The sequence below is a fragment of the Podarcis muralis genome, chromosome Z (assembly GCF_964188315.1).
Source record: "Podarcis muralis chromosome Z, rPodMur119.hap1.1, whole genome shotgun sequence".
NCBI lineage: Eukaryota > Metazoa > Chordata > Lepidosauria > Squamata > Lacertidae > Podarcis > Podarcis muralis.
This window is the reverse complement of record NC_135673.1, coordinates 12,531,108-12,602,006: the sequence shown is the minus strand read 5'-3', so window position 1 is coordinate 12,602,006 and position 70,899 is coordinate 12,531,108. Positions and strand designations below refer to the sequence as shown.

Genomic DNA, 70,899 nt, shown 5'->3' with positions numbered 1-70,899 from the left:
TCCCCCTTAGTCACAGGTGTAGCAACTCCAGTTGTAGGCGTGCCCCTGCTTCTGACAATAATTAATGCAAAGGAAAAACTCTTTTCAAACCATTATATCAAGTACTAGCTTGCCAGGGTCCATATTTGCTGGCAACAAATAAACTCTTTCTTCTTTATGTAATCTTATATAATCTTTCTTCTTTATGTCACTGCATAGAGGTAGATAAGACAAAGAAGATCCTCCACACACACACACACGTGCAGTAGTCACACATGATTTTTTACATGAAGCATTCACAGGCACGTCCAAAGTCTGTTTTTATCCGGCCCCTGTGGCAGTTTATTCATTAGGGTCAAATCCTAAAAAAAGCTCAACAATTGTTAAAAAAGCTCAACAACTTTGGGGTAAAATCGAAAAAAAGTCGGCCTTCACGCATGTTCACTTCATCAAATCTGGCCCTCTTTGAAAAAAGTTTGGGCATCCCTGGCATAGAATGTCCAACTGAGAGTCCCCATGGGAAAAACAGATATAACCATCCACTGAAGGGATATTGTTTAGGTTGAGCTTTTGAATCTTAAATACACTTAGGTTTGCACACTATGGGTGGTATCCAATTAAGGTCGCTTTGCTCTTTTTTTTATTTGCACAAAATTTGTGGGGAGGGTAGACAACAGTCACACCATCTTTTCTAGAACTTCTATTCTTATTGTTTCCAGAGATACTTCATCAAGCAATTATTATCCATCACTTTCCAGTGCATTTTCTTGTCACTTATTATAAAGATTCTGATGGGATTGGGGAAGCAGGTTTGTTGCACAAAAGCACCAAATCAATTTCAGTTGCACAACTTGGATTTAAAGCTAGTGTGGTGCAGTGGTTATAGTGTTGAATTAGGACCTGGTAGACCAGGGTTCAAAGCCCCCTCAGCCATGAAGCTCACTGGGTGATTGGGCCATTCACTGTCTCTTAGCTTAACCCACCTTACAGCATTGTTGCGAGAATGGAACAAGGAGCAGGGAAACCATGTATGCCACTTTGAGCTCCTTGAAGGAAAAGTGGGATATAAATCAAATAAATAAATACATAAATTTGCCAGTATCTGATTGCATCCCACCTGAAAACAGCAACCGTCTGGAAGCCTAAGCCATGCTCAGAGTAAACCTACAGAAGTCAGCAGACATTTATTTCAATTGGTCTTTTCTGACTTAAGTCAGATACCACCCAGTGGGACTAATATCTCAATAAATGTACATAGTATGAGTCACCCCACAGTTTCATAGTATTGCACCATATCCTGCCATTCAACTTCCTAGCATTCATCCAGGCAGAAGATGAGGGAGCTGTCCTAGGGTTACTTGAGCACAGACTTCCTCAACTTGCTCAGCTGCCTTCAGGAAGAACATGTGAAGCCTGTATACCTATAAAATATAACAAGACCTATACCAAAAAGATTCTATGACTCTAAGATTCTATAATTCTATGATTCTAAGAGGTTAAATTTGGCTTAATGCCACTAATGTGCACATCTTCCTCCTAGCTGCTGTTGTTAACCCTCTGCAGGATAAAACAGAGGTGAGTCTACCTTTGAAAAAAAGCAGTGTCATATATATATATATATATATATATATATATATATATATATATATGTCCCATAATTAAATAGGTTTAACAGTCATTCCATCTTCCCAAGCCATAGGTGTAGCCAGAATTTATGGGGGGGGGGGGCTCAGTTAATTAAGTATTTTTATTGTTTTACTTGATCTGTGGGGGCAGCTGCCCCCTGCCCCCTCCTGGATGCGCCCAAGCCCAAGGAATCCTGAGAGCTATAGTTCTGCAGTGACGGGGATCTTTAATGGAGATGTATCAGTATTCTCACAAACTAGAATTCCCATAATTTGATGGAAGAAAGCATGACAGTTAAAACTTTTCTAAGCTTGTTGTGTCACTATACAGTCCTCATACAAATTACTTCTGCTCAACAGGATACGAGAGTTACGATCTATTATGGGGTCCCACACACTACCGTCATTCAAGGGGAAATGAGAGCTGCAAACAACAGCTGGATGTTACAGCAACAATTTAACATCAAACTACTGGCTGTTGTGAAATGTGCCATGTGGAAAGTAAACAGCCTTCAGTAATTCCTTCTGTGAACTGATTTGTTGCTTAACAATAAAAACGCATGAGACAAAGCATGGTATCCAGACCAAAGTCCCCCTTAGTCCAGCGTCCTGCATTCCCACAGTGGCTACCCAGATATCTATGGGGAGCCCTGAAGGCAAATATGGGCACAACAAATTCCTGTTGTTTTCCAGCAAGGTATTCAGATGCGTATCTGAATCCTTGCTTTAAACTTTCAAAGGAGCCTTGCCAATTTGATGCCTTCCAGACACTCTGAACTACAACTCCCATTAGCCTCAGACAGTATGGCAGGCTGGCAGCCAGTTGTCCAACAAAACCTTGGGGAAGCCACCTGGTGGTCAAAGCCTACTTTAAGAATGTCCGGTCAGATAATCTGGCTGGGTAATTATTTTGGGCAATGGGAAAGCTGATTTGGGGTAAGAAAGAGAGAATGGGATGGGAGGTTCTGGCTACCATCTGCTCTCGTCCCACCCACTACTATTGCCAGCTGTGTAGATTACAGCCCCAAATGGGAGAAGGGGTGTGTGTCCTGCTCCTTGCAGTACACAATCCCTCTCTAACACACTTATATCTCCAGCCTTTTTGCAAGTGCCACTGAAAGGCCTTAATGCTGCTACAAACACAATAACTGCAGAACCAATTCAGATTAATGAGCTTGGCTCTTCTTTGCCTAGAAAGAAAACTGTTTTCTACAGACACTTTAAACTACCTGTTTGATGTGTGCAGAACTCTGTGAATACATCACAAAATTATTATTTTTCACCCAAGCATATGGTGCTGAGCCTCAGAGCCGAGGATGCAGGTATGTTTCTTTTTCTGCCAGTTGTCTTTCAAGGTGCTAGCCTCTCCTACCAGCCCAACATACTCAAAAGCCAATACTGAAGCCAAGCGAGAAAATGTGCCCTAGCATATGGTTACCAATTTTTTTTCAATGAATCCAGGGACACTTTTTTTTTTAAAGCTGAGTAGCAACAGGGAGTCAGTAGTGGGGATGCTGGGCCCAAGCACACATGCATATCGTATAAAGGTGCAAAACCCTTCTTTTGCACCCTGTGAAACATAAATGCACAGAGTTTTTAAAAAATGGGCAACGGCTGACCGGCTGCAACTCCCAAGCCTCCCCCAATCAGTCAAAACAAAGGGGGAAGGGGGCAAGAGATCGGGGGAGGCTTGGGAATCACGGGCATGTGGCGCGCCATTGCCCAGTTTTTAAAAAACTCTGCGCATTTATGTTTTCACAGGGTGAAACTCCTGAGCCTTCCCCGATCAGTCAAAACAAAGGGGGAAGTGGGCAGGAGATCTGTACCGCTAGACGTCCCCGGTTCCCCTTTGGCAGTGGTGGCGGCAGAGGCAGTCAGCAGCCTGGAGCCTGGAGCCAGCCTGGTCGCTCATTTGGCTCCGGCTGGCTTCAGGAGCTGCTCGTGGCCATGGTGCCCGCCATTTTTCCTCTCTGGAAGTCCCCATATGGTGTGTTGTGCACAAGACATATCATATGGGGACTTCCGGAGAGGGAAAATGGCGGGCGCCACGGCAGTGAGCAGTGAGCAGCCAGAACCAAATGCGCTACCAGGCTGCTGAGGCTGCCGCTGCCACGTTTCCCGGGGACAGATATGCAAATCTGGGGACATTCTGGGGACGGAATTTGTCCGGGGACAGATTTGCAAATCCGGGGACTATCCCCGGGAACGTCTGGTAACCCTACCTTAGCAGGCACTAATAAAATACTATATAAAGCAAGTATCAAGATGGGAACTGTTGAGGAATGGGTGTTGGGGTCAACTAATTGGGCCCAAACTGCCTTGGTCACTGAAAAGCCAATAAATGCCATAGACAGAGGAGATTCCCATAATCACTCATTTATTCAGCTGAGTAAAGCAGCAGGGGAGCCACACTCACTAGTGTGATGATGAAGCTGCACCAAACAACCTTTCTTCTTACTTTTTATAGGCATCCCCCCCCCCCCTTCTTTCCGCCCTTTCGAGGTTCCTTGCGCTGATCAAAACAGGACACCCTTCCTGGATACCTTGAAGGGGAGAATTGCCTGGCAGAGGGAGGTTTTCCTGAAAATCGCCTAGCAACATTAAATGGTCTTCACATATTTGTGGCTCATCCTCCTAAATTCTAAAGCAGGCAGTTTTCACAGAAGCAAAATGGCATCAGTTAGGGGGGGGGGGGAACCAGGACAAGAACAGGCCTCTGTGGCTTTTCCTGAGACCCCACATGGGGATCTTTTATAATTTTGGGGAGAGGGAAAATGGGTGTGGAAATGTGCACAGAGCAGCTCACTGATTTCAGAAGTGGAACGCAATGGAGTCAGAGAATGTACAACTCACACCCAGCTTCTATGGCTTCAGTTCTACCTACTGTTCAGATGTAAGATATAATTATGATTAGTCCTGAAGTCAGGGTGGGGAGCCTCAGGGTCAGGAGCCAAATACAGTCTCCATACTATTTTGCTGGTATGAATAACTTCCTTCCACGCCCTTCCTGTCTCCACTACCCTTGAATGTTTTTTTTGCCTGGCTGGAATATGTCATTGAACTATGACATTGCCTCTTTCTTCTCTGGGTGGAAGTGTGCATGTGTAGAAATTTTTGACTTTTGCACATGCCTGTTATTCTACTCGCTTTTGCCTCTGGCCCTGCCCTCACTTCCTGTTTGCTGGGCAATGCGGTCCAGGTCCGGTCCCAAATCCAAGGGTTCCGTGAGGAGTCAGTCTGACAGGGCCAAGGCAGGACACGAGGCAGGAAACCAGGTAAGGTCAGGCACGGGGTCTCAGGCTGGTTCTGGCAAACAGCAACGTTGCTCCCGCAACCTGGGGTGGGGTCCAGCAGCCTTTTATCTCTGTCGGGGTAACAGCTGGTCCTGAGCCCCCAGTGACTCACCTCCCTGTCTCACCCAAAGGTGAGCACTCCTCCTGCGAGTACTCAGGTCTCTCCTTCTCTCAGACCTCAGTCTCTGCAGCTCGGGAGATGTCGGTGGGTTACTAGACCCAGAGTCCGCCTCAGTCACTCCTGACCCAACTGGTAGTGCAGCAGCTGTAAGTGATTGCTCAGCCAAAGGCAACGAGGTAATCCCCGCATCTGGAGCCAGGGCAGGCTCAGGTCCCTGACTCAGCTCAGCTGGTGCATGTTGCAGGGGAACCTGTGCAGACTGGGGCTCTTCAGAATCAGGCCCCAGACTCGGTTCAGATGCCACCTGAGGCAGAGGATCTGGTGCAGACTGAGACTCCTCCGGTTCCAAGCCCGAGCCCGAGCCACAGGCCATCACACCCTGTTACAGTGGTATATTGGTTTACGAACGTCTCCATTGATGAACATTTTGGTTTTGGAACACTGTAAACCCGGAAGTAAGTGCTTTGGTTTTCGAACACTTTTTAGAAGTCAAACATGCCATGCGGCTTCCGTATTGAGTTTTCCATATTGAGTTTTTGGTTATCGAATGTTTCGGGACTCGAATGGTCTTCTGGAATAGATTATGTTTGAAAACCAAGGAACCACTGTACATCCAAACCATGAATAATGGTCCATTGCCCTTTCACAAACCATGATCAGGAAGCCAACAGCAAACCATAGCTAGCGACCATGACTTTCCAGGGAGCAAGAAGCTCTGATTCCTGGTTCGGATGTAGCTAGATGCCAAGGCATCTGGGTGCATTTACCTTATTTGTACCAGGGGAGGAGTGAAGTGAGCTGCATGTTTCAGCACACTGCTTATTCACAATAAACCACAATGAGCCAGAAAGTCTGGCTTATTGTGATGTGAGGGAAAAAGAGAACTTGTTCTGATGTATGCATCTGGGGCTGTGATTTTGGCCAGACATTAAAAGGTATTTTCCAGATGTTACTAATGGTTCAACAGTGGAACAGATTGCTTTGGAAGGTGTCAAACTCTCTTTTGTTAAGAGTTCTTTAGGTAGATGCTAGATGGCCACCAACTGTATCAGCAGATTTCCTGCGTCGATGGGGTTGGACTAGATCTTTGAGATCTGTTCCAACTCTGCTCTTATTTCCTTGTCCGCAAAACTGGCACCAAAAAGCAGGCAGGCAAGCAAGCAAGCAAGCAAGCAAACAAACAAACACCACAATTGTGTGCTGCCTTGCCCCTAACCCTGCATACTGTGGAAGAACCAAAGTTGAATACATACCAAATTATTTTTGGATGCATCTTAGCAAGAGAGCCATCATTTGTAGCTGTGCTGTGATGGGTGTTGCCTTTTTGGCAGACTCACGGTTTCCATTTGAAGTTTTAAAACACACCTTTCTGATCCCTATTGAGATATTCATTGTCCCCAGGCCAGTGGAAATCTCAAGTAGGAATGTTAAAATCTCAAGATATAATTCTTCACCATTGTTAGCAGACCTTGCAGCTTGAGTGAATTAGATTGGAACAATTAGTTACAAGTTTCTGGAGTTCAAAGGCTTTATTAATGCATAAACTAGTTACAGTTACAGAGAATGAGAGAAATAGCAGACATCAACAAGTTGGGGAGAACAACAAAGGGGCTCAGCTTTTAGGGGAGGACCTAATTTAAGAGATAGAGTCATACCTCGGGATAAATACGCTTCAGGTTGAGCGCTTTCGGGCTGCGGTCCGCAGCGACCTGCAAGTAACGGAGCGCATTACTTCTGGGTTTCGCCACGGAGCGCATGTGCAGATGGTCAAAATGACGTCACGCGCATGTGCAGAAGTGGCGAAACACAACCCGCGCACGCACAGACGCCCTGTTGCATCTTACGTTCTGTTCGGGATGCGAACGGGGCTCAGGAACGGATCCCGTTCGCATCCCGAGGTACCACTGTACAAGCAGAGGTTGGCTAGATCATTAGACAAAAAGTGTCCTCATTCAGGCACTTTTAAAGTACAGTGGACGCTCGGGTTGCGAAGGTGATCCATGCGTGATTTGGCGCTTCTATGCATGCGTGACTGTCGGAACCCAGAAGTAACCCCTTCCGGTACTTCTGGGTTTTGGTGCGTCCGTAAACCGAAAAAAAACACAACCTGAAGTATCTGTAACCCGAGGTATGACTGTAACACATTGTTGTTGTTGTTGTTGTTGCTGTTGTTCTACTGCCCTATGCCTGGGGGTCTTAGGGTGGTTCACAGAATAAAATGCATGCATGAACTACTTGCATTAACTACAATCTAGCACTCTAAAAAGTGCTAGCACCTTTCTCCCTGAAGTGCTAGATTTTTCCTTTCAGGGAATGTTGTCATGTTTGAAGCAGGTGTTATCTATAGTGGAGGAATTTCACACCTGGTTATTTGAAAGACAGATTGCACTCACATGGGCGAAGCTGAGCTTTAAGATCATCCCCAGGAACCCTGCTTGCCTTTTGATAAGGTCAGAATGAAATGTAACTAGACTGGTCAGATGGAAAAGAGGACAGAGCTTTAACAGAAGAGGGAATTTCAGCAGATGTAATAATAATAATAATAATTTATTTATACTCCATCCTTCCCAGTTCAAAAACTGGGCTCAGGGCAGCTAACAACAAATTTAAAACACTTTAAAACAGTTAATTATAAAAGCAGCATAAAATACAGTATAAAAATAAAAAATCAGTTAGATAATCCCCAGGGCTAGCTGGCTGAATTGGTCCTATTTGGGCCAGTGAGGAGGCCAGGGGAGAATTAGCTGTGGGGTCTCAGAGTGGGTGATCTTCATAAAAGGGGAGGGGGAGGGAATAGAAAGGAAAATAAAAGATCAGGCTGAATTCAAATTAAAGGCCAGGTGGAATAGCTCTGTCTTATAGGCCCAACAGAAGGAGATTAAATCCTGAAGGCACCTAGTCTCATGGGAAAGAGCATTTCACCAGGTTGGAGCCATCACTGAAAAGGCCCTGGCCCTGGTGGAGGATAGTTTGACTTCTTTAGGGCCCGGGACCTCTAAACTATGGTTATTCATGGACCTTAAGGTCCTCTGCGGGGCATACCAGGAGAGGCGGTCCCATAGATACAAGGGCCCTAAGCCGCAAAGGGCTTTAAAGGTCAAGACCAGCACCTTGAACCTGACCCTATACTCCACCGGGAGCCAGTGCAACTGGTAAAGCACTGGGTGAATATGCTCCCATGGCAGAGACCCCATGAGGAGCCTCACGGCAGTATTCTGCACCTGCTGGAGTTTGTGGGACTGTTTCAAGGGCAGTCCCGTGTAGAGCGAATTACAGTAGTCAAGCCTGGAGGTGACCATCGCATGGATCACTGTGACCAGATCAGGGCGGGAAAGGTAAGGGAACAACTGCTTAATGTGGCGAAGATGGAAAAATGTCGCCTTAGCTGTTGCTGTAACTTGCGCCTCCATGGAAAGGGAGGTGTCAAGGATTACATCCAAACTCTTAACAGAAGGCACTGGCACTAATTGGGCCCCCGCAAGAGAAGGGAGTTGGTCCCTCATCCCCATGCCATCCCGACCTAGCCATAGGACCTCTGTCTTTGAAGGATTTAGTTTCAATCGACTCCCACAAAACCACCCACCACAGCCTCCAAGCATCTGGTCAGTGTGTTCGGGGCCGAGTCGGTGTGGCCATCCATCAGCAGATAGAGCTGAGTGTCATCAACATATTGGTGACAACCCAGCCCAAAGCTCCGGACAATCTGGGCAAGGGGGCGCATAAAGATGTTTAAAAGCATCGGGGAGAGAATTGCGCCCTGTGGCACCACACACCAAGGAATGGCGCGACGACATTTCCCTCCCTAGTGCCACCCTCTGTCTGCAACCAGAGATAAAAGAGCACAGCCATTGTCGGGCTGTGCCCTGTATCCCCACGTCTGCGAGGCGGTGGTCCAGAAGATCATGATCGACCATATCAAAGGCTGCTGACAGATCTAAGAGAATCAGCAGTCCCGACCCGCCTTGATCCAGTTGTCTATGGAGATCATCTGTTAGGGCGACCAGAGCTGTCTCAGTCCCGAAACCAGAATGGAAACCGGACTGAAATGGATCTAAATCTGATGTTCCCTCCAGAAACCTGCCAAGCTGTTCAGCAACCGCTTTCTCAATCACCTTACCCAGATACGGAAGATTCGAAACTGGGCGGTAATTGGATAGATCTAAAGGATCTAATGAAGTTTTATTTAAGAGCGGACACACCACTGCTTCCTTCAGCTCCCCTGGGAATGTAGATTGCATGACAAGCAGCAATGGTGTATGAGAGCCAGTGTGGTATGGTGATTATGGTGTTGGGTTAAGACCTGGGAGACCTTGGTTCAAATCATGGTTCAGCCCGGAAACTCACTTTGAACTAGGCACACGCTCTCAGCACTAACCTATGTCACAGGTCTGTTGTAAAGACAGAGTGGTTTTTTTGGCAGGGGGACCACAAGAAGGAAAGGTATGGATACAGATGTAGTGAGGACTTAAAAAACAACAACTGTACAAATGATCAGAGTATTAAAAGCTAAGGTAGTCCCTGTCTTAATTTGACATGATTAAAAAAAGGGGGGGGATGGGGGGGAGCAAAGAAAGCTTAGCAAAATACTCCAGTGAATAATAATAAAAAAAAGTTCTGCCATTATAATTTATTGCCCATCTTTCCACCCCATAGGCCCCAGGGCGGGCGAGTACAACATCAAAACACACAGAACACTGAAATAGTAGCCCGATGTGAAATCGCAGCATCCCCCTCTCCTAAATATTGTACAGCCCCCTCTAACTAACCCCCTTATTTATAGCATGTGTTTTAATTCTATTAAAATTTAGCTGTTATACATACAGATAATTTAAATTCTGTTATTGTTTAATTGTTTCCCTCCCCAATGTTTTTAGCTGTTCCTGTTTTAACTGTAAGTCGCCTCGAGTCCCTTTCAGGGAGAAAAGCGGGGTACGTATAAATGAATGAAAACAATGAACGAAGGTAGCAAGAACTCCGGAGGACGAAACAGTTTCCCCGCCTTCGGGGCGTGGCGTCCCGCCCCTTCTCCTTTGAGTGACTGCACTTCAAAAGCAATTCAACGCCCTTGCTGCAGCTGCCGCCGCCACTGCCCCCTGCTGGCTACGCAGGTGGCGAGCACCCTTCCTTCCCAGGACGACAGTATTTATACCAGCCACTCCAGGGCGCTCCCCTCTATCCCGCATGCGCAGTCTCTGGCTTGGGAAGCGAGAGGGAGAGTGAAGGAGCGTCTTGGTTTGGCGGCGGCGGCGGCGGCCCTGCTGGAAGGAGCTCGCGCAGGGCGGCGGACCCCGGAGAGACCCAGGCAGCGGCGGCGGCGGCGGCTTCGCCTCACAGGTTGGTCCCCATAGGCTGGGTAAGGCCCGTATCAGGCCGTCCCCCCTCCTCGCAGTAGTCCTGCCCGCCCTCTCGCAGCGCCGGGCCCTGCCGTGAGGGGGCTGCCCGAGGTGGGGCTGGCAAAGTTGGGGGGGGGATAAGAGGCGCACAATGGGTGCAGAGTCCGGCCTGGGCAAAAGAAGGGGCGGACCTGGTCTAGTTTGCGGCGACGGCAGCAGCAGCCCACCCCGCCCCGCTTTATCTCAACCTTACGCCGAGCCCAACCACCTCAGTGTTGTCTACACTGGCTGGCAGTAGCTCTGGGGGGTTGAACCCGGGACCTTCTGCACGCGGGGAGGGTGCTCTGCCACTAAGCGAACGGCCCCTAAAGCCCCGCCGTGTCGTTTTCCTCTCCGCTGTCCCGCACGCCCCATATTTCGCTTTGGCATCCCTTTACGTTTTCTCCCCCCCCCCCCTACCTCCCTACACTCCTCCCTTCAGCCTAAATTCAAGATACTTCTGTCCCCAACCCCACCCCATTATTATTTTTTGCATTGCCTTCTTTACAGCTTGCACGTGACCGCCTATTTTATCTCCCCTCTCCATATTTTGCATTGGCTTCCCGTCCTCTCACCTAGACTACGCCCTCTCCCCTTTCAGCCGACAATCAAGGTGTTCCTATCCCACCTCGTGATTGTCAGCTTCCCCACCCCGCCCCCAATTTTGCAAAGATAGCAGCCACCTGGCCTTGCCTCTTTTTATATATATATATAAAGCCATGCACGTCTTATTCCTTACCCTTTCAGTGTCTGGTCAGACTATTCACACCATTGACATTGCATCCTACCACCCCACCCCCCCAGTCTACAGCCCCTTTAGCTTAAAGGCAGGCTATTTTTTCCTCACTTTGTCAATTCTTGCCACTGTTGCACTGACACACATACAACCTGCTTTCCTTACATTTTGCATTTGCTTACCCCATCCTTTCAACTTCTGATCAGGTTACACCTTGACCTATATGCATTTATCTCAGAAGTAATTTAGCTCTTATATGTCCTTCCTCTGCCACAAGTTAGGCGTCCCTCCTCCATATTTTGCATTGACATCCCCTCCTTTCCCTCTCAGGCCCTACAACCAACACCATACCTTGTGGTCCTCTTGTTGTTGAACTCCAGTTCCCATCAACCCCTAGCCAACTGTACTGGTGGTGAGTGATGATGAGAGTTGTAGTTCAAGAACACCTGGAGGGCCATAGGTTCCTCATCCCTGCTGTGTGAAGAATCTGCTTCAGGCCATCACACAGTCTAGTCCCAGCATCCTGTTCTCGGTGTCCTCCCTCAGTTTAATTCTCAGGTCAGAGCATTCCTTCCCTCCCTTATGTGTTTATAGTTTTCATCTATATTTCAACTAACTTATACTACTCATTGTGCCTCTACCCCCACTTTAGTCTAAAGTCAGAATATTTTCTCTTTGCCAGTTAGGATTGTCCCCTGCTGTGTTGTTCTATGACATATTTCCCTCCTCTTCTTGTTGCAGAAAAGGAATTTTCCTCCAACCTTAAACTTGTAAGGCTCTGAAGAAAAAGTGTGGGGTAGAAGAGTCCTCCAAATTGGAGGGTGGTGGTAATGATGGGGGCTGCTGGAGAGAGGGAGAGAATGTGTTCTTAATTTCTAGTTCTTAATTTCTAGGTAATAAAGCTCAAAGCACTTCCCCCAAAAAGAGAAAATTCTGGCTGAGATACAGTCATACCTTGGTTTGAATGTGCTTCAGGTTGAGCGCTTTCAGGTTGCACTCCGCTGCAACCCGGAAGTAACGGAGTGTGTTACTTCCGGGTTTCAGCGCTCGTGCATGTGCAGACGCTCAAAATGACGTCATGCACATGCGTGGAAGCGGCAAAACGCCGCACGCACAGACGCGCCAATCCGCTGCCGCGTTTTAAGTTCTATTCAGTATGCGAATGGGGCTCCAGAATGGATCCTGTTCGCATCCCGAGGTACCACCGTAGTAGAGTTTCTTCCCATCTGAGATGACAGTAGTTTGGCATAGATGGGGTCATGGTCTGGCTCAGAATCAGGCAGGTTCACAAAATCAATCTCTGGTAGGTTCAGAGTGGACAGAAGGAAGTACTGCTTCACACTGTGCGTAATTAATGTAAGGAATTCAGGGCCACAGCGTGTGGTGGGTGATTGGCAACCTCTGGCTTAGATAGCTTTATTTCTAAAATCATGGAAGATAAACCTGTGGATGAGGCAGGTGCTGTAGTTCAGTGGCAAACACTATGTTTGAATGCAGGGCATCCCAGTTCAATCTCCAGCAGATCATATTGGGCACGGGGGGAGAAACGGGACATGCTGGCTGAGATGTTGAAGAGCTGCTGCCAGTCAGAGCAGGTAGTATTATGCTTGATGGGCCAATGACCAGACTCTCTTTTAAGGTAGCTTCAAATGATCAAAGCCATTATAACCCCCTGGAGCCTCCATGTACACAGGCAGTGGGTCCATAAATACTAGATGGATGTGTCTTAGGTGGCTACAAGTTGGAAGCAGTGTTAGACACTCAGGCATAAAAGCTAATTATCCCATCCCAATAGTGAAATTATCCCTTCCTGTTTGCAGGCAGTAAAATGAGGCGGTACCATTTTGCCAAAAATTATGAGGCGTGGGGAGGAGAAATTATCCCAGTTTATTGTGGGCATGAGTTCTCGTTTGAAGCATCATGGCTTTTTTTATTTATTTGCAAATTCATTTTATTTAATCTGTTTCTATCCCAACCTTCCACCTGAGGGAGTCCAGCTCTGTTGGCAGACTAGCCATCATTTTGCAATCCCCACATTACCCTGGGTGCAGCATTGTTTCAGGGTATTGGTGGTGGTGAGTAGCAAAGTCTGTTTGAAGAAGGAGCTCTATTTTGGGTGTCAAAATGGTTCTTTTTGTGGGAGAAAGCAAACAGGAAAATTATCAGATAAAACATATTTTATGTTCCACAGTTCCACAAGAGTGTTATGGAGGTTTGTTTTGCATATTTCTGGTATGCTAAGCAGGGAACAAAATTATTGCTCTCCAAGAAGAAAGGGGCAAACCTCACATGTGTGCTTATCAGACAAAGGAGGCAGTGGGGTTTAAAAGTGGCAACTAGTTTTTTCATATGAAAGTGATTTTGAGAATTCACCCATGACATACAAACATTTTTAGACATGGGAGATGATGTCAAAAGGTAACATAAGCTGCCATTTAGCATTGTTTATACCAGGGGTCAGCAACCCGCGGCTCCGGAGCCGCATGTGGCTCTTTTACACCTTTGCCGCGGCTCCGGGGCGGATACTAGCGAGGGGAGGAGGTGCGTTGTGCACCCCGACACTCCCCACTGTGGCGGGCGCTGTACTGGCTGTAACGTCGCATGTTAGTCACGCACCGTCCCGACGTCACCTTCCCGCCCGCTGTCAGATCGCGGCTCCGGAGATATATTTGTTTTAAATGTTGCAATGGTTTTGCGGCTCCCAGTTTTTTTCCCTTCGGAAACGGGTCCAAGTGGCTCTTTTTGTCTCAAAGGTTGCAGACCCCTGGTTTATACTGACTGGCAGCAGCTCTCCCAAGAATTCAGGGTGGTTTCTCTCCCAGACCTACCTGAAGATGCTAGGGATTGAACCAGAGACCTTCTGCCACTGAGCCACAGCCCCTCTGGAGAGTGCCAGGTTGGCAAATTCTGCTTATGTAGGATTACCTGACTGTCTCTCATCCTAGCACTGAACTTCAACTTTGCTTCAGCAAGGTGGTTGCTTTATATGCCTTCAGACACAGCCCCAGGGACTTTAGGAGAAAGGTGAACACCTGGGTCTGAGTGATCTTAAATGGGAATATAGCTGTCTTTCTACTTACAAGATTCATGTTAAGATTTGTATTTTTTTTGTTGTTGTTCATTACTCTGTTTAGTAATGTGTCAAGTTGTGTAGCATAGATGATGCAGAGAAGGGTAACATGGATGATGATCTTCTGCCTTATTTGGAGGAGTTGGTGCAGGCCACAAAGGAGGTCTTAAATTTATACTAACCATTACTGTGTTCTGGGTGGTGAGAATTTACTACATATTGCAAAGTTACTGCACCATCTGTCCCAGAGGCTGATTAGCCATCCTTTATCTGCTCTCACATAAAATTTGAGACAGAACAAATTTATGATTATGCTACTATCCTCTAGTTACATACCTTGTCCTCTTTGAATACAATGGAAGTGATACTATTCACTGTGGATTTATGATTTTCATCCTGTAAAAATCATATTAGATATATTTGTAGCAATGTGGCCTTTTTCTGTCTGCTGATGGTTGAAGACAGGTTTGTAACTAGCCACTTGCTTGCTTGGTTTCATATAGTAACAACTCATGCAGGTTACAAGGTATGGAATATTTGTTCTGCTGCCTGGAACACTGCTTCATGTGTGGTGGGATTGCTGCGTAGTTCAGAGCTTCTGGACCCATACGTTTTAATTTAAATCAAATCATTGAGCTTCACCTGGATTGAATCCATGGTGCCTGTGCCTATTTTCTGCTGAAACATTCCAAGGGATGCTGCTCTTGCTGCCCACAAAGGCACTCTCAATACTTGGAAGTTCATTGCTAGAAGGATATAAAATAAAATAAACAAATTACTTTACTTTCCCTCAGAAACTTGTTTCACATTTTCCTCCTTTGCTTTTACATGCAGTTGAGCCAGGAACAACTGAACAAACTTTACCCGAGACCTTTTCATTGCAGCAGCATACATAAACAGTTGTCCGTTTAAAACTTAGATGTGTGGGGGGGAAACAGAACATAACTTCACAACTAACCAGTATATTGAACATTCCCACCTTCAAACTAGCTTTACAAATATATCCTCAGTTATTAACCTAAAAATGCAACACTAAACATGTTTACTTAGAACTAAGTCCCACTTGAGTTCAGTGGGATTCACCTCTAGGTAAGGGTACTGAATTGCAGCCTTAAAAATTTACATGGCGTGCCAGGCAGAACTATGAAAGTGTGACTAAAAGGGGAAAGGGAACCTACTTTTGACGCTATCTCTATTATCACCTCAATATCACCAGACCCAGTCTGGAGCTCCTTTCCTTGGAGCACGGTACCAACTCTCCCATCATGCATAAACCTCATGGGTTTATGCTTCTTGCCACAGCCACATTGTTAGTGGCCTCCCACTAGAAGTCCAACTTCCCAAGGGAAGTTGCTAGTGAAAGTATGGGACATTGCACTGTCAGAACATCTAAGTGGAGAGTCCCTAACTGTTCATTAAAAAGATATTCTTTATTTGACGTGGTTTTTCTCCTATGTTAATCAAACAGCCCACTAAACCCCCTGTTTTATGGATAAACATGTGGAGAGACTTTATTGTGAACTGAATTGACTCACTCCCTTTTTAAAATATGCGATAGTTGAATGCTGTATTGTATTCTCAGTTGCTTTCAATTTTTCCTCCTCAGTGGTACCTTGGTACTCAAATGGCTTGGCTCCTGAACAAATTGGCTCCCGATTGCTGCAAACCTGGAAGTGAATGTTCTGGTTTGTGAACGTTTTTCGGAAGTCAAACGTCTGACGCGGCTTCCGCTGCTTCTACTTGAGTGCAGGAAGCTCCTGCAGCCTATCGGAATCCACGCCTTGGTTTTCGAACGGTTTCAGGGGTCGAACAGACTCCTGGAACGGATTAAGTTCGAGAACCAAGGTATCTATTTTTTTTAAAAAAAATTGCATGCATTTGTATTGTTTACACTTAATACTTTTACTGTATTCTCTCTCTCTGTCCAGGATGAGTTTAAATTATTCAGTTGAATTCAGTGGACTTTAATTTGACTGTATTACACCCCATTATCGCATCCTGTTTTTAAGTGTTTTTCTGCTTTCGTTCTTACTCTAACCATACGGAAATGTACAGAATCCTGAGCTCGAAACTGCAGGCATGGGAAAATATTTTTCAGGTTCCTATGCATGGTGTCAGAAGAAAATATTTAGACATCTTCTTTGCTGGAAGATGGATATCTGTTTTCTTGAGTGCTGCTAGCAAAGAATCTAGATGCCCAGGATTTTCTTGGCTCTGCATAGTGGACACTAGCATCTTACTGTGATTATGCTGTCTATTGATGGTATGTTTTTGTTGCTGTTTTATGGGTTATTGTTTGGCAGTCGAAGTTGTATCCAATTAAGTTCTACTCACAGTAGATGCATTGAAATTAATATACCTACATTAGTTTATCAGTATATTAATTTCAGTGGGTCTTCTCTAAGTAGATCCAACATCAGAATTGTAGAATTGTAGAGTTGGAATGGACCATGAGGGTAATCTAATCCAGCTGTCTGCAATGCAGGAATCTTTGCCCATTGTGGGGCTAGAACCCACAGCGCTGAGACTGAGTCTCATGCTTTACCAACTGAGTGATTATTATTAGTATACTGGATGCAACCTGGTTTTTGTGTGTGTGTTCCATGCTTTGCTTTACAACTTGGTAAGTCACTTGGAGATACTTTATATGTCAATATACTACTAATACCAGAACATAAGAAGAATCTTCTGGATCAGGCCAGTGGCCTATCCAGTGCAGCATCCTGTTTTCACAGTGGCTCAACAGATTCCTTTGGGAAACCTGCAAGCTGCACTTCAGTGCAGCATCCTTCTGCTCACCCAGTAACTTGTATTCAGAGTCATGATAGTGGAGGTAGAACATAGCCATCATGGCTAATCCTCTTTTAAAGGATTAATCATACTATCCCTGCTCAGGATTCTGACTGCATTAGCCAGACATCCTCTGCACTTTAGTACTGGACAATTACAAGTGGCTCTGTATAGAAACAGTAAACCTTGCCAATGGGCAAATTGCCAACAGGGCTAATGGAGGGGGAAATGGGGTTCATAGGAGCCAGCATCAAAGTTCAAGGTGAACTATTCAGATCGGGTGCCTGTGAGATTCTGTCCAGCCCTGACAGCCACCCTACAAAAGCAAGCCCACTGATCTTCATCAATCTGGGTGTTTATAAATGTCAGTTCATCCATGTCATTTCACCCTTGCAAATAAGTCTGCACAACTTACTAGTCAGCTTGCTACCATATACCTGTATTAGTCATTGGTACAAGTTTACAGTATAAAAGCACCAACTCCATTCCTGTTTGCCAGTGTTTTCCTTACCTTGTTTTTCCCATGGCAGTTCCTTGATGCTGCAGGTAGCCAGGTGGCCACCTGATTTTTAAGCCTAATGTATTTAACAGGCTAGTATTTTGGTAGTGCTGGTTTAATAAGGAAGCTGTCTTTTACTCAGAAAGGTGACTGCTTTGGCTAGGACCTAATCCCAAATTAATCTTTAAAAAAAACATGTTTAAAGTGTTTTTAGTTACTATGGATATTAAGCTTATCCAACAAAGTTCTAATGAACCTAAATCAGTCCTGTCCATTGATTTCAGTGGATCAGTTCTGAGTAGAACTAACATGGAATAGCACCCTAGGAAGTAGACGCTATTTTTCATTTCAGCTGTAACACAGGAGTAGGGGATTGTTTCAGGTTCGTCTTAAATATATTTTGATATAGACAGATTAGTATTGACACTGCTTTGCCTTGGTCTGCTTTGTATTTGATGTGACCATTTCTGCATTGGTAAGTAAATCTTATACAGTATTGACTGCTATGGCCATGTTAACACAAAGCAGAAGGCTTTCCAGGAGTTGGGGGAACATAGCTTTCGGAGGGTTTTCTTAAGGGGAAAGGGGTGGGAGGAAGAGTAATAATTATAACAGCCTGCTGGATCAGGCCAGTGACCTGTCTAGTCCAGCATCCTGTTCTCAAGTGGCAATGAGTTGCAAGCAGGACCCAATTATAAGAGCACTCTCCCCTTCTGTGGTTTCTAGAAAATGGGATTCAGAAGCATTTTTGTCTAAACCTTTATCTGTCACAGTTCTGAAAATTCACTCCTTCTGTGGAGGGATCAATAAATTAGAACCCTAGAATGGGGTGATAGAGAGAATCAAGTTTGATTGGGTGGGCTTTACCAAGGGCAGAGCAGAGTTAGCCCCCACTCTATAGTGTGCCTTATTGGACCCTTTAGTTTATCATATGTAAGGGAGTAGCTGCCATTCATTCCGTAAGTGAAGCACTGATCTTTGAAAACACTTGCGCCTTTCCCACCTTCAGGATAGGAGGTTTAGCCCTCACTACAAGCTTTTTCTTCCATGTCCTGCAGTATATCCCTTTAATCCTCATCCCTGACTGTAGCCAAGTTTTAAATGCATTTGCCCATATCTTCCCTACCTATATTCTCCCACCCCACTCCTTCTGTTTTCCCCGTTGTCCCCTTATAAGATGGGCAGGGACTGTATTTTTTTATCTATGAAAGTTTGTAAGGTACCATATATGTAGGTGACACTGAATATATTATAAGTAATAAGCACCCTCTTTTTCCACATGCCCACCTGTCACAATAATGACTGGGGTTTTTTGCTGAAAATTTTATATCAATTAGCACAGGCTTTTTAAAGCAGCTCCTCTTGGACTGCAGGATCAACTAAGTCCTGTGTGGGCTGCTCCATTATATGTCCAGCATGCCTCATACAGCCTAGGCTCTAGAGGCTGAGAAAGCCTGACAGGCTTGAATTATCTCATTTAGCTCTCTTTTTTAGTGATATTTGATCTGTAAATGCAGAAAAGCCCTTTCCCTCCTCTTTTGATGTCATTTTGTACCAAGCTGTCAAAATGAATAGATTTTGAGTGCTTTGAGGTGTCACCAGTACTGTATTGTTCTCTGTTTTCAACATTTGCCAAGCTCCACATTTCTTTGGTTTTGTCATATTGCAAGGAGAGCATCTCCTGATTTTTTTTTAAAAAATCCTTCGTCCACTGGTGTTTTGGGCCAGTTTGAGTTTGGTGAGATACTTGCAGTTCCAATACTCATGTGACCTTTCTGATGTGGTGCGGAAGGCTCATGTCTTTGACTATTTTAAATCCAGAATCTGTACTTGCGTGTTTAAGGTGATAACTGGAGTGGAATATCAGAACTGGTACTTGGGAGCTTATCGGAATCCATGTGCCTAAATGCCAGTGGCTGCTGACGTTCTATAGTTTCTTATGTCTGCATAGAATTTAAACTGTTGATTATAGTGAATCCAAAATAGTTGTGCTGGTTCATATCTTCTTGCATGAGCAGCTGTAATGCCCCTGCAAAACCAGCGTTACAATGTGCAGTAAAATGTATAAATAAATGCTTGAAGTTATTCATAGCTGCTTCAGTGGTTTTCTACTGGAAGTGGGACATAAATCTTAATAAATCTGTGCCAAGAGTTCAGTCCCAGTGGAATGTTAGCTTAGCTGTTGCAGAGTGACTTTCTTAAAGTGACCCCACATGTGGAAAACACATCAGAATGGCAGGCTCAAATGATTTATTTTTTTTACCAGGATGATACTGCAAATGAGATCCTAGGTTCCTAATAGATGACAGCTCCAGGGCTTATCCCCAAGAGAAATACAATCTATAATAATTTTTGGTAACATACTGTGAATCTGTGCCAAAGGTAGCCAATGTGATAGCTTCTAGATATTGTTGGACTACAACTCTTATCATCCTGGTCCATTGGCTAGTGCTTGTTTTGAAGCTGTACACCATACCGCCACCTATTTTCTCCTTGCCTGCTACTGCCGCTTTTTTCATGGCAGCAGGCACAACCTCCTGGAAGTGCTTTGGCACAGTCCTTTAATGATTGCCATAGCACCTTCCAAGCAGGTGCTTGCTGATCGTAAAAAGGTGCGGCAGACCCCAAGGTTTGATGTGACCCTTTTACGATTGTCAAGCACCTTCCTGGAAGACACTTTGGTGATCATAAAAGGGCCACATCGGGAGGCTGTGCCTGCTGCTGCGGAAAATAGTGGCCACAGCAGGCAAGGGTGCAATTGGGAAAGGTGGGGGTGGGTGCGAGCGGGCAAACAGCAGTGGTATGGGATAGAAATAAAGCACTGCCATTGGCCATGCTTGGTCTGCAACAAGATCTATAGGGCAGGGGTCAGCAAACTTTTTTAGCAGGGGGCCGGTCCACTGTCCCTCACACCTTGTGGGGGGCCAGACTATATTTTGGAGGGAAAAAATGAACAAATTCCTATGCCCCACAAATAACCCAGAGATGCATTTTAAATAAAAGGACACATTCTACTCATATAAAAACACGCTGATTCCTGGACTGTGCGCAGGCCGGATTTAGAAGGCGATTGGGCCGGATGTGGAGACTGCAAGAGACTGCAGTCTACTCAGAGTTAAAAACTGGCAGTGATCTAGCCCCCTTTTTTTTACCTGTTGGACATGCCTGCTATAGGGCATCATATGGGCAATCCTTTTTATGCCTTTGGGATCACTTTAGAAAGTAATCTGTAGTGTTTAACATATTGTTAGAATGTAGTCTCTGATTCTTACGTTTGGGACATGCAGCAGGCACCTTATCATAAGTACAGATTTATTTGCACAATGTAGTGGTTTTCAAACTGTTCTTCAGGAACATGGGGCGATTCTTTGAGCTTATTGAAGGGGAACCTCCCTGGAGGTTGAAGGCTTTGAATGTATTGTCCTAGTGCGTCACATAATTGTGCTTGAAATGTTAGTCTCGCATACTCTAGTCAAGAAGTCTTCAGTGAGGCAATTCTGAAGAAAACTAGTTGAGAATCACAAGTGGTAAAAATCCATTACACTGTCAGTTGCGAAGAGCAAAAGCTCTTTATGCATGCGGCCTAATGTACTTACGGCCTTCTGGATCGTGTGCATTAAAAAACAAATCTTGGGTTGTCTTTTTGGTGCTGAGGTCATCTGACAGTGCTATAGTGCAAGGTGGTGGTGGTTTTCGGCTTTTGAATGCAAAATATGAACAATGCAACAGCAAATTATTACAGATTTTCATGCAAAATTCCCAAATAGATATTTCCCCCCTTTTAGTTGAACTCCTTAACTGATACTGTGGTTGTACTATGTTCTTTTTTTAAAAGAATCTGCCAACACATTTCATGCCACTCTCTGTTTAAAAACAAGTGTATAGTCAACTATTTTTCTAGCATAACACAAGTGCAGCATGTAAAACCATTTGTAATGTTTGTTTTGGAAACCTGATGACAGAAGGAACTGCCATGGACTGCCATATCTGGACTGTAGCGATTATTCTTACTTAGTGAGAGGATTTTCCAGAGCAGACTGTTCTCTCAATATCTACTTAGGCAACAGTGAAAGTGAGACCAAAGCACACAGTCATCTTGACAGTATTTTTTTTTTTTTTAATTCCCCTTGGGCTTCCCATTTCACTGAATTCAAGTATCGCTTTTATTCACGCAGCCAACTTTTAAACACTTCCAAAGCAACATAGGATTGGCGTCTCGTGGTTCTGGACTTTAACTGGCAGACGTACAGGTGAACATGGGAGATGGGGAATGTTTTTTTAAAAGCTGGGGAGTGGGAGAACGCTTAGCTTATGGAGCCAGGGCTCAGTTTTTTTGTCTTTCAAATGCTGAGGCCCCACCAAAAGTGGCCACAAAAAGGCAAGGCAGATGGTGAGTTTTGAGCACTTTGAAGGGTTTTGGAGTGAAAGACTCCAACCTCATCTGGGGTAGAAAAATAAATCCTTGCTCCCATAAGTTTCAGCGGGGCTTGAACAGGAAGACAGTATCCTTTGAAATGAATAACGGCACAGTAGAGCTTTAGCACAGTTCCTGCACCATTTCAGTGGAGAACCTGCTGTTGTCTTCCCAGTATGTTATCCTGTATATTAATTGGTGGAGTGGGGCTAGGCAGATTTTGGATTTTCAGCTTCAAGCAGCCAGACATTTTGAGCCAGCTGGGGCCCCCAGGATCACACATGTTTGTACCCACTGTTAGTCCTGAAAAAAATGGACATTTGACTATCATAGACCCATTAATTTTAGAGGGTCTTCTCTTAGTACAACTTAGATAGAAAATCTGATGCGGTAAAACATGTGGTAAAAAAGATGTGGTAAAACATTTGACCTTCTGGTCAGCTTGAAATGTTTTATGTGGCCGGTTGATATGTTGGATTTTTTGGGGGGGTGGGGTGGGTCTTGGTTGAGACAGTGGGGAGTGCACAGTGTCTTACTTTTCTCAAAGGCTAATGCTTCCATGAGGATAATGTAATTACCTGAAAGCCAGCAAGCCATGGCAGCGTTGAGCCCATTTTTCTTTTCTGCTCTCCCTTGAAGAAAACGCTGAACTGCCTAATTCATGTACAATTATTTTTTAGGTGTGTTCAGTTTTGCAGCTGTGTTCCCCGATGCAATTATACTTGCAAAAGCTGCTGCTTCATTCCATATCTTTCACACCCAACTTGATACTTGGGTTGCTTCAGAATTTTATTCTCTTCACTTTTTAATTTCTGGAGAAGCCAGGTATTGAATCATTATGTTGCTGTTGCTGCCTAGATTTGATAAACTGAACCTGACAGGTTCCCTAGCTTCTAAGTTAAAGGGGTAAGAGGGTGCCTGGGGTTGGCATATCCCAGCTAATTCTGCCAAATCATGCTAGCCACTGTGATGGCCCCTAGCTCATTCAATCAGTGTACCGTGGATTGACTGAACACAGTGTAACACTTCCTTGTCCATGGATCTCATTCTGTTTCTCCTTCACAGCAAGTCACCCAACGTCCTGCTGCCCCCTTTCAAAGATGGTGAAGCTGGACATTCACACATTGGCCCATCACCTCAAGCAGGAACGGCTCTATGTGAACTCCGAAAAGCAGCTGATTCAGAGATTGAATGCTGAGGTGCTGAAGACTGCTGAAAAGCTGTATCGCACAGCATGGATTTCCAAGCAGCAGAGGATTAACTTGGACCGGCTAATCATAACAAGGTAACTGCTGGTACATACAGAAATAAAAATGCTAATATTTGAAATTGGACAGTGCTTTGTACACTGAAACACTGCAGAAATCACACATTGCAAATGTAAGCTTTATTTTTTTAAAAAAATAATATTTTATTAAGTTTTAACAATAAGAAAATTCCAAAACAGCAAACAAAGAAGAATAAAAACACAAGAAAAATATAAAACACAACAATACAAAATTACACAATAGAAAAATACAAACATTTAACCTAACAAGGGAAAAAAAGAAGAAAAAGAAAAAGAAAAAACAAATAAGCGCACAAAAAAGAAAAACACAAATCCCTCTTTTTTTTTTAATTTCTCATCTTTGATTAACTTATTTTCCTGACTTCCTCACGCCTCCCTTTTTTGTATCCCTTTTTGAAAATTGGTTCAGCAAATTCATGTCCTATTACTTTATCCTTAATTGTTTTTCCTCCCGAATTATAATTTCAAATTTTTATCTATTATCAATCCAGTCTTACATTATATCTTGTTGCTAGAACCCCTTCATTTCATTTCAATGTCATCAACATTCATACATTTTACAATGTTTCTGTAAATAAATTTTAAATTTCCTCCAATCTTCTTCCACCGACTCTTCTCCCTGATCTCGGATTCTGCCAGTCATTTCTGCCATTTCCATATAGTCAATTACTTGCATCTGCAAATGTAAGCTTTAAAGCTGCACAGCACCTTTGAGCAAGCATAAAGAAAACATAGCTTTGAGCTGAGTCAAAGGGATGCAATTGGGTGTGTATTTTATAGCCCTCTTGCAACCACTGAGAAGACTTATCTGTGTCTTGAGTTGGTGGCTGTCTCTTCATAGATGGGACTTAGAGAAAATCTCCTAAATATTAAGATCTCAAAGTGTGTGTGTGTGTGTGTGTGTGTGTGTGTGTGTGTGATATATTCAGCAAAATTAGGATGTTTCTCTTTCCATTGATTTTTTGTGATTTGAGAAATTAAAATTTTGGGTGATCTAAATGGTTTCTATATATATTTATATTTTCCTAGCGCGGAAGCTTCACCTGCTGAATGCTGCCAGCATGCCAAGGTCTTGGAGGATACACTGTTCGTGGATGGGTACAAGCAGTTGGGCTTTCAAGAGACAGCCTATGGAGAATTCCTTAACAGGCTGCGCGAAAACCCTCGCCTTATTGCATCGTGCCTGGTTGCTGGAGAGAAGCTCAACCAGGAGAACACGCAGAGTGTCATTCACACCGTCTTCACCTCCATCTATGGCAACTGCATTATGCCAGAAGACGAAAGCTACCTCCTCCAAGTCTTGCGCTACTTGATTGAATTTGAACTCAAGGAAAGTGATAATCCCAGACGGCTCCTAAGGAGAGGCACCTGTGCATTCAGCATTCTGTTCAAACTCTTTTCTGAGGGGCTCTTTTCAGCCAAGCTCTTCCTCACTGCCACTTTGCACGAGCCCATTATGCAGCTGTTGGTTGAAGATGAAGACCACCTGGAAACTGACCCCAGCAAATTGATTGACCGCTTCTCGCCCACCCAGCAGGAGAAGCTCTTTGGGGAAAAGGGCACTGAAAAGTTCAGGCAGAAAGTTCAGGAGATGGTAGAATCCAACGAGGCCAAGCTGGTGGCCCTGGTGAATAAGTTCATTGGCTACCTCAAGCAGAACACCTACTGCTTCCCACACAGCTTACGGTGGATTGTATCCCAGATGTACAAAACGCTCTCGTGTGTGGACAGGCTTGATGTCGGAGAAGTGAGAGCCATGTGCACGGACCTTCTCTTGACTTGCTTCATTTGTCCTGCCGTGGTCAACCCAGAGCAGTATGGGATTATTTCTGATGCCCCAATCAATGAAGTGGCAAGGTTCAACCTAATGCAGGTATAAGCAGGTCTTCAAAAATATATATTCTCTCTCTCTCATAGTGTTGCTGTATTAGTCTGTAGTACCAAGAAGAAAATAGAGAAAGGTGTTGTGTCTAAGAAACAAAGTGTACAAAGTTTTTTTTCCGGGGGGGGGGGGCAGGTTAGGCATTCTTGATCCCCTCTAGCTCAGAAAGCAGACTTGTGGACTTGTCAAGAGGAATAGTGCAGTAAAAATGCCAGGGTAATCCAGAAACTTTGCCCCCCCCCCCAAAACCCTGTACCAACCTGGTGCTTTTGCAGGTGTTTTGGACTATACCTTCCCTCAGCACAGTTGTGCTGATATAAATTGTAATTTAGAACACCTGTAGGGCACAGGGTGGGGAAGGCTGCCCTGCATACCTTTTTAATCCATCTTTTTCCATTCTTGGTGCTGCGTCCCCCTTTTCTGCCTGCTAGTGGTAAGACCAGTTGTTTGCAGGCAACCTCTTCAGCCTTCCTGTTAGCTGGTGGTTCATAGTTTTCTCTGGCCAAAAGTTATTTTGTGAGCTGTTAGCTGGTCTGGACTTTGTCTAGAGGAAAAGCTATGTCAGATGACTAGGAGCCAGAGAAGCAAATGCTACACAAACTTGAGGAAATAACTTTATTTTGCAGTGTAATTCCTTATTTAACAATCACATTCACATACAACATAAATACAACAGTATAATACAGAAATAAAACATAAGGCCAAAATCTTGCAATATTTCCAATAAAGTAAAAAGTTTCTTGTACAGTACTTTACTGTACAAGCAGATGGGTTTCTAGCTTTTCATGCGAATGGCAAGGCTGGAGGGGAACTCCCACTGCTTAAAGCCACACCAGAAGTGTGAAGAATGGCTGTCCTCATTTGTTGCAAGAATTAATGCTTACAAACCCTTACCCTAGGCCAGGGGTCAGCAAACTTTTCCAGCAGGGGCCAGTTCACTGTCCCTCAGACCTTGTAGGGGGCCGGACTATATTTTAGGGGGCACATTCTACACATTCTACTCATGTAAAAACATGCTGATTCCCAGACCGTCCGCAGGCCAGATATAGAAGGTGAGTGGGCTGGATCCGGCCCTGAGTCTTAGTTTGCCCACCCATGCCCTAGGCTGTTTTCAGATTCCTACAGTTAGGTTGTTATTCATCAACCCTATATAGACTAGGACAAAAGTAAAATAAAATTTCTAGCTGCCATTATAATTTTTTGGGAGGGACCCAGGCGCTTGGAGTGGCCTTTCCAGCCCTGCTTATATTGCAGATAGCTCAACTGTCATAGTGTGCGTCTTTCTTCTTTGCTTAAAAGAACTGGGACAGCATCCAAGTTGCTTAATTTTATTTCCAGTTGTGCTACCAGAGTATTTTTCATTTGTTCAGATAAGGTGATGTTGACTGTTATTTCTCCCAGCGCTACCTACCCCTGAGCAATTCAGCTCAAATAACCACTTTATTGTAAAAAGGTTGAATTTTTAAGAGGGATGTGGTTTTACAGTATCCATTACAAGGAAAGTGTGTATATACGGTAGAAGTGATAGGTCTGTGTTTAAAAGACAATATAACACTAGATCTTTACAAGGAGGATACTTTTAAATACACGACTGAGCACTGAAAAGCATTTGCTGTTTTGATGTTATTGTAAGCTAGGAGAGAACAACTTCATCGTACCCTTTGGGCAAAATCAAGAGATCCACCAATAGCCCTGCTACTTGGACTACCCTTTGCTACCAACAAAATTTACATTTTCTGGGTTGTTTCTTGCCTTCCAAGGACTGTTAGTGTGCCAGTCTAATTTGTGCCATGCTGACCAGCTTTAAATTGCTGGTGTTCATACAGCACCATCAATGTAGACCACACTTTGTGGAGAGTTCCTTGGACAGCATAGATCTGTGCTCCCAAGGAACAAGGTGGAAATGAGAGACAGAGTGGAGCTGTGAAGGGGAAAGTTACAAGTGCCTAAAGCTTTGTTACAGTTCTGAATGATAAGAGGGAGAGGTGGTGTATGTTATACGTTTAGAGTTGTAGTTCTAGGCATGTGAAGACTGGGCACAATTGAAAGACACACACAATTGAAAGATACTTTTGCATTACCCATCCTGCTTTTGTGGGGGAGGGAATTAGCATGGGTGTTGCAATGTAGAATGCATGAAGGCGTAAGATCAGATTTTGGTGGTCAGGTGTTGTCTAGTATTCAGAGAAGAGCAGGAATGGAAGGAGGAGGGACTTGTGTACAGAGCGATGCCAACCTGCTGTAGCTGGCCCACTAGTTTCTAAGCATTCATTAGATAAGCAGTCTGATCCCTGCAGCTGTCAGAGGCCTGTCCTTTATTTTTGGAATAGCTGGATGCCCATTGGTATAACTGTGTGTGTGTGTGTGTGTGTGTGTGTGTGTGTGTTTTCTTCTCCCCCCACCAAGAATTTCTTGCTTCTTTACTCATGTAAAGGGCTGCAGCTGAAAAATGAATTGTGGTACAATCTTTACAGCTGCTTCAATTACAGCCTTCTGCTTTGTACTGTAGAATTCAATGCCTCCTGTAGGCACACAAATGGACACTTTTTGATATTGACCTGTTATCTTCCTGCTCCTGCAAGGTCCTTGTCATACTAGGTTTCCTGTCTGTGAATGCCCTCTGCAGGAGAAGCTGACACCCTGCAGTTCAGCAAGACGCAAAAGACAAACTGGGATTTTGTGTGTTTATATAAACATGTTTGGGACGCGGGTGGCGCTGTGGGTAAAAGCCTCAGCGCCTAGGGCTTGCCGATCAAAAGGTCGGCGGTTCGAATCCCCGCGGCGGGGTGCGCTCCCGTTGCTCAGTCCCAGCGCCTGCCAACCTAGCAGTTCGAAAGCACCCCTGGGTGCAAGTAGATAAATAGGGACCGCTTACTAGCGGGAAGGTAAACGGCGTTTCCGTGTGCTGCGCTGGCTCGCCAGATGCAGCTTTGTCACGCTGGCCACGTGACCCGGAAGTGTCTGCGGACAGCGCTAGCCCCCAGCCTCTTGAGTGAGATGGGCGCACAACCCTAGAGTCTGTCAAGACTGGCCCGTACGGGCAGGGGTACCTTTACCTTTTTATAAACATGTTTATGGGTTCAGTGCAGGTTGGTGGATAGATGCTTGGTTGGTTTTGATGGACTTTTGGTTCATCCCAACTCTAGATGATAAAAGCTGAGATTTTCATGGATGTCATATTTATTGCCAGATGATTATTCCGTGTTTATGTGAAAACCATCTTTTGGCACCTGTTAAGTATGGATGGAAATAGAATGAGCAAGTTTAATTTAGGCTGGGAACTGTGGCTTAGCAGATAAATTAGTTTGCAAACATTCCAGCTTCCCACAACTGTTCTTGCCACTGAGGACTCAGCTATACAGCTGCAAATAAAATGTTTTAAGTGGAATATACAGTGTGACACTAGATGGTGATGGTGAGCTTTATGGGAAATTCAATGTATTTTTAAAAACACTTTTTAAAAAAGCATTTTCAGAACAGTTTTTATATGTGTGAAGGTTCCACCTGAGATGAAGCAAAGCTGATAAAAGGTAGCCAAAGTTTTTGTAAGGGAAATTGAAGTTCTGTATAGGCATTTTGCTGTGGAACTTTTCCATGTAATTGTTTTTAATTTTTGGAAAGAAAATACGGTTGTAATGTCTCAGACTTTGTGCAAGCTGAGTATGAATAGTTATTTTTCATCCAGTTTCAACTTGGAGGGTGGAGGCGGCTTTCTTTCTTTGTGGTACTTTGCAGTCCTGTCTTTAACTTGTTTCTCATTGTTAGGTTGGGAGACTTTTGCAGCAGCTGGCCATGACCAGTTCTGAAGAAGGAGACCCCCGTACAAAGAGTTACCTGGGTAAATTCGACAAAGTAAGAGCCAAAGCTATTGAACTTGTATATCTGTGCATGCCAATGTTTTTCTCATTCTGTATAATTTTGGAAAAGGCACCTGCAAATAGACTTTTGTTATGACTGTGAAGAGGTTCAAGTGAGCAAATTGCAACCTTAAGAGGAAGTAGCAAATGGCACTTCCCCTTAATAGAATCTGTAGTGTGCAAAAGCCACTATTAAATGTAAATGAGTTTCAAGGAACCTGTATGAAGAAGTGTGCTTTGGCATATATTGGTGGCTTTTTTTTCTTAACTATTAAAAACGTAGACCTGCTTCTATTCTTGCTGCATGTTTAAAATAATAATACTGTATAACAATTTCAATTCTTACCTGCCTTTCACCATAAGTGAAGAACCAGTGTAGTGTAGGAATCAAGAGTGTTGGACTAGGACCTGGGAGACCTGGGTTAAAATTCCCACAGAGCCATGTAGCTGACTGGGTGTGATCTTGGGCCAGTCACTACATCTCAGCCCAACCTACATTTCTGGGTTGCTTTGGGGATTAAATGTGGAGATGTAGAACTATGTATGCCACCTTAAGTTCCTTGGAGGAAAAGGTGGGATATAATGAAATAAATAAAACAATAAAATAAAGATCCCAGCGTGGGTTACAGTAATTTAAAATACAATAGTAAAATCTGTCTGTGTATCTCTATATATCGTCTACCCACTTTGTAGGGGTGTACAGGTCTCTTGTTGAAGTGCTTGTATTGAAACAGCTCACTTGTCCGTCCACCCCCTCCTCCAATTTTTTCCTTGCAGGGTTGTGTGGCTGCCTTCTTGGACGTTGTCATTGGCGGACGGGCAGTAGAGACTCCACCCATGTCCTCGGTGAACCTTTTGGAAGGGCTGAGTAGAACTGTGGTTTACATGACCCATAGCCAGCTCACTGGCCTGGTAAATATCCAACTCCTTTTGGGCTGCAGGAGGAGACAAGTCAGTGCTGGGGGTCTGCTTTGCTGCCTTCTTTTAACATCGAACACTTTTTTTAGGTCAGCTTTATGCGGAACGTCATGTCGGGCGACCAGCTGAAGGAGGACCGCATGGCTCTGGAAAACCTGCTGTTAAACTTGCCCCAGAACAAGCCAGGGAAAAGCAGCAGCCTGGAGATGACCCCATACAACACCCCACAGCTTTCCCCTGCCACCACACCAGCAAACAAGAAAAACCGGCTGCCTATAGGTGAGGAAGGTCAAGGGTCAGGCTTTTGCATGATAGCTTTTCCCAGCTCTGCTTTCGGACGCTTTCCTCTGCCTTTTTTGCTTTAGGACAGTGGAGTCCCCTTGACTAGTGTCAGTCACTTGGGTTTTAAGATACAGTGGTACCTCAGGTTACGAACTTAATTTGTTCCAGAGGTCTGTTCTTAACCTGAAACTGTTCTTATCTTGAGGCGCACTTTCGCTAATGGGGCCTCCCGCTGCTGCTGCGCCGTGATTTCTGTTCTCATCCTGGGGCAAGTTCTCAACCCAAGGTACTACTTTCGGGTTAGTGGAGTTTGTAACCCAAAGTGTTTGTAACCTGAGGTACCACTGTATACACCGACCTTTTCCAACCCAGAGCCCTCCTGATGTGTTGAACTATAACACCCTTCTTCCCTGACCAATAGGATTTATTTCATAGTTTTTTTAAAATTCATTTATCCAATCCTTTCTTAGTATACCCAATCCAAATAGCTTTATTGTACTTGCCATTGGCCATGACAAATCTGAATCAGAAATAAATACAAGCAAAAGGGATGCTGTGCCACAAATAAATCTCTATTTAATTGATCTCTATTTAGATCTCTTCATCTCTCTTACAGTTCACTGCTATATTGTCCAGGGTCTTCTTTCTGATCTTTTTGGCCGCCAAAGCAAAAAGGGCAAAATCCATTTATGAATTCCTTCACACAAAATATCTCAGTGATGTCAGCAATGAAAATAATTTTAAGAAAAAAATCTGTATATAACACAAGACCCACATGTTGACAAAATTAAAATTATTGTTATTCATTATATTGATTATCAACTTTCTTCAAAAAACTGAGTTCAAAGCAACCTACAAAAGCAAATGTTAGAAGTAGATATAAAACATGAATAAAAGGCAACCTATAATTCAATAATATGTATTCAGGAGCAAATCCAGCATAGCCCCACTAAAAATATATATGCAGAGAATTAAACTCCAAAGACCTGGGTGAATAACAATGTTTTAACTGGGCACCAAAGAACTATTTCATATGTAAAATACCCATTTTCAAATCTAATAGGGATACAGACTGGGGTAAAGATCCACCTAAAATACTTGTTGAAAAAGGGAGGCCTTCAATTAATGCCAACAAGACAAACAGGGTGATACCTTTCTTTAGTGTAAGAGAATTGCACTGTCGGGGGCTGATGGGAATTGTAGCCTAAAACATCTGGAGGAAAGCAGGTTGTGGAAGGCTTGTATATGTACCTGTTTCGTTCCAAAGCCTAAGCAGCAAATGCACATTATCCCACTCTCTATTCCTGTTGATTTGCTTACTTAAAAAATGCCTTTCTTCAGCTCATTGATGGCACAGCCTGTCATAGTAAGTGACCCATTTTTAAATAGGAAATGAAGCATTTTTTGTGGTGGGCTGCTATTGTTCCTGCTATACGTTCAGGGCTGTGTACATTGTGCAGTTGACAGGAGGGTAGCGGTAAAGTTCAGAAATGCTTACATGCACAACTTTTACATGATTTATTCCATTGCTGTAAGTTGAGTTACTTTTGTACAAAAAACAACTTATAACTTTAAATAATAATAGTCAAGGAGAAGAGCAAATAACTAAAAGGGGAACTGGATTCCACTTGTTATGTCTGCTAGACATTTAGCATCTCTTTTGGCTTCTGAGATCTCTTCAGACATGTTTGCAAGTATGTCTTCACAATCAGGAAGTATAGTAACTTTCCCTAAAAATATCTCTGTATATCCTCAATACGACGATTTCTGCTCCCAGTATTGCATTCTTTGGATTTTCTGCATCCATGCCAAATTGCAGTTGACACACAGCCTTACACAAAGCTGCACTTGAATTGTTGTAAAGCCAGAACCTCAGTCTCAAATAATTATTGACTCCTCCACCTCACTCCAAATGAGGCATTTGTATTATGTGCTTATTTTACAACTGAACCATGTTTTATCTCCTCCCAACGGTTTGACCTGTGTTTCTTTTTTAATGCTGTCCACTCAGGACAACAGTTGGCAGCCATCACTGCCTGGGATACGTCTGCCACCAACCTGACAGCTCACATAAACCTTGTAACCCCATTTGGTGGGTAACTGAATCCTTCCTCTTTCTCAGTGTTTCTGCAAAGCCATGCTGTTGCCTTGCACGTCTGTGTCCACACCAGCTGCTTTTTTTAAAAGAAAGGCATCTTCCTTTTGTTCTGTTCAGAAGCTTGCTTTCTATTTTTAAAGCTTTTTATATCTAGAAAAGGTATTGGAAAGTTTGGGTCAGACTTTGTGCATGAATGAAACTCTGACTTAGGATCCTGACTTTTAAGATTTGTGCAAGGGGGCGGTGGAAAGGAGTCCGCTGGTTCTGAATATTGGGTCAGAATCCTGCATGGACCTTTTGTGGTGGTAATTATATTATATGCTTTGATAGTCTACATGTGAAGAGATGTAAAAATAATGTGTCAAAAATGTTTGTGCAGTGTTCAAATAGTTTGCTAGAGAATAGGCACCCTGTTCTTCTCGCTGAATTAGGCATCCACCTCTGATAATGGAGACATGCTTTCCCTCTGAGAACATGGCTTAATTCCTAGGCATTTAGGTCCCCCAGTGGCAGCTGATCAAGTGAAGCTGCCTCAAACATCACAATTGTGTGTATATTGAAGAAATCCACCACACCTTAAACCTTTGTCCACAACCCAAAGAAGAGTTCAAACACTCCCTGGGCTGTTGAATTCTTGTGGTCTATCATCCTCATAATTTTCCAAGACCAACATACCTGGTGACAACCTTCTTTCATGTAAACTACATTTATGCCTAGCTGGTTTTGAATCATCATGTGCATTTTTTCCTTTTAAGTCTTTCTAAATAACAGCAACCTATTCTAGATGCCTTTCTATTATTATTATTATTATTATTATTATTATTATTTTATTTTATTTTATTTTATTATTAAAAAATGTATCATCCTCAGCTTTCAAAAACATCCTCAAGGCAGAGTGCTTTGACAAAAATGGCTTAACTTCTCAGTTGTGATGACCAGCTACCCTTTGGGATAGTTTATGCAACTGGCAAATTCAAGTGTTAATGTTGCAGATGGAATGGGTGGTGTTTTTTCTTCATATTTACCGGTACATGTCACCCTGTAAAAAAAAACCCAAACGCCCTGTACCTTGAAAATTGGCATGTGAGGTGGAAGAGTTGAGTCTAACCTTGCAGATGTATTATCTTTCTACAGATAGACTTAAAAAAAACCTGGGGAATGTTCAAACGTATAGCTCTCTTGCTGCGTGAAATGGTTCCGTTCAAGCAAAAAGAATACCACTTACTTTTGCTGGTCTGTGTAAACTTGCCATCTTGCAAGAATTAGAGAGTCACCCTTGTCTGGAACGGAACTCCAGCGGGGATGTAGACTTGAAATTCCATCATGTATTTTGTTCTGTGTTGTGTATGTAGAAGTCTGTCTTAATGTAGTAAAAGTTTTGAAAGTTTCTGTGTTTCTGTTTGAAGCATTTTATGCTTTATTCCAATGTTATGCATTTTATTTTTTGAAAAGAGCTTGATTTCTTTTTTTTGGATGGGGGCAGAGGAAACGTAAGATTTTTCTGCACCCCACCCCCCCGGTTTATGCTTGGCTGTTTGGGACTCTTTCTGGTGCTATGTCTGCATTTAGATATTACCCAAGATACGGGGCCCTCATTCTTGGTAATACTGTGGTTTTTGGCATGGAGTTCTTCGAGCAGCTGTCTAAATAGCAGGATCTGAATGCTGCCAGTGTGACTTTTTCCCCTTGCTGTGAGAGGAAGGCCCTTTCCTTTCTCATACATTTGCTTCAAGTTGTGAAGAGACACTGGCTATTTCATTACTTGTATCTAGGAACTAATTATCTCTCATTGGGGTAACTCCATTAAATATATTTAACCCTCCCATTTTTCTCCCTACCAGACTATTTTCTCCCTACCAGCAGTCCAAACACTGGGGAGATATTTCTTCTTTAACCACTGCAAGGCAGCTATTTTTCCACCAACCTGGTGCCCTCTGGACATTTTACTAGAGATTGTGTTGCATTAGGGCAGAGGAGATGTAACGACAGACACTTGTCTTTCGTGAGAATAAAGCATGAACAAAAACCAGGGAAGTAGGAGTAACTGAATTCCTACTTATGCCTCCCTAAGGGAGTAGTAAACAATGCAAGAAGAGCTTTGTTCCCCCTTTGGATGGTTGGACAAGATGCCCCTGTGCCTTGAGTAATTACACAGAAGCAGGGATTTTGGCAGGGATTTTTCCTCTTGCTCCCCTGCAGCACTCAGATGTGGCAAAACCCACCTGCCAGTAAAGCATCTTCTGCACAATTAATGTATAAAGCTTCTGTCCACAGGACTGTTGGAAGATCTATGAGACATATAAACTACTGTGGTTAATGCCTGGTAGCCAGAGGGCAGGTGTACATGTAAGGTTTTCCTTGACCCTTCCTGAAGGCTCATAGTGTGCTGGCTTGATGCTTGCAAGGCAACCTTCCCTTGCACATACTTTTCTTAACAGCTGGAGGGTGGCATCATATAGCACCACTTCGTGCCCCTCTTTCAAAGCCATTTTTGCCTTTTGCTCAGCATGCTTTGTTAAGCATCACCCTATTGTATGGATCTTGCATTTTTGCCAGTCAAAAATCCTTTATAAAACAATCCCCCTAAAATGTTCCAGCTACTCGAAGCCGGAGCCGATCAAATATGCAAGTGGACCAGCATGCAGATCATGATGGATTCTCCCAGGAGACGATACAAGAAGTTCAACCAGAAGAAGTATTGGTTATTTCTCTCGGGACTGGGCCCCAAATAACTCCAGGAATGATGTCAGAAAACGAGGTATTGACCCAGCGAGGCTTTGAGATCTGTGTAGGTGGAAGTAGGTGCTGTGGAACTATGAAAACATTAACTGTTGTTTTCCAACAGCAAACAAGTATCTGTCTCTCCTTGATCCAGCTTTCAGCAAACATGAAGTAGTACTTCCTTCACATATGGGTTTGGCTAACTGCAATTAGTATATATTGTCTGGACCCACAAACCATGGTCAGCATTAACAATGTTTAGTTTAAGCAAGCCAGTTTCAGAAATTGCACTTTGAAGTTGACTTTTTTTTTTAAAAAAAGTTCATAATAACTTGTTATTTGAACCCAAAATAAGTTTTGGGTTAAACACAACAAGCTGTGGATAACCAGAAGCAAAAGCTTATGAGCTCCTTCCCTCAGCCATATGAGAGGGCTCATTCATGTCACAGTAAACCAAGATTTCATGTAACATCTGAACAGTTGTTGGATGTGGGCTTTCTGGGTGAGGTGCCTATCACTTCTATATTCAGGACAATAAATGTTAAGACAGACGCATGGCAACTTGATAATTCACCTCCTCATCTCCCCGCCCCCGATGTGAAGGTGAAGAAGATGTAATGGATCCTGTGATGTAAATGTTAAATTTATTATGGGCTTCACAAGCACTTGGCAAAAACAATGATTGCTCTGTATTTGCCATATTTAGTCAATATATATCCATTATTTCTTAAATATAGATAGTTTAATTTAGTATGTGATTTCTGCTATTTTCTAATGACTCCAAACAAATTGGAGAAGCAGTTCTGATACCAAATCGCTACACTCCAAAAGTTTGATGGCACTAGAAGCCAGAGATCCTCTAAGTTAAAAATTCTGGCTTAAAGGTATTTGACAAACAACAATTCTTTCTTGACTGTCAATCCATGACCAAAATGCTGATCACTCCCACCCCCTTTTCCTAGGTTTTAAACATGCAGCTTGCTGACGGAGGGCAAGGAGATGTCCCTGTTGATGAAACCAAACTCCACGGTAAACCTGATAAAACCTTGCGCTTTTCCCTCTGCAGTGATAATCTGGAAGGAATATCTGAAGGTGATGGCCTCTTGTCTGTCAGGCAATATTTAATAGGAGCTTCTGTTCATTGTAGCTGGTGTGTGCTTTGTATCTCAGCCACTGTTGTAAATGCTGTGATAGCTGCTCATTCCATTGGCCAATAATGTTTTGGTGGTTTTTTTTTTATATAACTTTTTGGTGCAGTTTTCTTTTTGATCACCTTGTCTAATGATTTCTGTTTGGTTCCTGGTTGCATTTAGCTGGGTGTATATTTCTTCTTACTGGGTGCGGGGAGATCAGGCTAAATAGCATCATCTCCTTCCAACAGGCCCTTCAAATCGATCCAATTCTGTGTCATCGTTGGACTTGGAGGGGGAATCTGTGTCCGAACTTGGTGCAGGCGGCCCATCAGGGAGCAATGGGGTGGAAGCCCTGCAACTGCTGGAGCATGAGCAAGGTTAGTGCTGACAATGAACACAGCCCAAGGGGTAGCTTGCAGATGCTGAACTCACTGCCTTTTTTGGTTTATGCCTATTTAGTTAGTTTAGAAGATTTTTTAATCCCACTCTTCTCTCTCTCTCTCTCTCTCTCTCTCTCTCTCTCTCTCACACACACACACACACACACACACACACACACACACACACAAAAGTCTTACAAACGCCAATGGCAAAAAAGTGACTTGCTAATACCAGTGAACATTCCCTGCTCTCAAATTTATTAAAGTCAAACCTTGGTTTTCAAACGTCTCGGCTGCCAGACGCCGAAAACCCGGAAGTGAATGCTTCCATTTTTTAACGCACCTCGGAAGTCGAACGGCTTCCGAGGCACATTTCTCAATTTTCCCCCTTGAACTTGCTGACAGCCCTTTGATCCTCCGTTTTTGAACATTTTGGAAGTCGAGCGGAACGGATTACATTCAAAAACCGAGGTTCCACTGTGTCTAAAAAGACACAGTGCAAAATAAAAGCGGGTGGGTATGCATTAGGAAAATAAGCAAACTTGGAACCTATTCCCGCTTTTACTCTATAAGAAGCCTAGGGCAGTGTACATTGTCCTCCTCCCCACCCCCCAAGTTGCAGGTCATGATTAAAGAAGAAAACTTAAAGCACAGTTTCAGTATTTGGACAACCTGCACTGACCTGAAAAGCCCAGGAAGTAAAGCAGGTGCAAGCTTGTCTTCAGGAGACTGCATGGTTACAGTAAACCATATTCTGACATGCAGACCAGTCACGTGTGTGTGCTTACTTCATGTTTGTAAACAGAGTGTGCTACTTGTGCCGTTCCTAATACCTTGGGAGCTAATAGTTTTGATGCATGCCATGGATGGAAGCCTAGAGTTGGCTGCTTCAACTGTGGTCTACTCAAGTGTGGTGAAAGATGGTTTAGATGCTAAAATGGGTTGTCTCCAACCAAGTTCTATTTGAGCCTAGACCCATTGAAATTGATGTTCCTAAGTGAGCTGTGTACATTAATTTCAGTGTGTCTAACTTTGAGTAACAGCAGCACTGGGTACAACCCACTTTCTCTGGATTTCTTCTTTATCTATGCATTGTCCTTCTCTTTCCAGAGGTATCAAATACACAGAAGGACATTGATCTTGTATCTGTAACAGTTGAGTGGAAGGGGGAATTCTGGTAGATGATTTCCCCCCTCATCCCTGTTTGATAAGCTATGCCTGCCAAAATTCCTGCTTCTGTTAAAGGTTCAATAAGCCTTCTGTCTTCTTTTTATGTGGTCATCCTGCCTCATGTTTACCTCAGTTCCCCACCTTTAAAAACACAAGCTATGAAATAATTGTGTAGGGATGCAGAGTGTTTTAACCAAACTCTGATCTTTTTACAATAGCAACCACTCAGGATAACCTTGATGATAAGCTCCGTAAATTTGAGATCCGTGACATGATGGGGTTAACAGATGACAGGGATATCTCTGAGACTGTGAGCGAGACCTGGAGCACTGATGTTCTGGGGAGCGACTTCGATCCAAATATTGATGAGGACCGCTTGCAGGAAATTGCAGGTAACTGGTCTGCTGTTTGATGCAAGAAAAACACTGGTCCTTCTGCAAAGCAGTGAGGTGCCTGCACTCTGTATTTGGATGTGTGTTTTGAAGCAGGTACCCAAAAAGAGCGCACTGCACAATTGTTGCCATGCTTTAAGGTTGAAACTATACATTTACTTAAGTCAGGAAATATCTTGCAACTGTTTAAAGTTAGGAAACACCTTTTAACAAATCATGATCAGCAGGTTGAGAACAAATCTTGGCTACAGATCATGTCTTCTGGGGAGCAATGCAAAACTATGAGCTTGTCCAGATATAACATCAGTTTACGGGTTGCACTTTCTTTCCTCCCAGCGCTAGCAGGGAGGAGCAGAGGAGGTCATTTAAAGCATATTCATGCAATTTGCAGACTGGGTTAAAGGATTCTCTGCATGGAGTGCTTTACCACAGTTCCCCAGAAGGTTGTTTTGCCTCGCAGTGCTAAATGTAGGATGCATGGTCTTGACAGCACTTGATATAGTAACATGGTTACAGCTACTCAGGTTTAGACAGGATTTGCTTGGATGGAAGAACCAATAGAGGGCTGCATAGACATTTCCCTTAGCATTCTATAGGAAGAGCAGGGTGTAAGTGTAATAAGCAGGAGCTCATTGTATGGTTGCTTCCATTGCCAGTGTCCCACTTCCACCCCACAGATGTGGGAAGGAACCATGCAATTTGAGTAATACATGAAATCGGGGTAACTCATGTGGACATCCAGTAAAGGTGAATGTTGAAGAATCAGGACGGATAAAAGAAAGTATTTCCTCATGCACTGCAGAGTTAAACTTTGGAACTAATTCTCACAGAAGCAGTGAAGGCCACCAACTTGGATGACATTAAAGAGGATTAGACAAATCCATGGAGGAGAGGGCTGCTAGCCATGATGGCTTTATTCTGCCTCCACAGTTGGAGACAGTAATCCTTCTGAATTCCAGTTAGCTGGAAACATCAAGAGGGGAGAGCGCTCTTGTTCTTGGATCCTCCTTGCAAATTTCCGACAGGCTTGCCACTGAGACAGGAATGCTGTGCTAGATGGGCCATTTGCCTGATCGAGCAGGGCACTTCTTACATTCTTAAAAGATTGCAAGCTTCTCATGGGTGGTGGCCCATGTTGTTTAGTGAGAATAAAGGTAAAGGGACCCCTGACCATTAGGTCCAGTTGTGACTGACTCTGGGGTTGCGGTGCTCATCTTGCTTTATTGGCTGAGGGAGTCGGCGTACAGTTTCTGGGTCATGTGGCCAGCATGACTAAGCTGCTTCTGGCAAACCAGAGCAGTGCACGGAAATGCCGTTTACCTTCCCGCCGGAGAGGTATCTATTTATCTACTTGCACTTTGACGTGCTTCCGAACTGCTAGGTTGGCAGGAGTAGGGACCAAGCAACGGGAGCTCACCCCATCGCGGGGATTCGAACCGCCGACCTTCTGATCAGCAAGTCCTAAGCTCTGTGGTTTAACCCACAGCACCACCTGCGTCCCCTTAGTGAGAATAGGGGCAACTTAATGTTTTCCAGGTGGATAAGGTTTTTGCCTCTTGCACATTAGCTACTGGACAGCCAGAAAATGGATCCTTTCAGAGCTAACATGAGGGATAAAGGGTAGATGTAATTGCCTTTGGGTACCTCCCTGCCATTAACAAATTGTGGGTTGCTTCCTCAGGTGCCGCAGCTGAGAATATGCTGGGAAGCTTGCTGTGTTTGCCTGGTTCAGGATCGGTGCTTTTTGACCCCTGCACAGGCTCAACCATCTCGGAAACCACCAGTGAAGCTTGGAGCGTTGAAGTGCTACCAAGTGATTCAGGTTAGACTCCTCAGCTTTAAAGATAACTGATCTGTCTGTATGTCCCACACAAGCAGGGTTGTAATTATGAAGGAATGCTACCTTCTGGTTTCTTTGGTTAAGGAAACTTAACTTCATTTCCATATTGAACTTCCTATCTCTGTTGAACTTCTTAAGGTTAAGGTAAAGGTAAAGGTACCCCTGCCCGTACGGGCCAGTCTTGACAGACTCTAGGGTTGTGCGCCCATCTCACTCTAGAGGCCGGGGACCAGCGCTGTCCGGAGACACTTCCGGGTCACGTGGCCAGCGTGACATCGCTGCTCTGGCGAGCCAGAGCCGCACATGGAAACGCTGTTTACCTTCCCGCTAGTAAGCGGTCCCTATTTATCTACTTGCACCCGGGGGTGCTTTCGAACTGCTAGGTTGGCAGGCGCTGGGACCGAACAACGGGAGCGCACCCCGCCGCGGGGATTCGAACCGCCGACCTTTCGATCGGCAAGCCCTAGGTGCTGAGGCTTTTACCCACAGCGCCACCCGCGTCCCTACTTCTTACTGGAGACTTAAAAAAAAATCAGCAGGCTTTTAAATTGATTTTATAGTTTTAACGCATTTTTAGTCTTATTGTGGGTCTCCTGTACACTGCTTGGGGACAACTGTGCCAAAACAGTATACAAAATAAAATAAATAATCCTTCCCTACCTTCCAATCCCTTTCATATCTGGCAGAATCTCTGGATTCTGTCCAGCTGAGTTCTACCTAGAGTAGACCCATAGAGATTAACAAAGCTAAGATGGTCACACCCAGCTGTTTCAATGGGTCTACTCTGTGTAGGAATAATGTTGGACACGGTTCCTTGTCATTAACTTTAAATGCTCTCCGTGACGTTTCTCCATCTCTTCTAGGCCCTTGTTTCCAATTATATTCTTGCCCATGGCCTCTGTTCCTTCGACTCTTACCACCCTCAGCTGCTGGAGGTCTTTTGCTTCCTTAAACATTTCTGTGCTCTCTCCTTTGTGCCTGGAACTCTTTCCCAGAGGTGGATACAGAACCGTTTCTCCTTGTCTTCATTCCTTTAAACCTACTTTAATTAATTTAAACCTTAAGCTTCAAGGGTGGCGGCACCTGTGCTTTGGAATTCCCTCCCATGCACGTTAGGCAGGCATACCTTCATTGTACTGTTTTCGGTGCCTGCTAAAACCTTTTTTGTTCCAGCAATCCTGCCCAGGCACGTGATTTTAGTAGGTATGCTTCAAAATTACTGATTTTTTATTGAATTTTTTTTTATTTATGTAGCCTGTTGATATTTGCTTTTATTGATATTTTAAATTAACACTTGAGACTGTCATGTACTCTGCTTAGAGGTCCATTGTTCTAGTAAGGAGGATTATAAATTTTGTTAAATAAAATAAGCATATGGAGCTGCAGGTGCCTCTATCCATCTTCAACCTCTCTCTCCACCCCTATTAGATCTGTAAGCTCTTTCCGGGCCAGGGACCTGTCTGCTGCCTATGAAATTCTGTAATGTGCTTTTTGCTGAGGGTGCTATATTAATAAATATTATACAGCTAATTTATTAATCTTCTACTAAAACACTGTCCAAAGGTGATTTACACACAACACAAAAAACACAAATACATTTAAAACAAGGCTAAAACCATGACAAGTGGACACTCATAGTAAACGATCATTTATTCACCTGGGGAAGCCCATCAGAACAAAAATAACTTGCGTTATTTCCAGAAAGGGCAGAATGTGGGTGCTTTTTATTCCACGGAATGGGGCAGCCACACTAAATGCCCTGCTCTGCGTTACTGTGGAGCGAGCTTTTGAGACCTTTGTAACTTGCAGGAGAGATTCTCCTGCGGACTTCAGTGGTCTGCGGGTGTATAAGGGATAAGGCAGTGTTTTAAGTAACCTGGTCTCAAGCTGTATAGGGATGGATGTGTTAGTACCAACGCCTGAACTTGGCCTAGTAGCAAATAGACAGCCAGTACAAATCCCACAAGCAAGGTATTATATACTTGCTGATAGTTTGCCCCCACAAACACACTAGCTTCCTTGTTTTGCATTGGCTATAGCCTCCAAATCAACCCCAAGGGGTAGCCACAAAGAGAGTACATATTAGTGCTTCAACCGTGAGGTTACCAATGTATGGACAACTGTAGTCAACTAGTACAAGTAGTGCCTTTTCTCAACAGTTAACTCACCCATGCACACGCTTTCTTTTTCTTTATGGTGGAGGAAGATACCGTTTGTTGGGTTGCTCCTCTCCAGACAGTGGGGCCATTCAAATGAGGCAACCTAGAAGCCTCCCATGGGAGAGTAGCCTCCCCTGGTCTTCCATTCTGCCTACTCACCCATGCAAATGTTTCCTTAATTCTCTACACAAACCTTGTATTCTGGGGCCATGGATCGATCCCAAACTATTTTCCTTATGGACCACTTGAAAACTGCTGAGAGTCTTAGTGATTTTTCTTGTTGATTTTTATTCCTGTTGTAGCGATTATAATGCACTATGGTAGATGCCACATGATTTTTTTTAAGTGCATTTGTATTGCTTCTTTTGTTCTTACGTATTTTGAATTCCATAGAATCAAATTGTCATACAGTAAAAGACCAATACAGAAGAAATAAAAGTAGCAATAAACATACTGTTAAAAATCTGTATGAATATTTAATGTAGACATGCTATGGACCACCTAAATGAAGCTTGTGGACCACTGGTGATGCACACCAAAATTTGGGGATCCTTGCTCCAGGGAATTCTGAGGTTCTTTACTTAGGAGATTTTCCACAAAGGGGAGATTATTAACATCAGGGGAGCTTCTCTGAAAGGCAGCTTGCCTGCTACTTAGATCTCCAACATGCAGCTGCAAGGAAGGGTGATGAGTACATTTTGGGGCAGCCCTTCCCCAAGCTGATGCTCTCCAGATGTTGTTAGATACCCTGGACTCTTGACTATGCTGTTTGGAGCTGATGCCCCAAAACACCCGGAGGGCCACAAATTCACCTTCCCTGTTCTAGGGGGTTCATGTGGGGGTGATAATAAGGCCAAGAGATCCAGGTCAATGTACCATGTGAATTGAAGATGACTCTGTGGCATCTGCACTGGGGTTCCAATGTTTGGGAAGCGTTCACGGAAGGTAGGAAATTTGTGAAAACTGGATGTAAAATTACAAGACTACTGTATCTAGAAGGTGACCTGTGTGTTGTATTTCTCCCCACCCACAATTTAGAGGCCCCAGATCTAAAGCAAGAGGAGAGGCTGCAGGAGCTTGAGAGCTGCTCTGGGGTGGGGAGCACCTCTGATGACACAGATGTGAGGGAGGTCAGTTCCCGCCCCAGCACACCAGGCCTCAGTGTCGTATCAGGTGAGACCTCAGAAAACAATACATTATGTGAACAGTTGAAGCTGTGCTATGTCTAATAAGACTGCTTGTCCGTCTAGCCTGGTATTGTCTATCCTGAATGGCAGCAGCAGTCCAAGATCTCAGGCAGGCGACTTCCTTAGCCCTGCTGCTGGAGATGCCAGGGATTTGAGAACTGGGGAAGTGACCTTAGCTCATATGGGCAGAGCATGCATTTTGCATGTGAAAAGATCCCAGGTTCAATCAATAGTATCTCTAGACAAAAGAGTCAGGGAGCAGGTGAAAAGGAGGGAAGCATTCTTGGCCTATGAGACTGGAGAGCCACTGCCAGTCAGAGATGGATCAATCTGATCTGGCATAAAAAAGCACTTTCCTGTGTTCCTAATTGTGTGTCTCTTATGTGTTTGTGGCCTCTTTGTAAAACTTGTATATGGGATTGTCATCCATAAGAAGGCCAAGTCCTTTTTCAGTGGATGGTCTAGCTTCTCAAAATTGCTTCTCTCCTCTTGGCTCCATGCTAAGATGGCTCTTGTGAGAGTTGTTTTGCTGCCTCCCCACAAATGGCAGCCTTTCAAAGCCAGACATATACTCACCACCCTCAGAAGAATTTTAGCTGGTCTAAGATTCCTGACAGGGTTAGTGCCAGGGTAAAGGAAAAGTCAGTAAGCACTGCAGGAGGGTGGTCTTTGTGTGTGTTTCTTGCTGAAAAGAGGAGGAGAGTTCCTGCTCTTAAGTTGTGAGGGTTGGCAGAGAGGGGTGTGGAGATTGATAACATGGCATGAAGGCAAGGAAATGCAATTATATATTCCTCCTCAGAGATTTAATTGGGGATGAGAATTAGAGTTAAGCCCAAAGCATTCATTGTCGTCATTCTGCTTTCTGGACTAGTCAAATTCCCATAGAATAATTGAAGCAGGAGGAGCTCATAATCCAGCTGTAAAATAAAGGAGGGGAAATTGCATGGCTTGGATTGCTTCCTCAAGGTTACAGAGTTTGGTCTTGCTGGACAGGGTTCTAGATGTGGAGAGCAGGAGGGAGGCTCCTGTCCTATAAATGCCATGCATTCATTGCTCGAACAGATATCCACTCCAATGGTCTAGTAAGTTACTGTTGTGCTGAATGTCTTCAGACTTGGTGGCTTCCCTTTCAGCGAGGTCTCTTGTTCTCTCCTAAGGCATTAGCGCAACCTCTGAAGACATCCCAAACAAGATTGAGGACCTCCGATCCGAGTGCAGCTCTGACTTTGGTGGGAAGGATTCAGTAACCAGCCCCGACATGGACGAAACAGCTCATGGTAAGGGGAAGCATGGGCCACCCCGCGGTGAGTTTCCTGGCAGCTTAAACGTCAGTCCTGAAACATTTGAATTTATCAGATGGAGGGTGATGACATTCCTGATAGGGATGACCCGCCTGCTGGAGGCAGTCAAGGTCTTCAAATTATTGTGTCCTATCCAGGGGAGAGGAGTCATCCTGTCTCTCTAGACTGGCCCTTCATGTTGCTAGGGATGGTTGGGTCTTCACGTCTCTCCCTGTGTATGGAGAGAAACACTTGTCTGAGTGCTTGTTTTTTGTGGATTTTTCTTTGTGTACAATCTCAGTCCTCTCTTTACTTTCTGCTCTTCCTTGGTTGTTTCTGAATGTGTCTTGCATGTTTCCCCCTGCCTGCCTCCCCCACCCTCCAGCACCATCACACCTTCCATTTTGTTTTCCATTATACGCACTCTCTGGTTTTCAACATTGCGGTATATCACCAGCTAAACATTGCAGTTCAGTGATATATCACAGTGTCTGAAACATGGAACTATGTAGGGTGGAGCGGGGGAGATTGGGCAGAGCAGCAGTCATGGAGATTAATAGGTGTGTGCTATGTGCACTGTGGATTCCTCCTCCCAGAGGCAGGCAAGCTCTTGTGTTTGGTGGGTGAACTCCTTCCACTCCTCCCTAGACAGAGGGAGAAGGAAGAATCAGAGAATCATAGAATTGTAGAGTTGGAAGGGACCCTGAGGATCATCTAGTCCAACCCCCCGCAATGCAGAATATGCAGCTATGCAGGAATATGCAGCTGCCCCATATGGGGATTGAACCTGCAACCTTGGTGTTATCAGCACCACACTTTAACCAACAGAACTATCCAGCCCACCTGTGATTTCTGCATCAGGTAGAGACACCATGGTTAGAGGGGGGCACCGAGGCTGGGAGTGAGAGTGTTCTGCCATTGGAGGGGAAAGGGAGCCGAAAGGGCAGGTAGGCAGCCAGCCAGCCACCAGAGGACTCAGTTATTCCGCCCCTTGTAGTTTTGAAGGCTGTGCTTTGCAATACATTGCCAACTCAATCATTCTGTAATGGTTCTCATGATGTGATCCACAAACCAGTGTTGGATGATGTATCGATACATCGCCCAGCCCTAAGACACACCTTTAGTTTTTCATTGTGTCCCCCCCACCTGCTGTTCTCGTAAAGGGGAGTGTGTAGTAGGGGATTTGACCCAGTTTTTTCAGGCACCTTGCAATTCTTAAATCACAACCTTCCTCTTCCTTTTAGAACAGATGGGGTAGACACCTTCTGTTGTTAATGAAACAGAAAGGAAACTAATTGTTAAAATGTCTAAAGGAACGTGGAAAGGCTTGATTTATGGTGGACAAGAAAGATTAAAATGGACGATAGGAACTCGTATTTGAAAAACATTTAATGCTTTTTTTGTTTCTTGCCATTAAAGAACTGGTGAAAGTCAAATGGCCATAATTAGCTGAGAGAAAGGAATTTGCTTTGAGATGGCATAGTCACAACTGTGATTTTAAAGGGAAAACATTAAGGTGGGTTGAGTGGCTGATAATACCCATAACATTAAAAGCTTCCAGTATGGAAAAGGTAGTTTTGTTTCAAACAGTGACTGTTGGTATTGTTAAACAATTGATGACTGAACTATTAAAAATGATCAGATCAATGTTTGATGAAGATGAAGAAAATGAGCCAGAGGATTATGAGGTGGAAAATGGAAAGAGGGAACACCCAGAGGTTACAATCGGTTGCAGTTCTGTATGGGAAGGAGTTTGGCGGGGGTTACCTTTGAGTTTCTGCCTAACGTCTTGCGGTTTGTATGAGTGTTTTCATTCCTAGTGCTGAGTATCTATGGGTTCTCCTTAACTTCTTGGGGGTTGAGGTGTTCTTCCTTTCTGACACTCAGTCTGAAGAGACAGGATGACTCCATCTGGAGTGGACACAAGACCCAGCAGGGGGAGTCATCCCTACCAGGAATGCTGTCCTCCCGCACCCAAATCTGTAAACTGAAATTCACTGTAAGGGGGGAAAAATTCTCCCTTGTGCCATGTGCTGAAGTAGAAACCCAAAATTCTCTGATGAGTAATGGTGGCATTTCTCTGTTGAGGGTGGGTGATATCCACTCAGATTGTGGGCATGGGAGGAGAAGCCAAGTTTAAAGGAGGGGCATGTCACACTTACCCAGAGGTCTGAGCAGATTACTTGTAGGGAGGACTTCTTGAAGCCCAGCCAAGGGCTGCTGATAGACCATCCTTGCATTAGGGCTTTCAGAGCAGGAGCCAATGAAGATGATTATTGAATCTGGCAAGATTATCCCCACCAGGAATGAGGAAAAGATTGCAACTTCTCCCAAGTACTTGAGAGATGAATGTCTGGTAACATTGATTTAAATTATCCATAAAGGTAAAGGTAAAGGACCCCTGACAGTTAAGTCCAGTCGCAAACAACTCTGGGGTTACGGCACTCATCTCGCTTTACTGGCCGAGGGAGCCGGTGTACAGCTTCTGGGTCGTGTGGCTAGCATGACTAAGCTGCTTCTGGTGAAACCAGAGCAGCACACAGAAACGCCGTTCACCTTCCTGCTGTAGCGGTACCTATTTATCTACTTGCAGCTTGACATGTTTCAAACTGCTAGGTTGGCAGGAGCTGGGACCAAGCAACGGGAGCTCACCCTGTCGTGGGGATTCGAACTGCCGACCTTCTGATCGGCAAGCCCTAGGCTCAGTGGTTTAGACCACATTGCCATCTGCTTCCCTTAAAGTATCTATAGTGAAAGGCAAATCCTTTTGTATGTCAGAGTGCTGTAGGCATACTGGAGTAGGTGACCACAGGTGATAGCTCTGGCTTCTTAGGGTCTATGCAGCCTGTTAGTGAAGATCCTCCTGGTACTTTCTTAAACCCACTTCTCCATCTTTTAGGAACCAGCCAGGGGACCTCTACCTTGTCTCATGCAGAATCCTTGCTTGCCATGTTCGATCCCTTGTCTTCCAACGAAGGTAATCCTGCAGCGTGTGGGCCACATGCATGTTAACAGTAGTGTTACTGCATTTGGTCCTCTTTCCATAGCTGCAAAACTTCCATGTGTTACCTGTAACTGTAAAGGGATGTGAAAGAACAGCGTTGGTGTAATGCTTTGCTTGGTCTGACGCTGGTGTTTTTTCCAGCAGTGGTGAGGCCCAAAGTGCACTATGCAAGACCTTCACACCCCCCGCCAGACCCCCCGATCCTGGAAGGGACCCTAGGAGGCAACGAGGCAAGGCTGCCCAATTTCAGCTCCCACACTGCTATAATCATTGACTCCGAAGTGTTCAGGCAGCGGTATTCCTATCCTGAGAGGCTCGTGCGGAGCAGGAGCTCTGATATAGTGTCATCTGCCCGGAGGCCAATGAGTGACCCTGGTTGGAACAGGCGAGCCGGCAACGAGGAGAGGGAGCTTTCTGTGCTTGGCTGTGTAGGGGGAACTCCTTTGCTGACAGCCTCTCAGTCTTCTTCCTCATCTCCTAGCAGAGATTCCTGCAGAGGAGAGGTAAGAGAAGACAAACTAAGCCTCTCAATGGCTTTCTCGAATCAAGGCTTTATAGCTAAGTAATGCATTAAGTTTTACCTCTATCTAAAAGCATTTTGTGTGTATTATGTGTTAGCTTGGTTGCTACCTCAATTTTTTCTTAAGCTAGAACTCCCTTGAACTGGAGCATAGTTAAACTATAAAACTTGCTTCCACAGGAGGCAGTGATGGCCCCCAATTTGGATGGCTTTAAAAGAGGATTAGCTTAATTCATGGAGGGCAAGGATATCAGTAGTTACTAGCCATGATGGCTATGTTTTGCCTCCACTGTCAGAGGCATGGTTTCTCTGAATACCAGTTCCTGGGAATCCCAGGTGGGCAAAGCGCTGTGGCACTCCTAGCCAGCTTGCTTCCCACAGGTACTGTGAGAACAAGATGCTGAACTAGTTGGGCCTTTGCCTGATCCCGCAGACTTAATTTTACAGCCCTTTGTTCTTAACTCCATACACATTACAGTTTGGTGGGAGTACTGAAAAGCCACAAAATGCGGTGTTGGCTGCAGAATTCCTAAGAATCCCAAGGGTTTCTTTCCCCTTTGAAGCAAGTTGAAGCAAGACCACTGTATTTTAATACTTTGTTGGAAGCGCCCAAGTGGCTGGGGAAACCCAGCCAGATGGGTGGGGTATAAATAATAAATTATTATTATTAAGCTTTTAGTCCTTTCAAAGGTTTAAGAAACAAGCTTCTAGCCCTTATGAATATATGTTTGAAAGTGTGTGACTAATATGGGATTTCAGTCTCTTGTATAGATCCTTTCTACTTTTCATAAGTAGCTCAAAGCAGAATGCACCAGGCAGAAACTGGTTGGCAATTTTTACACAAGTCACAGAATTCAGTGTTTTTGATTTTGTAGCATAGAGGCCACACTGCCCTGTCTTTTAATCTGCCAGTTTTCTCCTGTGGAAAGCTGATGAGGCTGTGAGAGGCTAAACAGTCAGTCACCCTTGACCTCAGAGGAGTGTCCCCCACACACCCATTAGCTTTTGTGGTTGAGCAAGTGGGGGGAAAGTCACCAACATCCCTTTTAGTCCTGCATAAAGGGGTAGAAGAGTCCACTATCCCCCCTCCCTCTCCTGCACACGGAGCAAAGAACTTGAACGCTCTAGTGCTCTCGGTTGATCAAAAGAGACAGGTTCTTCTTATCAGATATAGGTCCATGTGTCAACAGCCTCTTTGTATGATTCAAAAGGGATGGACTGTGATTCATGCAGAGGGCAGAGTTTCAGTGGTGGCTGCTACTGCTACATGACCCTCCATGGTTGGACTACAGTTCCCATTTTCTCTGGCCATTGGCCGTGCTGACTGCTGGGGCTGGTGGAAGTCCAGCGACATCTAGAGGGTCCCAGGTCCCCCCTGATTTCAAGTATTGAATTTAAATATGCTAATATTCAATTCATGTTTGAATTGATTACTTGGTTTTAAAACCCTATGGTTTTTTTAAAAAAAAATCCTGCTTCTTACAAGCCTCCAACCAGAGTTTAACATTTATTAACATTCAACAGAATCGGATAAGGCAGAATGAAAACAGCAGGTTGGATCTAGTAGTTGTTTCAACTTTTCTGCTGAAAAATCAACAGGAAAAGATACTCGTGACTCAAGTTCCATTGATTTCAACTAAAGTCTAGACCTGACTCAACACATCTCTCCCCAAACAGGTTGAGGATCGCAAAGACAGCGACGATGAGAAATCTGACCGGAACAAACCATGGTGGAGGAAACGTTTTGTTTCAGCTATGCCCAGAGGTGTGGTTTTATATCTGACTTCTTAGATAAGTTATGTGTATAATGCCTTATTTCTTCTACTGTGCATTTGTCTAGTGGCAGTGCAGTTCCTGTGGCCACAACTCAGCTGTGGGTTGAAGACCAGTGTCCTAACATATCACCCTAAATAGGTAGCAAAAAATCAGTTTTGGTTATTTGTTCAAAAGCTGGACTTGGGCAAGTTTTCTTTTTAAAAAAAATAAAAAAAAAGATTTTCAGCAGTAATACCATAAGCATATCATAAAAACAAGAACAACAAATGGAGTACATATTATTGACTTGCTGGTTACAAAAAGTAACAGGTACATGCATAGTAAGTTCACTGATTAGTTAGCTGGGTAAGGTAGTCCTCTCCATCAACATACCTGTGTTGTAGGGGGTTGCAATAACTGTGCTGACTTATTGATGTGAGCAATGTTTTTACTGCCTGGTTGACAGAGGCAAATAAGCAATTCCAAAAACCCAATGATATATCCAACTAAAGGAAGGGCATGCAAAACCTGAATATATTAAATGGCAATCATATTTTTCCACATGGCACAGGGAGATATACTTGTATATCTTAAACTGAACTATATGAAATAAAATCCCATACTCAGTCTTCCTGTCTCTTAGATACCTGTAAATTATGTGTTATTTCTTATGCACCTACTAAATTCTGAAGGTTTTTTATAACATAATGGATATAGTCATTTTTTAATCAATTTCTGTTGTGCTGTAGAGATACTGGCAGTTGGCTTTTGTTGAAAGTTCCTTTTAGTTAAAAAAACAAAACAAAACAAAACAAAAAAACCTGATTGTCTTGCCCCGAAAACAGCTTGTTCGCTTCTTTGCCTGCTGATGCCTTGTTTCAGCTTCAAGTGTTGTTGCAGGAAGACTGGTGGGTTACTTTATATATATATATATATATATGTACCTGTTTACCTATCACCTGGACTTGTGGCAATATCACTCAAAACATGCCTAGAAGAAGCTCTCTCTCATGGGATTTTTGCACCTGTGGTATTTTTATTTTTATTTTATTTATTGAATTTATATACTGTCCTATACCCGGTGGTCTCTGGGCAGTTCACAGAATTTCTCTCCCTCTCACTCCTCAGATCCTTTCTCTCATTACCATGGGGTGAAATGTTTTTTTTGGGATAATCTTGTGCAAACTGAGCTGTCATAGAAGTTCCTATTTCAAATTAAAATTCTTCTGCCTTCCGCCTTCCCCACATCCCCAGCTCCCATCCCATTTAGGAAAAAAGAGAAGCAGGACAAGGACAAAGAGGACTTTGTGCCTGATAGATACAACGCTCTTCAAGGTTAGTAGTTGCTGCTGAATTTTATAACATGGTTGACTTTAAATAAAGAAGATCTCAAGGACTCTTAATCCTGGTCTAGGGATTCAGATAGGATTTACCTATACTTACTACATGAGAACACTCATCTTGGGGCCAGTCTGTAGAACTACATCACTTCAGGCTGTATATGTGTGTTTTATTGTGTTTCTCTGCACACAGATGGCTTGTATTAAACCAGGGGTGTGGAACCTGTGGCTGTCCAGATAATGTTGAACTGCAACTCGCATCTATTTATTTAGTGTTTATGTACCCCATTTTTCAACCAAAAAGGCTCCCAGAGCAGCCAACATACAATCAGCACAAGACAGTCCCTACCTGCAGGCTTATAATCTAAAAATAAACACCAGGGGAAACTAATAAACAGGACACCACAGATAATATGAAGAGTTTTTAAGAGTGTGTTTGAAGCAGAAAAGTTATTTCATTGTTATAACCACATTGAATGTCTGTAGCGGGAGTCTAAACCTTCTGAACCAGTTTAAAAAAAAGTTCTTTCCTCAAATCTGTGTTTTGCCATGTAAGTTTCACCATCCCACCCCTGTCTTCTTCCTCAAACTTATACGGTATACAACACTAATGTCTCATATCAAATGTAACTGGTCTGTAGAAAAGACTTTACAACCTGAAAAAAGAGACAATGCACGTACTTTTGTAAACCAAGAAAATCTTTAATAAAAATTATTTTTTTAAAAAAACAGCAACCTGTGTTTCTGCAGCCATCTTTCCTACACATTTGATTTAATGGGGAAAGCAAAACGGCTGGGAGAAACCCCCAATGACACATCTCTGTATTCTCACATTCATTCATGTCCGTAGTGGCTGCATGACTTCATCCACCACATGATGCCTTTGGTATTTAGACTGCCTACTCGAGACCAACACCCACCCCCATGTTAATTCTTTGCTGCTTCTCCCCCCCCCCCCTTGACATTTTAGATGACTCTGGCCCTAGACTGAGCGCTCAGGCCCAGGCAGCGGAGGACATCCTGGACAAGTACAGGAATGCCATTAAGCGAACCAGCCCCAATGAGGGGGCTGTAGTGACCTATGACAATGCAGGTGAGAGTCTGTTCTTGCCCCCAGCCATCATGGTTTTCAAGCAATGAGGGGAAGAGGATGGCTGCTACCTGCTGCTAATGTGAGAACACTAACTTTTCTATGCTCATTTGGTGGGCTGGGTTTAGATGCCATTGGAGATGGCGAGAGCATCCATGACTCTGTGCGGGACGACAACTTGCAGAACATATCCGCAGATGACCTTCCGGATTCTGCCAGCCAAGCAGCCCAGCCACAGGATTCAGCTTTCTCTTACAGGTAGCTTGACTGTGTGTGTGTGTGTGTGTGAGAGAGAGAGAGAGAGAGAGAGAGAGAGAGAGAGAGAGAGAGAGATGTTCACTGCAGTAGACAAAGGGACTTTGGGAAGAAAGTTAGATCCAAATACTGTCTAGGATTCTGTGTTTGGTGGAAATCCTCTGCCTCTAGTGTGGCGGTTAGAGTGTTGGACCAGGACTTAGAGACACCAGTTTGAATCCTCCAGCTCTGCCATGGCCGAGCCTTGGTTAACAGCGGCACACTCTTGCCCATACATATCCTACAGGGTGGTTGTGAGGATAAAATGGGAGGGTGAACCACGTACTCTACTCAAAGCAAAGGTGAGGTATAAATGTAGGAATATTAATAAATGAGCCCAAACACTAAGGCTGTTCGATGTATTGAGGCAGACATGGCGGGCATTTAGCTCTATGCTGAATAACATTCCCTGCTTTTGGAAGCTCTGCTTAGAAATTCTCCAGTGTGTAACTTGAGAGTGGAAACTGCCTACTGGTTTTCTATGCTCTTCCATCACCATGAAGGCAAGTGACTTGAATTGCTCTTTTGGGGGATGGGAGAGGCCCTGTGGCATCTATCCTCCTCTCCTGGTGTGTTCTTCCAGGGGATTTGGGGTTAGACCTTACAAAAATGGATTCCAACAAATGGCTCACAATACAGTGGTACCTCTGGTTACGAACCTAATTCGTTCCGGAGGTCCATTCTTAACCTGAAACCATTCTTAACCTGAGGTACCACTTTAGCTAATGGGGCCTCCCGCTGCCGCCATGTGATTTCTGTTCTCATCCTGAGGTAAAGTTCTTAACCCAAGGTACTACTTCCGGGTTTGTGGAGACTGTAACCCCTGAGGTACTACTTCCGGGTTAGCGGAGTCTGTAACCCAAAGTGTTTGTAACCCGAGGTACCACTGTATAAACTTCCTTCCTGTTGGAAAAGGGAGGAGAGCAGATTCGTATTAGACAATAAGCATTTCCACGTGAGGTGCTAGAGTCCACCACCACCACTCTTTTTTTTTAGGAGCCACTGAAATGAAATATATTAATTTTGGTGTTTATATGAAAATTCAAGGCAGAAATGAATATTTTCTCTTCCCCCCTCTGTCCCTTCCTCCCAGAGATGCAAAGAAGAAACTGCGGCTTGCCCTCTGTTCAGCAGATTCTGTGGCCTTCCCTATGTTGTCCCACTCAACGCGGAACGGCCTTCCAGATCATACGGACCCTGAAGGTAAAAGACCTCTGTTGACTTTCAGACTTCTAGTATAGCTACAACCACACTTAAAGCAAGAGGCACACTTGACACATGACACCACTCAGAAATGTGTAAAATTGCTGGAAATTTTGAAGCAGGGACAGGGTGGTGTTGTCCTCGCCCCCCCCCCCCCCGGAGGAAAAGTGGAAAATTTGAGAAAATTTATTCTGTTTATTGGATACCTTACCCACCCTTCAGCATAAAGCCTCAGGGTATAAGTTATACAATGCTTGCTTAGGGCTATATTTTAGTGTTAACCTCTTTACTGTGGTCAATGAACCAGTCTTCTCTAATGCTAGTCCTACTCAGAGTAGACTCATTGAAACAAAGGGACATAACTTTTTTAAAAACAAATTTTTAATGGTTCTTAAATGAATACAGATACAATAACTATTAAACACTTATCTAGCAGTAAGGACATAACTAACAAAAATCCTTTGACTTCAGCGTGTCTGCTCTGAGCAGGACTAACATTGGATATATAACTCTTATCAAAGTCAAACTTATTTTACTTTTTTGACACACAGTTTGTCACTTAGAACAGGGGTTGGTAACATGAGTTTTCCATAGTGGGCCTTGAGGTATTACTGAACCAGATGTCGCGTCAGCAACCATGACCAAGTCACCTGCTGGTAACTAGGCAGAGCATTCTTCTCCAACCTGGTGCCCCTCAGAAATTTTGGACTACAACTGCCATCAGCCCCAGCAAGCATGATCAGTTGGAGATAATGGGAGTTTTAATCCAGCAACAGGTTTGGGAAGGCTGATATAGCGTGTGTGTGTTAGTGTGAAACGAAGACTAGGAAGTGTATGAGAGAAAGCAAAGTGTTGCCAAATATAGTCTATCTCTTGTGCCCCGGAAGATAGCAGGGAGGACAGCAAGGGGTGATCCCACAGGGCCGCAACTCGGGGCGGGGGGGGGGGGTATTACCACAATGCTCCTTTACTCACTCAGTTTCCCCCACTTTCCACCATCTTGACCAGACAACGAAATTGTATGCTTCCTAAAAGTCCAGCTAGCCGAAGCCATCAACCTTCAGGACAAGAACCTGATGGCTCAGATACAAGAGACCATGCGTTGTGTTGGCCGCTTTGACAACAGGACCTGCCGCAAGCTGCTGGCCTCAATTGCTGAGGATTACAGGTAAATCCCTTACCTTCCATAAGAACACAGGAAGAACCCTGCTGGATCAGGCCCATCTAATACAGCAGTGGCCAGTCAGATGCCCCCAGGAAGTCAACAAGGGCAGCATTTTGTCTGCATCTCGCTCATATAAATTTGGGAGTAGAATTATGCTGTCACTTCTCATGGGGCAGGTGCTTTGAAGCCACCCTAAACAGCTTGGAGCACCTCCCCCAAACTTGCACTTTCCAGATGTCATTGAGTTGTACAACTCTTTTCTTCCCACCCACCTCCAAATCCCAGGAAAAGGGCTCCCTATATTGCCTACCTGACACAGTGCCGCCAGGGTCTACAGACCACCCAGGCCCATCTGGAAAGGCTGTTGCAGAGAGTCCTGCGAGACAAAGAAGTGGCAAACCGATACTTCACCACGGTGTGCGTGCGGTTGTTGCTGGAGAGCAAAGAGTCAAAGATAAGGGCGTTCATTCAAGGTAAGCCACTCCCGCCATTGTGCACAAGAGATGAAGTGGGATGTATGCAGTGTAGGGCCAGGCACACTTTGGTTCAAAGATTTACTGGGTGACGTTGAGCCATTGGCTGTACACTAGTGAATGGTCCAAGATGTATTAAGATAAAAGGGGTGAGGGGAAGACTCATAATTGGAGTTTTAGTCTGCCATTGGGGAGACCTTGACTCCAGTTGGTTGAGCTGCTATGATCTCACAGAAGGGGCTTCTAGTCCTACTCTGTGACATCAAGCTGCTTGACATTTTAAGTTAGGCAGAGAAGGCAGGAACCAGTCATGGAATAGGAAGCAGCAGGCCCATGTGGTACATATTGCTGGTCTTGGTTCTTGTGTAGATCCAGTTAAACATTTCTCCCTTAGAAGTGCTCTTGGCCAGCTCTCCTTTGCAACGTGTGCAGGTTCTTTGCAAAGGGAATAGTGATGCGCATGCACTGCCAAGTTCAGATGTCATGGCTTTCCTGGAGAACACATGGGGATTGTAATTTTGGAGCAGCTTCTAACAATTCCTAGGTTGTGTGTGAGGAGAGAGGGAGTGCTTCTTCCTCCCCAGCCCTGTGATTTACTCCCTTTTGCTTTGTTGCCAAAGATTTCCAGAAGCTGACGGCAGCGGATGACAAAACTGCCCAAGTTGAGGACTTCCTCCAGTTTCTCTACGGTGTAATGGCCCAGGATGTCATCTGGCAGAACGCCAGCGAGGAGCAGCTCCAGGATGCCCAGCTGGCAATTGAGCGCAGCGTCATGAACCGCATCTTCAAACTGGCCTTCTACCCTAACCAGGATGGAGACATCCTGCGTGACCAGTGAGTGGGACGTGGCTGCTTCAGGCTTGAGCAATAATGGCAGCAGAGGGCAAGCTACAGCCACCTTTCCTTGTGGGCTTCCTCTACTTCTGTGCAGGCCCAAGTTTGCTTCTGGTTGTAGCTTTTTCAAATACCCTAATTCTGTTCCCTTCTGGTGCATTGCTTCCTTTGCAAGAAATGAGTGTTCAGTTTGCACACTTGTTCTGAACTTGGGTTTTGTTAGGGCTTTCATTTGCCAGCCTGAGGGCCACATTTAGTCTGGGAAACCTTTCCGAGGCTGCATGCAAGTGGTGGGTGGAGCAAGTGGGCAGAACAATAGGTGTAGATCTTACCTTTGTACAATAGACTCTTTTTTACTTACCCATTTTAGAGGCATTATCAGAGTTCAAGGACACATTTCAAGGACACAAAACCACTCAGGGGGTGAGTGGAGGGTGTGGCTTGGGAAGAAGGGGTGTGGCTTGGGAAGAGTTCCAAGGGGCAGATTGAGAGGCCTGAAGGGTTGCACTGGGCCCTCAAGCCTGAGGTTCCCCACCCCTTCCGTATTGGGCCCAATCTACCTCTCCCTCCCCCCCCACACCCCTGTATATATAGCCTGACCTTAGAGGCAACAAGAGAGAAAATGAGGGCTTGAGATTCTGGAAAAGTGGCAGCCTTGCCAATGCTTGGTCTCTGCTGTGCCAAAATAAGACAGGATAAACATGGATAGTCTGATCTGTCTCTGAAGCTAGCTGATTGGTTTTTTAATTGCAAGTTCTTGCGTCCTTCTTCAGTAACCTCAAAATGTTACTTTCACTGAGGCATTATATTTAAATACAATTAGTCGCTTAAGCCATACAAGTTATTGGGTTGACAGCCCAGACTCCTTTGTAGGACAGATTTTTGTAAGGGGTGCTGCTGCAAGGAACTGAAGGTTGCGTAAGGAAGCCCCCTGCTACCTAACGGTGCTCGCTATGCAGAATCCCAGATTGTGCCATCTATATTACTTAAATTGTTTGGTTCTCCCCCCTCCCCCCTTTGTTTCTAGGCTTCTTTACGATCACATACAGAGGTTAGCTAAAGTGGTGACTGCAAACCATAAAGCACTCCAGATTCCTGAGGTAAGTCCTTGGTGGTGCATGGCACCTGAGAGTAAGACTTTGTCTGAACTGTACCACTTGTGACTGAAGATGGCAGTTCATGATGTGGAGTGTCACTGTGGCATGGGGGTGGGGGGTTGAATTTTGTGTGCGCACACACACACACACACACACACACACAGCCAGTTTGGATATGCTGGAGTTGGGAGAAGGAAGAACTCTTCTCCCTAAACATTCAGATTGATTGTGTGGAAGTGATTGTCCTGTATGGTTGAAAGTTTGGCATGTGGTTGTAGCTCAATGGCAGAGCATCTGCTTTGCATTCAGAAGGTCCCAGGTTCAATCCTTAGCATCTCCAGGAAGGGCTGAGAGAGACTTCTTGTCTGAAGCACTGGAGAGCCACTGCTGCCAGTCAGTGTAGACAGTACTAAGCTAGAGGCTGTGCTGTGTGCTTGTGAGCTTTAATGCCATTCCCTTTCTGGGCTTGGGGATCAGATTAGGCTGAAAAGCACCCATTAACTCAGTCTTAGTTCTGACTGAATTGGTAAGTACATGAAAGGGTTTGCATCACTTAATATTTGCTGGTACAAGTTTTTCTCCTCACCACAGTGAGGTCTGGAAGTAGTAGTAACCGTCTTGTGGCTCTAGCTTTTCTAAGTGCATCCAGTCCTTTTAGGCTCAATGGATAAGTAGTCCCAACAAGTCCATATGTCCCATTCTTATCTGGCAGCACGTGGAAGCTTCCTGCCTTTTGTGTGGTGGTTCCTTACAAATCTTCATTGTTTTGTACCAAAAAACTCAAAAGATCAGTGGTTAGAATTAGTGCAGTTTTGAAAGTTTCAGTCTGCCATCTTGATTCAAAACGGGGCTCTGGTTGTTTCCAACCGTGGGTGAACACTTGCTCCTGGATCTCAGGAATGATCACGCAGAATTTGTTTACGATCCAAATACAAAGCAAACAGGAAAGTTTTCAAAATGCGTAGCAGGTGTTAGTTATAATATCGCATAACATTTGCATAGAGGTCTCAAGCATTTGGAGCACATCACACGCAGGTTCTAGTTGTAATATTTCCAGCAACCCAGTAAGATAAGTCAGCGTTAGTATTTCCCAAATTGCAGACTGAGGCTCCAAGGGTGAGCGAGTGTGAAAAGTTGAACTGGGGACCTTCTGATTCATAGTTTGGCCTTTTAACCGTTACGCTACACCAATCACGGGTATTTTAATAAGCTTGCATGTTTACCATGTGCCGTATATGTACACATTGCTGGATGCAAGGGGTTAATCGTGTTTGTATGTAGACCCTCCCTTTTCTAAACACTGCACTGTATTGGGCTAGAAGCAAGTCTTCTCCTTTCCTTGCAGGTCTACCTCCGCGAAGCACCATGGCCATCAGCACAGTCTGAGATCCGCACCATCAGCGCCTACAAGACCCCGCGGGACAAGCTGCAGTGTGTCTTGCGGATGTGCTCCACCATCATGAACCTGCTGAGCCTGGCAAACGAAGATTCTGTTCCTGGAGCAGACGACTTTGTCCCTGTTCTCGTCTTTGTTCTCATAAAGGTAAGGGTGATGTCCCCTTGGGCGTCTCTCGCTCATGAAACAACTCAGACTGCAGACCGCTTTTTAGTTTTTCCCTACATGAAACATTCTCTGCAGGTGTCGTAATTTTTTTAAAGTGAACCAGCCTGGTTCCCGCCTGCTCTGCTCTTTGTTTGCACTGGGGGAGTAGAGACATGGCTGAGTAACACAGTCCATCCTCCTGCCCCTGTCTCCCATCTGCCATTTTGCTGCACCTGTGGGCTAGGCTTGAAGCCCGTGACAAAAAGGGACATTTGTTCTCCCAACTGCAAGGTTCAGGTCTGTGCCCAAGAGAGATGGCTTTCCCCACCCAAGAACCATGCAAAGGTCATGGGGGCTATTGGGCGCTCCTTAGAAGAAAATATCCAGTAGGTATGGGGCAGGATATACTGTTTTAGGCTAGTCTCCAGTCCAGTCCAGATGGCTATAGTAATAGAATTATATTTTTGGAAGGGACTCTCAAGAGTTATGCAGTCCAACCCTCTGCAATCCAGGAATCTCAACTTTTAAAGATACCCCCAAAAAACTTACAATTCCCAGCGCAAACTACTGTTCCTATTATTCTTGGTTGTGGGGGATGCTTTACATCAGGCATCCCCAAACTCGGCCCTCCAGCTGGTTCTGGGACTACAACTTCCATCATCCCTAGCTAACAGGACCAATGGTCAGGGGTGATGGGAATTGTAGTCCTAAAACAGCTGGAGGGCCAAGTTTGGGGAGCCTGCTTTACAGTGGTGCCCCGCAAGACGAATGCCTCGCAAGACGGAAAACCCGCTAGACGAAAGGGTTTTCCATTTTGGAGGTGCTTCGCAAGACGAATTTCCCTATGGGCTTGCTTCGCAAGACGAAAACGTCTTGCGAGTCTCGCCATTTCCCCCCCGCTTCCCCCCCTTTTTCTAAGCCGCTAAGCCGCTAATAGCCTTTTAGCAGCTTAGCCGCTAATCCTTTAATAGCCACTAAGCCGCTAAGCCGCTAATAGCGCTAAGCCGCTAAGCCGCTAATGGGGTTGCTTCGCAAGACAAAAAAACCGCTAGATGAAGAGAATCGCGGAACGAATTCTTTTCGTCTTGCAAGGCACCACTGTACATGTATGCTGTGCCTTACCTGATTCTGGCTGGTTCAACTGCTGTGGCAGCTATTATCCAGTGGCTGGACCAGGCCTTGGGAGGGGGGTGCGTCATTGGTGAAAAGAGTCTCCAACAATCACAGTGCCTCCACCTGCTGCTTCACTTAATCCTGCCTTGGCAGGGGCCGCAGGGTGGCATGTATGGCTTAAGGTCCTTTGACTTCTTCCACACCAGACTCCTCTGTACCCTTTTCTCATGAGAGGGTTCAATTAGGGGGTGTTCAGTGTGTTTCTCTGGAAGGCCCTGCCCCTCCTGTGCTGCGTGGTGTGTGGTCTGTCTCCATCCTATGGCTCTGAGCTAAACCCCGACAAACCATCTCTCTTTCTAAGAGGGAGAGAGAATGGGGCTCAGAGGGGTGGTCATCAGCCCTTTCAGTACCCCTTCTTTCCCCCTTGGCCAACATTATCTTCTGGGAGAGAGGGACACAGTTCCTCCCTCCCTCCCAGCATATCCTACCATACATAATTATTTTTTTGAGTGGTGGAGAAGAAATGAGATTATAATCTAGGTTGCAAGCAGAATAAAATTGGAGGTGGAAGAGGGAGAGAATTGGGGTGGGGAGTCTTCCTACATTTTGAGGGGGAGGGTGTACCCTAGCTACTGCCTCCCCCCTGTAGTAGGTGGTTGGAAGGGGGCTAAATGCCTCAGTCCCTTAAGGTATCTTTGTTCATGGGGACCCCACCCCGATCCTTCTGGCCACCTGCACTTTGCTGCTGCTGCCCCCAAGGAACCAAGCACCACCATCTTCCTCCTCGGAAGGCAGGTGCCTTCCCCATTAAAGGTAAAGGTAAAGGTAAAGGTACTCCTGCCCATACGGGCCAGTCGTGTCCGACTCTGGGGTTGCGTGCTCATCTCGCTTAAGAGGCCGGGGGCCAGCGCTATCCGGAGACACTTCCGGGTCACGTGGCCAGCGTGATGAAGCTGCTCTGGCGAGCCTGCACCAGCGCAGCACACGGAAACGCCGTTTACCTTCCCGCTATAAAGCGGTACCTATTTATCTACTTGCACTTAAGGGTGCTTTCGAACTGCTAGGTGGGCAGGCGCTGGGACCGAAAGACGGGAGCTCACCCCGCTGCGGGGATTCGAACTGCCAACCATACGATTGGCAAGTCCTGGGCGCTGAGGTTTTACCCACAGCGCCACCCGCGTCCCTGCCTTCCCCATTACTTCTTCAGATTGCAGAGTTCAGAATTCAGTTGTATTTCTAAATGGTATTTTTGCCTGCTTTCCAAGCTGTTATAACGGGGGCTAGCATGGTACCCTCAATATGTTGTTGGACTTGAGCTCCCATCATATATGATGATGAATAACTGCTTGATGCCAAAATAGGCTTCTAAGCACCTTACAAGTATAAAAACCCATTGCACGAGCATTAAAATATAAATACTCTTACTTAAAATAGGCAACGTGCGACGCGGGTGGCGCTGTGGGTAAAACCTCAGCGCCTAGGACTTGCCGATCGTATGGTCGGTGGTTCGAATCCCCGCGGTGGGGTGCGCTCCCGTTGCTCGGTCCCAGTGCCTGCCAACCTAGCAGTTCGAAAGCACCCCCGGGTGCAAGTAGATAAATAGGGACCGCTTACTAGCGGGAAGGTAAACGGCGTTTCCGTGTGCGGCTCTGGCTCACCAGATGCAGCTTGTCACGCTGGCCACGTGACCCGGAAGTGTCTGCAGACAGTGCTGGCTCCTGGCCTCTAGAGTGAGATGAGCACACAACCCTAGAGTCTGTCAAGACTGGCCCGTACGGGCAGGGGTACCTTTACCTTTAAAATATGCCACAAAACAATACCATTAGAACAACACAGTAATTAAAACAGGAGTCTCAGGTTGAGACAGCAAAGGAATTGCCTGTGTAAACAGGTGTGCCTTCCAAAGCAGACGGGATGCCCATGCAGATGGGGACCTCTCATATTTCAGCAGGGTGGGCATTCCATAACATAGGCACCATGGTGGAAAAAAAAATTATGCTGGCTAGGGCTGATAGGAGTTGGAGTCCAATGACCTCTGGAGACAACAGGCCTGCCAACCGTGACATACATCTCCTCCTCTCTGCAGGCCAATCCGCCCTGTTTGTTGTCCACTGTCCAGTACATCAGCAGTTTCTACGCCAACTGTTTAACTGGAGAAGAATCCTACTGGTGGATGCAGTTCACAGCGGCAGTTGAGTTCATTAAAACGATAGACGAGCGCAAGTAAACCCAACCCAGCCAGCATCTCTGCTGAGAACCAAATGGCTCACAGAGGAGGACCTTTATGAATGTATGACGCCTGGTCTCTGCCCATCAGGCTACAGGAAAACAAAGAGAGAAGACCTCCATGTGTAAATACTGTAAAGGAGTTCCAAGCATTTTCAAACAAACCTTTACTAATTGGACTAATTCCAGCAGGGTGGTTTGAGGTATTATTTTGGTTGTGTGTGTTTCCTTTTCTTTTTGATTCCTCTTTCCCATAGAAACTAGCACTGTGTCAAATCATAATAAAGATAAAAGGGACCACTTGTTAAAGTATCCTGGAATCTCCAGGCATTTTTTCTGCTGCCACAAGCTCCATGTCAAAAAAATTTTTTTCCTTAACAGTTTAGTTAGAACTTTTTAAAAACTTGGTGAGTGGAGAGAATAAAGGTAAGCACTTTCTAATGATTTTTATTTACAAGAATTCATTTGTCTTGTTGAGACGGAATGCACCAGTCACAGAGGAGAGTTTGCAGCAAGTGAAGGGGTCAAACTTGAATCATGAAAGAGCAATGTATTTATTAAAATGTAAATGCTCACCAAATGGTATACTAAAACTGGAAGATATTCATATGGCCTTTATCATAATTAGCACATTCTTTCTAATTTTGGACAGGGCATTAGAGTTATTCATCTGTTGCACAAAAGAGGTGATGTTTAAGGGTTTATAGGGGGAAGCGGGATTGCTTGAAGAGAATTTAAAATATAAGCGAAAGAAACATCAATAACCTTACGTTTGTTTTGTTTTTGTTTTCCTTCGGAAATACTGTGTATACTGTACAAACCCGAAATGGAACTTTCCCCCTACGAAACCAGAATCTGTAATATATATTTTGATTATTCGTATTAAAAGCATACATCAAGCATTTGGGTGAAAATCTTTGTGTGTCTTTTGGCTTCTCATTCTCTTTGCTGTTTGTAGTTTTAAACTGGTTGTATCTAGGATAACACTCCTCTTTCTTCAATAAGAAAAACAAATATATAGGGGTTTATTATACAAATTATGGGGCTGCCTTTGTGTGTGTATAAAAGCAGTTGGTTGAGGACTAGGCATAATCTCTGGCTATCTTGGAGATGTGGGGTGGGGGGAAGCAGAGAAGAAAATAGGGAATTGGGGTTGGGGGGAGGTGGAATGGAGTATCCAGGATGAAGGCCAGGCTGCCTGGCTGGCTTCCTGTACAGCAGGACCACAGATCATTTCTTACTTATATAGTGCTATCTTTCTACAATGACAGGGCATGTCCCTGTCCTAAGGAGCTTACAATTTAAACATGGATACAAAGGGATATAAGAGAGGAAGTGTTCCTAATCAGAGAGAAAAATAAGTGACTCTGTGTGTGTTTTGCTTGTACATTACATAATTATAAATGGACTATGATAACTCCCCCTTCCCCAGTGTAACCTTAGCCTGGGGAGCCTGTGATTTTCCAGATGTGATTTTCCAGGACTCCCATCGGCCCCAGGCAAGGATGGCCAAGGATGGATCAACCAAGGATGATGGGAGTCAAGAGCCTAGCAACAGCTGGAGGGTCACAAGTGAACATGCAAACAGGCCCCAGAGTTTACAGCTGTGTTTTCTTTGACATAGCAAGCTCAGCTCGGACCCTGCCTTTGCCACTCTCATCACAACACTTCTGCCTGTGGGTTTGATCAAACTTGTTGCTGCACATGTTGGGGGAAGGGGCTAAAGAGTAGTTTTCCTCTTGAGTTTTACAAGTTAAAATGTGATGGATTGTACAATCAAGGGGTTGTCTCTCAGTGGTAGAGCATCTATTTTGCACGCAGAAGCTCCCAGGTTCAAACCCCAATGGCATCCAAGTAGGGCTGGAGAGACTCCTGTCTCCAAAACAGTATGGTTGCTTCCAGTCAGTGTAGGCAATACTGAGCTAGATGGACCGAAGGGGTTCTCAGTTTCATGTATACTGAGTAGCAGCGCCTCTCCAGGCTTTCAAGCAGAGAGTCTTTGTCATTATCTGCTTCCCCCTTTCTCTTTTTGGACAGTATAGGAGAGGGTTGACGAACCTGCTGCCATCATCCCTGATCCTTAGCCATACCAACTGGGACTGATGGGAGTTGGCATCTAACAGTAGGAGGACCAGGAGTTCCCCACTTTACTGCACCCAGAGGCAGAGAGCAGGGTTGCTTTGTGTGTGGTGGCCCAATTGCCACCCATAGCTTGTTTTCTGGGAACAAAATTCTTAACAGGTCCTTCAACTCTTGTGGATAAATGTATGTTGGGTTAGTTTCTGGTGAGCCACTGTTTCGTTTCCGCTTTAAAACCAGAAGCATGAACGATGAATGCTTAAAAGACAGAAGCATTGATGTCTTTTTCAATCGGCACATTTCACTTCTGTTTCTGAGACTGACAGCCATTTAGCCAGCTGCTCTATTTCATGTTCCTGAATGGGATATTCAACATCCTCATACATAGCTTGAAAATAGGAGACCCAGTGGTCAGGTGGAATTTGTGTGGATAGAAGGGAAACAGCCTTGGGGGAGCCGGAGGTAACCAATTTCCAAAATAGTGACTGATTTTTCCCCTTTGCCGCACTAATTAGGTTCAACCAGCATTTTCTGCTGTAGGCATATTTTTGGTGGGTTATTAGGGCTTTGTATTCTTTTATTAGAGCGCGGACAGAAAGATAGGCACATTTGAATTTGATCCAACCTAGTTTTTGGAATGGTGACTGCAACTGTTGCTCAGAAAGCAAAATGTTTGGTGCATTCCACAAGAGCCCTCAGGGAGGCTGTGCAGTTAAATCACTGGTGTCTGGCACAGAATTAACATACCAAAAACCTTTACAAATAAAAAAATCAAGTTTCTAGCCCTTACAATGGAAAAATAAAGAGAGCTTGCTCTCACCAAATATTTGAAGATGAGTTTGTATGCCTGCTTAAGTTGTCATCCTTGTCAGCGGCCTGCTTTATGAGTGGTACCACGCAGAGGAGAATCCAACAGCAGAGTCAGAATCTGTGTTTGTCTGCCATGGTACTGGTAAGAAAATGTTGCAGCGTATCCTCAATATCTGTTTCTGTTCAGCCAGGCACTTCTCTTTCCAGCATGCCATTCTGTTCCATAGGCTCTTGTTTACTACTTTTCTTTTCCAGCTGTCACTCAACATTCTATTGCTACTGAGCATGCTCAGTTCTTATTGGGTTGCTTTGTTTGGGGGGTGTCCTTTTTATTTTAAGGAACTACAGTGGTACCTCCAGATAAGAACTTAATTCGTTCTGGAGGTCCGTTCTTAACCTGAAACTGTTCTTAACCTGTTCTTAACTTTAGCTAATGGGGCCTCCCACTGCTGCCATGCCGCCGCCGCACAATTTCTGTTCTCATCCTGAAGCAAAGTTCTTAACCCAAGGTACTATTTCTGGGTTAGTGGAGTCTGTAACCTGAAGCGTCTGTAACCCGAGGTACCACTGTATTTGTCTTCTACAGACCTTGCAGATACCTCACTTTTCTTTTCCTCAATGGCTCTGTTTGGTTATTAGAATATTACATCTGTATAAAATGTCACATTTCTGTCCTTAAGGCATTGGAAGTGAGCAATACTTAACTTCTTTGCACAAGAGCCAGATTCACCCTTGGCCAGAAGTGGGTGAGAGTAGTCTCACACCCACACCCTTGCAATGCATACAGTTCCCCCTCCTCAATTCCTGCAGATCAGCTTAGGAAAGCAGCTGCCTCTTGGGGGATTTCCCCCTTCTCCAGTCACTTGCAGACTCGATATTTCCAGCTGAGATTCAATTGCATACTGGCACTGCAAATTCCAGATTGTGCAAGAAGTCTTGCATGACCCACTTTTCATTCTGAACAAAGATTTTACTTTCTGCAATAAGGAAGAAGTGATTGGAAAATACATAATATAATAAAATTGTCCAGTAGCACCTTAGAGACCAACTAAGTCTCTAAGGTGCTACTGGACATTTTTTTTAAATATTCCGACTCCGTCAAACCAACACAGCTACCTACCTGATTGGAAAATGCATAGTAAAGTGTGGGACCCTTGCTTTGATTCAGCATCATCTAACCACCCCACAGTCAAATCAGACTAAATGCTCATTTAAATGGCTAATGTTATTTAATTTACCTGCAAACACTTGATAAGCATATACAGTAATCTGGCGGCACCCTCCCTCTCTTGGGGTTGTATCAGTGATGTTCCCTGAACACTCTCACACACCTCTTCCTCCCCTCTCTACAACACACATACCTCAGCTGCTGACACTGCCGTAGGACACTTTCCATGATCTCAGGGCTCCAGCATTATTGAAACTTACACTGGACTTCTGAAAGCCCTGTCCTTGGCAAAGACCTGGGCATATTACCTGTGCATGCCTTGAGTGACATCTAGTGGCCAAGTTTCTGTACTACCCTAGGGCTCCCCATTTAGTTATGATGGCTTGACCTCTGTGACCTTACGCGCTGTTAAGAGCATAATAGAATCTGCTGGATTAGGCCAATGGCCCATCTAGTCCAGCATCCTGTTCTCACAGGGGCCAGCCAGAGTCCCTAACGGGAAGCCCACAAGCTGGAACCAAGCAAATGAGCATCTCACTTCCTGCAAATAGTATTCAGAAGCATAGTGGAGGCAGAGGATAGCCATTGTGGCTAGTAGCCATTTAAAGTGTTATCCTCCATGAATTTGTCCAACCTGCTTTTAAGGCCTTCCAAATTGGTGGCTGTTCCTGCTGATGTCAGTTACTTATACGTCACTGCTTCCTGCGGGTCTGAGTTTCATAATTTACCGTATTTTTCGCTCTATAACACGCACCCAATCATAACACGCATGTAGTTTTTAGAGGAGGAAAATCCGTAGGCATGCCACCCATAGGCATTTCCTGCATAACACGCACAGACATTTCCCCTTACTTTCTAGGAGGAAAAAAGTGAGTGTTATGGTGAAAAAAATACGGTAATTGTGCCCTGCTTGAATAAGTCTGAATCTTTCAACACTGGATGTTCCTGAGTTCTAGCATTATGAGAGGGAGGAATAAAATTTTATCCTATTCACTTTCTCCATGTTATGCATCATTGTATGAACTTCTATCATGTCCCCTCTTTCTTGCCTTTCTTTTCTTTTCTTTTCTAAACTGAAAAGTCACCAATTCTGCAACTTTTCCTCCTAGGAGAGCCACTCTCCACCCCCCAGCCCCAATCATTTTGGTTTTCCTTTTCTGAACCTTTCCCAACTCTGCAAGATCCTTTTGGAGTGAGGCAGGCAGAATACACAGTATTCCAAATGCAGTTTTGCAGTTGTATACAGTGGTACCTCGGGTTAAGAACTTAATTCGTTCTTGAGGTCCGTTCTTAACCTGAAACTGTTCTTAACCTGAGGTACCACTTTAGCTAATGGGGCCTCCTGCTGCCGCTGCGCCTCCACCACGCGATTTCTGTTCTCATCCTGAAGCAAAGTTCTTAACCCATGGTACTATTTCTGGGTTAGCGGAGTCTGTAACCTGAAGCGTCTGTAACCCGAGGTACCACTGTGTATCAACATTACGATATTGGCAGCTATATCTTCAAGTCCTCTTCTAATGGTGTCCAAACGGCCTCGGCCCAGTATACCTGAAGGAGCGTCTCCACCCCCATCGTTCTGACCGAACGCTGAGGTCCAGCGCCGAGGGCCTTCTGGCGGTTCCCTCATTGCGAGAAGGAAAGCTACAGGGAACCAGGCAGAGGGCCTTCTCGGTAGTGGCGCCCTCCCTGTGGAACGCCCTCCCATCAGATGTCAAAGCGATAAACAACTACCTAACATTCAGAAGACATCTTAAGGCAGCCCTGTTCAGGGAAGTTTTTAATGTGTGATATTTTAGTGTATTTTTGGTTTCTATGGAAGCCGCCCAGAGTGGCTGGGGAAACCCAGCCAGATGGGCAGGGTACAAATAATAAATTATTATTATTATTATTATTATTATTATTATTATTATTATTATTATTATTATAGCATGGATTTTTCCTTTTTCACAGTTGCTGCATACTGGGTCAACAGTTTCATCAAGCTATTGACTACAATCCTAAGGTCTCATTCCTGATCAGTTTGCCAGTTCAGCCTCCAATGTTTCTACATTCACTGGTGATCTGTGAAAGAGCTCCATACTGAGTATTTTCCTTATTTTTGGTTGTTCAAAACTGCTGGGGTTGTGTGTGTGTGTGTGTGTGTGTGGTGTATGATTTGTCATTTCAGCCAATCCTGGGCAGCTGACCTTACTGCACCTGGCAAAGCATTTTGCAAAATGCTGGGCCTGAGTCGTGCCAATCTCCTCCGCCATGGCAGCTCTCCCCACTGCCTCCACTCCTGCCGTAAAGTCCCTGCCGTGTGATTGACCTTGAATCTCATTCGCTCGCTGCCGGCATTTTTCATCCCCTGGAAGATGGCGTTTGGGGACCTTTCCATCATTAAGTGGATTTACAGCAATTTCCTTATGTGTTTTCTCCAAGGGATTGTGTTATGAGAGGCACATTAAATCTCCATTAATACCTCATTATCCCACAGATAAGATTACCATGATAATGAGGCAGAAATTCTAATTGTCTCACTTCTTATTGTGCCTTTCATTAAATCATATACCTGGAAGCGTGAACAGGAGGAGGGGTGTTCTTGAGCCAACAGGCCCCTGGGAAGGCCTACAAACACACATATGTACACACCACTCCAGGTGTTTTGGGTGGGTGGGGGTCTGCACAGAGGGGCATTCCCATAGAGCACTAGTGGATTCTCTGGGATTCATTCCTTAACAATTTAAGAACCGTTACATACGTAAACTACCTCTGTTTACATATCCAAGGGCCAGGGCCAGCAAGATCATTGGGCATAGGGAGGCAACTGCCTCAGGTGGCAGAAGTTGAGGGGGTAGCAGCAGCAGCAGCAGCAGCAGCTCCTTGACTGTTCCCTCTGTAGGAGGACAGGAGCTGGAGTGCCCTGTGTCAGCAGCCCTCGTGTGGGCTGGGGGATTCTGCTATTTGCTATCCTGATGCCAGCAATGAAGTTTGACTCAGCTCTCAGTAGAGTCACCATATGAAAATGGGAGAGGGAGAGGGTGGGCACCATATTGTCTTTTGCCTCAGGCCGCACCATATCTGGGGCCAGCTCTGCTGAGGACTGCTGAACATTCAAATGTAATAAGAGTCTTAAGAGCCCTTCCAGACATCCTTTTCACTGCGCATTCATGATGATTTGCGATCCCACTTTTGAAATTGCTTGCTCCTGCAAAAGTTTCAGGGTGGGCAACCTGCTTCGTTTCCATTCGGCGTACGTCCTGTTAACATCCTGCTGAAATCCTGTAACTTTTCACACCACAAATGTTCTGGCTTGTATTTTTTCATTCTGCTTTTGCTGCACCACGGAGCAAGAGTTGCCTTGCAAGTGACAGTAATGCAATACAGTGACATTAGGGACGCGGGTGGCGCTGTGGTCTAAACCAGTGAGCCTCTTGGACTTGCCGATCTGAAGGTTGGTGATTCGAATCCCAGTGACGGACTGAGCTCCCTTTGCTCTGTCCCAGGTCCTGCCAACCTAGCAGTTTGAAAGCACCCCAGTGCAAATAGATAAATAGGTGGGGAGGTAAACAGCCTTTCCATGTGCTCTGGTTTCCGCCTTGGTGTTCCGTTGCACCAGAAGTGGTTTAGTCATGCTGGTCACATGACCCGGAAAGCTGTCTGTGGACAAACGCTGGCTCCCTTGGCCTGAAAGCGAGATGAGCTCCGCAACCCCAGAGTCGCCTTTGACTGGACTTAACTGTCCAGGGGTCCTTTACCTTTTTACCTTACAGTAACATTGGCAGAGCACTGCAGAACTACTGATAAAGTGGAATGATGCATTGATGGTCCAACATGAATCCACCATAAGTGCACTATGTAGCAAAAACATCCCCAGTCTAAAGTGTCCATAAGTCTGTTGTGAAGTTTGGTTCCACGACACTTGAGATTTTGCCATGCTCCCTCCACACAAGACCTGCTAGTTTCAGTCAGCCTCTGCCGACAAGCTTCCAGGTTTATCTGTCTTCTGCCCACCCCAGCTTTCTCTCATCTGCTTCGCTCCACCTATCTGGTTTGTATCCACATAACTTGTACTCAGACCCATTGAAATCAATGGACCTGCATTAGTCATCTCCATTCATTCCAATGGGTCTAGTCTGAGTCGGACTAATGTTGGATGCAGCCCATAGTATTTCTTTCATTCTCATTGATCCTAAGAAGAGAGAGCAGTGGGGGTTCGGGCTTCAAGTTGCTTTGCCATTAGGACCCTGGGCCACAGGGTTGACAACCTGTTTTTTAAAAACAGGTCCTGCTCCTGTGCATTGAAGTCTGCTGCCAAGGTCTTAGGCTGATTATGTTACTTTCTAGCTTGGAAATGATGCTGAGTGGCAGGGGATCTTGGCTGCTTACTTTAAAAAGTATTACCGTATTTCTTTCTGATCATGGCAGAGGTGCTCCCCACACCATCCCAAAAAGGTGTTATTGACTGAGCACAGAAACAGAGCACAGAAAAGATGGTAGGCTTGAAGACAGGTAGAGTCCAAGCTCTTTGGAAATCTGCTGGCTGCGATAGAGCAAATGTGTTGCATGCAGGAGGCTCTGGGTTCAATCCAGGGCATCTCCAGGTAGGGCTAGGAAGGCTCCCTGCCTGAAACCCTGAAAAGCTGCTACCATGCAGTGCTAAGCTAAAGAAGACTGATGGTCTATGTACGAGGCAGTTTTCTATATTCTTACACACCCC

The 70,899-nt window shown here is 44.7% G+C and overlaps 1 protein-coding gene across 12 annotated transcripts; it reads left to right on the top strand.

Moving 5' to 3' along the window:
• The first annotated feature begins 10,218 nt into the window (after positions 1-10,218).
• Positions 10,219-63,047, top strand: GAPVD1 (GTPase activating protein and VPS9 domains 1). Of its 12 annotated transcripts, XM_077922658.1 has the most exons (29): positions 10,219-10,352; positions 15,803-16,041; positions 22,965-23,184; positions 24,217-25,060; positions 28,835-28,921; positions 29,704-29,838; positions 29,934-30,123; positions 32,138-32,218; positions 34,822-34,982; positions 35,908-36,037; positions 36,327-36,455; positions 37,847-38,020; positions 39,702-39,842; positions 41,034-41,063; positions 43,058-43,192; positions 44,364-44,483; positions 47,386-47,463; positions 47,632-47,993; positions 49,688-49,775; positions 51,020-51,100; positions 52,076-52,198; positions 52,324-52,453; positions 53,583-53,692; positions 54,701-54,860; positions 55,143-55,330; positions 55,951-56,164; positions 57,192-57,264; positions 58,607-58,804; positions 62,004-63,047. In XM_077922658.1, exons 3-29 carry the CDS (start codon positions 23,000-23,002, stop codon positions 62,142-62,144), a joined length of 4,488 nt encoding a protein of 1,495 aa, XP_077778784.1. In that variant the 5' UTR covers positions 10,219-10,352; positions 15,803-16,041; positions 22,965-22,999; the 3' UTR covers positions 62,145-63,047. The 12 variants fall into 12 exon arrangements, with proteins under 12 accessions (XP_077778784.1, XP_028570369.1, XP_028570366.1 ...); XM_028714536.2 differs by lacking the exon at positions 15,803-16,041 and having other exon boundaries at positions 35,908-35,974; XM_028714533.2 differs by lacking the exon at positions 15,803-16,041 and having other exon boundaries at positions 47,635-47,993.
• Positions 63,048-70,899: the final 7,852 nt, after the last annotated feature.

Bases quoted from the DNA above. Each gene is read 5' to 3' on its own strand.
- GAPVD1 (XM_028714530.2), top strand. From the start codon at position 23,000: ATGGTGAAGCTGGACATTCACACATTGGCCCATCACCTCAAGCAGGAA. The intron at 23,185-24,216 runs GTAACTGCTGGT...ATATTTTCCTAG, and splicing joins GACCGGCTAATCATAACAAG to CGCGGAAGCTTCACCTGCTG. The intron at 39,843-41,033 runs GTTAGACTCCTC...TTTTTGTTCCAG, and splicing joins AGTGCTACCAAGTGATTCAG to CAATCCTGCCCAGGCACGTG.